The 72,089-nt window shown below is 40.6% G+C and overlaps 1 protein-coding gene across 1 annotated transcript; it reads right to left on the bottom strand.

The window, feature by feature from the left end:
• Positions 1-43,116: 43,116 nt before the first annotated feature.
• BTG1 (BTG anti-proliferation factor 1) lies at positions 43,117-45,976 on the bottom strand. The gene is made up of 2 exons (XM_080638366.1): positions 45,559-45,976; positions 43,117-44,403 (listed from the first exon to the last, which is right to left on the bottom strand). Exons 1-2 carry the CDS (start codon positions 45,704-45,706, stop codon positions 44,039-44,041), a joined length of 513 nt encoding a protein of 170 aa, XP_080494492.1. The 5' UTR covers positions 45,707-45,976; the 3' UTR covers positions 43,117-44,038.
• Between the last annotated feature and the right edge of the window lie 26,113 nt (positions 45,977-72,089).

Raw genomic sequence — 72,089 nt, 5'->3', positions numbered from 1 at the left:
TGACAATCCTTTTGGTGAAGAAATTTTTCCCAGTATCCAATCTAAACCTCCCCTGGCGCAGCTTTGGGGCCATTTCCTCTTGTCCTATCACTTGTTGCTTAGGAGAGGAGACTGACACCCACCTCACTACAACCTCCTTCCAGGTAGTTGCAGAGAGCAATAAGGTCTCCCCTGAGCCTCCTTTTGTCCAGGCTAAACAACCCCAGTTCTCACAGCATCTCCTCATAAGACTCGTGCCCTACACCCTTCACCAGATCATTCTGATTTTCCTTCTGTCTTAATATGGGTAAGAGGATTTAAGCAAGGGTCTCCAGCAGTGTTATCCAACACATCAGAGTCTGTGGGAGCACCTTTGTGGGGGTAAGAGGAAAGTGCAGCTCTTTCAAATTAGGATGTGATACTGCTGGGAATCAAGAAGATTATTTTCTATAACTGGAAACAAATTTCAAAAGCAGGCTGTTTTTTGTTTGATGTTTTCAGACATGCCAGCTTAAAGCTAATCAGGCAAAGTATTTTTTTCTAGTCCTCTGAGTTTTGAGCTAATGTGTTTTGCTGGCTAAAGGACTTGATATTAGCCGGCCATGAAATCTGAGGTACCTTTTTTTTTTTAAACTTGTGATTCATACAGAAACCTGTAGCATTTCAAGCCTAGCAATTGTTATAGAAAATCAAATTGATTGAGATTAAAAATGCTGTTTTATTTATCAAAACTAAACTGGCTATCAGAAAGCTGAATAAAGTTAAAGAGTTAAAGCAAATCAGTGATAAAAGAAGGGCAAAGAACAAAACATCACTGTCATTCTCTCTTGTGTAGAGAGAGAAAATGTGAATCCTTCCTGATTTCTGTATCATCACCTGATAGAGGCAGCCAGCTTCAGAGCTGGACTGCAGCATTCCTCACTGCTGCTTTCATAACAGCATCACCCACACCAATTCTGCTGTGAGCAAATCTGCACACCTGAGTGCTCTGAAACAACACTAGGTACAGTTCCTTCCTACTTGGTACCTGGGACACATAGTTCTCCAATGCTAGCAGCATTTTCATGAGTGAAGGGAAAAAGACTTGATTCAATATTCATATACTTCAAATTGTCTTTCCACATATGTAGGTATAGAAATGGAAACCTCCTCCCTCTTTCCCAGGAAATTAGCATCTGTGTTCATTGTTTTCTACATTCTCAGTTTTCAGGAAGAGCTGTAATCCAGCTACAGTCATAGCCCTCAACTTTTAGTTTCCACATGAGTGCAGAATTTCAGGCCCTCACAGCATTCCTCCTAACACATCATCACTGCCCATGAGAGCAGAATCAAACCTACCATATCAGCCTGGCATCGCTCCCTAAAACTGTACACTTGGCAGGAGGGAAGGAGGAAAGGAAGAAGGAGAGGAGAGAGCAGGAGCTGTGCTGATGTTGTAACTGTATGAATTAAAAACCCTTGAAATTTTCATCTCTCCTAGACTTTGATGGAAAAATTGTATATTTCTCATTAGGTCAGGATGTCTTTGGCTAGAATGTATGATTGAGAAATGAGAAAATCAGATCAGGTTTTAAGAAAACAGGTAAAAGTCTTAAATATCATCGATATTTTAAATATCATGAAGGTGCATCTGTTCTTCCCCTTCCCACCCAGCCCCAAGTTAACATCACAGAGTAATTTCTATGGATTGCATCATACCAGGATACCTGGTTGTTATTGCCCTGGTTGGTGTTTTATCAGCAGGCTGCTGACAGTCAGCTTGTGTTTCTATGCTGCACAGCAATGAAAGTAGATCATTCGTGGGACTAAACCATGGGGAGGGACATCAATAGGAAAACAGCTGTTTAAACATTAAGATAAGTATCTGAATAGTTCTTGACTGGGAACTAATTTTTAACAGTCTTTGTGGATATGGGCAGACGTGAGCAAAACATTGGAGTCATCCATTTATAATTCCAGCCTACAGGCAAAAATGTTGGTCATGTAACATCTTTATCTTCTGATAGGGAAAAAACCTTTCAGTTAAAGAACAGCAGATCTAAACTTTTAGGAGCCAGTCCTCCTGAGTAAAAGCCAAGTACTGCTCCATTCAAGGAAATTTTGGAAAGGACTATGAAAGTACTGACACATGTGCTGGTGCAGGACAGGGGCAAACAGTTCTCCTTGGGATCAGGTAAGGAGCATTTCCAGACAAGGAATAGCAAATGCTTATTCTGCAGCCAGAGAAAAACGAGAGCTCAGCAACCACAGCTGTCACTGGGGAAAGAAAGAACATTGATCCCTGCAGAGCACGACTGCCCTACCACCAGTAACGCTGCCCACACCTCCAGGTGGGGAAGCACACAGCATGCGAGCACATACCCTAGGGCAGCAGAGCCAAGTCACAGGCAGTGAAGATACCTCTTTCTTTCTCAGTAGTCTGATTATAGATATGATGAGCAGTAATCAGGAACATGTGAGATGACCTCTCCTCTCAAAACTGATACATTCCCAAAAGCAGCTGTTTGTGCCAGACCCGGCTCTACCTTATTACTTCCTTCCATCCCTCTTCTCTCCCCCTTTAACACTCCTTCTGACCCACGGTAGCTCCAGCTTAGATGTTACCCTGCAACTTTCTTTCTGCAGAAGGTGGTTTCCTGCTGCAGGAAGTCACAGTTCCCCTTCGACTTCACCAAGGCAAATCACCTCTTGTCCTTCACCTGCATTTTCAACAAAACGGATGAGTTACAATCTGTGGGTAATTTGCTTAATAAAATGTTAGATAAAAATACTCCCCTTTTCATCAGGCTGTTTCACCTCCCATGCCATGTGAGTGGCAGAAAGAAGGTGGCCCATAAACTCATCAAAAGAAGAGCAGAGTCTGTAGCATGGCCTGTAGCACTTTGCAGCGAGACGGCAGCTGCCACACCACTGCTGCAGAGAGCAAGCCCTCTCAGTGTGAGGAAATGCAATCGACTGAAACAACTTATTCTATCCCAAGTGTACAGTCCTTTTTTTCTTTGGTTTTAGCTCCATACAGTCTCACGTTCCAGAGCTTTAAGCTTGAGCTTCACATTCATGTAATCCCTCCAAACCTTTACATGAAATTTGGTGTTAAATGATGAAATTTATACACTTTCTCCTCATCTGGTCCCACTAATCACTCCACAGCTCCAGTTTCATCCAAATGTCTTGCAAGCTTTTCAGTAAATCTAGATTGTTTTGTGCACCCAGGGTCAGGTCACAAGAGCACACTGGCTGATGGCAGGAAAGGGCAATAAGTTCAACAGTCTGAAGCATTAAATTTCCCCTCCAAAACTGAAAGCAAGTAGCAGTCATAAAAACTAGAGAAAAATATGTACTACCGTGTGGTGTCCACATTAGCCTTTATTACATGCAAAAATATAAATCTTACTAAGACCAAACAAGTGCCCAATAATGACCAACTCAAACTTTATCATACAGCAGAGGTCTTCGTAGCCTGAAGTAGCCCAAAAATCTTTCAGAGACCCCCCAAACAAGTAAAACCCTTTTAAGGGCACCATAGTTCACTTCTCAACCGTGACTTCCCCTGCCAGAAACTGATGAGAGCAGATAAGTAATGACCTTGGTACCCTTTCGGATACAGCAGTTTTGTCCTGGTAGAAAGCTGTTCTCAGATGTTTCTCATCTGTAGCCCAACTCAGTCTCTGACAGGAGTAACCAGCCACATTTTGGATGAGTCAGTGTAAGGGGATGTGACATCTGGGGTAGGGAGAGAAGATGGGGAAAGTATTGCACAGCACTTCAATACTGTGGCTCTTCAGTTGAAACATGTGCCAGTTTGGTGGTTTCATTGAGCTGTTTACAAAAAAAAAGGAAGATGAAGAGAATGTTAATGATGTCTGTAGCATGGACATTGTGTAAGAAAGGGATTTTATGAAAAGACAGTAAAACTCTGTTCTGAAGAGTACCAAGCAATGGTAATCTGTCTATAATATCATATGAGAATGCCTTAAGGGCAGCAAAGACACTGAGCGAAGAGTAAGGAGACTCCTCCACACCCATGCACATAAACAGCTGTTAGTAAAAGTGCAGGGATATTTCCTTGGGAAAACAAATTCAGATGAGTGATCAAACTGAAAGCATTGCTCCATACTGTGAAAGCATTTTTCACTCTCACAAGCGTGGAAGTGAAGGGGATGGGAGTGGGAGTTTACAGCCAAGGACATAGAAAGGCTTCACAGCACCCTGTGATGGAGCCAGGATGAATCCTCCTGGAAGCCACTCTAGTGGTTGGTTCAGACAGAGTAGGCAACCATTCTTCTGGTGGCACAAATTGTGACAAGCATAACATGGAAAAGTCATGGATTAATTTAGCTGCACCTTCAAAACTGAGATATAATAATCCATTCAGAAAGATACCTGCATAGCACTGTGGTATTACACCAGTCCAAAAGAAAAAATTACTAGTCACAGGGAGAGGAATTAAAGATGAAAGGAATAAGAACAGGGAAGTCTTAGAATGAGCCGAATTCAAAGTTCAGACTTCATTACTGAGAGCACTCTTTAACCCTTGAAAATGTGAAGTAACATGAATTATCTTTATTCACATTCACTGACATTTAGGCAACAGTACACTTGCCTTGGCTGTGGCTCATTTAGTGCTGCAATGATGAACAGGAAATTAAGATACAGTAATTGAATTGAGGGTCATTAGCTTTAGAGTTTAAAGAAACCTGTGAGATTGGAAAGCTCAGCAAATAAGGCTAGTGGGTATGCATGAAGGAAAGGTAGCTGTTGGAGGACTGGGCAGAACTCTCACAAGTGAGAGAGTATCCTCTAAGAAGGAAAAGATAGAGAAGATGGATGTCGAGGAAAGCATGGTAAGGAGGTCTTATCAAATATTGCATTCCTTTTAGAAGTCATCTACCCATGACAAAAGCAAGAAAGAAGCTTGAGATAGAAGCTAAGGTAGACAAACTAGGACACTGTGGGCACAAGATGTAGCAAGAGAGGTGAAAGTGACAGACAAAGATATCAAGATTGTTGGATTCCTGCACTGTCTCCAGACTATTCTCAGTGTGTTAGGAGGAGCTGATTGTCTTTTAGATTGGATGCATTTGGCAGGATGCAAGCATGCATATGGCTTCCAGAGATACACTGAATTTTAGAATAGACATCTAGGTTAGACAGTATAAGGTGTGCATTGGTTTTATGGGGACACTAAGAAGATAGCTAAAGCCAATGGTCCCATTTTTAGATGGTTAAACTTTGATTTGGATAATCCATCTTCAGCAGATCTTACATCAGTCCCATTACATCATTTTACATAGCTATAACCCTATAAACACCCTTGGGGCAGTTCACATGAGGTTTTCAGCCTGGGCATGGAGTACTTCAGCTCATACACTTATTTGGGGTGCCCTTCTCCCCATCTGCCCATAGCTTTGAAAAGCTCAGTGTAAACATTGTCATGAACCTGGCACAAAGCAGGTGGCAGTTTCAGCAGGTTAGCTTACATGGGTTCACAAGAGCAGGAGGAAGCTTCTCCAAGCTTACCACTGTTTCTGTACTCCCTAAATGCTACGGGTTCCCAGGAGCTGTGCTGCCAGCACTCCCTTTGCTCCACGTAACACCAACCGCCCTTCCTGCAGCAGGAGCAGCCAAGCCTTGTGGTTGAGCCACAAGGAAAGCCAGCAGGAAGAGCGCCCACTGATAACCATGCTGCAGTTAGTGTCTAGCTTTCGGTGCATGAAATCACATTATTTCCTAAATATATGACATAATCACATCAGCATGTATCCCACTGCAAGAATATGATCCAGTTCTTAAAAGTCTCAATGATATCAGCAGTGGATGCCAGTTTACTGTTGCTGTTATAAATACATAAAGAAGGACTTGTGATAGGACAGTGGAATTTACCTACAAGAAGTGGGAAGGAGGTTTTCTAGCTTTTAAACTGTAGTTATTGCTTCACCCTTATTTACCCTATTCTTTCTTGTCAGTTGAATAGGAATTTAAAAGCAGAACTGAATTCTTTTAATACATAAACATTTGTGGTAAGCACTGAGCCACAATAGTGTCGCAACCAAAACACAGTTGCTCAACGGCACCTGTTAGTGCAATTACTTTGACATAAAATGTGTTCTTTACTGTTGTCTACAGGGAAAACCAGCAGCAGCCTGTTACCCTGCAGCTCCAGCTGGCAACAAAATTTGTTACCTTGATCTTGCATAATATTGCAGATGAAAATAACAGAATTCCAGTGATCAAACTTGGTTTTCAGTTATTACCAAGTGCAAGGTATACCCTGCAACCAGATAACCTTGAGAAACACAACTAAACCAAGCTGCTTATTTACAGATAAATATTTTCATGGGACCTGAATTTATATACATCAAGGGAAGCATACCTGAGGGCGTATTTTTTCTTTATTTTTGTCCAGGGTTGAGTTAGTGCTAGAGAGAAGGCAGTCTTAACGTTAGTCATCTAATTCTTTGTATGTTCTCACAGACCCTTCCACAGTCAGAAGTAGGGGGAGACTTGAAAGTAGTACTGGAGGCAAGAGGACAGTCATATAATTAGGATCTGATCAGAAGTTCCACCAAGTTTCTCCTAAAATAACTGTTATTGTAGAGTGCACAGTGCAGATGTTACCCATATATTTTAGTTTAAGGGGTTTTATGGTTGTTAAAGACAATATCTAAGAGGCATCTGAAAGATAACTGAAGTAAGCAAGAGCAAACTGAAGGCATTCCAGTTCACTGCAACAGGGTATTTACTTCTGTTGGGAAAGGTGTATAGGCTCATAACTTAAAAAAGGTTAAACTGCATTAGCCAGTGTGGAAGGTCAAAGAGACACATGTTCTTAGCAGGTCTACAGGGAGCCTGATCCATAGGTCCCTGAGGAACCATATGAAATGGGGACATTTCCTGACACTTGGCTCCTGGACCAGATTTTTATACATCTATGTGCAAGGTACAGGGAAATAGTGTAGTAGACATAGGCTGTCCAAGGCCTTCTGGAGGGCATGGGATTGGCATTGTTTTCTATCTTCTATGTAGCACTGTAGCACAAGTATGATAATTTGGCTCTGAAGATGTCTACATGGTTTTGACACCATTACAGCAATGTATAGGCTGTAAGACGCTATACATTCAGTCTATACATTCATTCTAAAGCCAACTTTGTCAGAATAAAAAGGCAGGAAAAAGAAGAAGCAAGCAGATGGAAGGATAAAAGATTTCGTGTATCTGTGAAATGAAAGAGCACAAAAGAAAAGCTAAATTTATCATGGACAATTTTCATTAAGAAGATCTGACTTCAGACTGGTGGATCCATACAGCCAGAATAAGCTGAGGGCTTTTAGAATCATAGAATTGCTTAGGTTAGAAAATATATTTAAGATCATCAAGTCCAACTGCTAGTTAGTTAGTGCTAGTTAACCCAGCACTGCCAAGTGCACCATAAAGCGTATATCCCTAAGTGCTATATCTACGTGTCTTCTAAATAGCTACAGGGATGGTGACTCCACCACTTCCCTGGGCAGCCTGTTCTAATGCTTGACAACCCTTTCAGTGAAGAAATGTTTCCTAATATCCAGCCTAAACCTCCCCTGGTGCAGCTTGAGGCCATTTCCTCTTGTCCTATTACTTGTTACTTGGGAGAAGAGACCAACACCCACCTCGCTAAAACCTCCTTTCAGGCAGATGTAGAGAGCAATAAGGTCCCCCTGAGCCTTCTCTTCTCCAGACTAAACAACCCCAGATCCTTCAACCACTCCCAGTAAGACTTGTTCTCTAGACCCTTCACAAGCTTCATTGCTCCTCTTCGGACACATTCCAGCACCTCCATGTATTTCTTGTAGTGAGGGGCCCAAAACTGAACCCAGTATTCGCCATTGCCGAGTACAGGGAAGTGACCCTGTGTCCTGCTAGCCACACTATTTCTCATACAGACCAGGATGCTTTTGGCCTTCTTGGCCACCTGGGCACAAGCTGGCTCATATTCAGCTGCCTATCGAGCAACACCCCCAGGTTCTTTTCCGTCAGGCAGGTTTCCAGCCACTCTTCCCCAAGCCTGTAGCGTTGCATGCAGCTGTTGTGACTCAAATGCAGGACTTGGCACTTAGCCTTGTTGAATTTCTTTCAGTTGGTCTTGGCCTAACAACCCAGCCTATCCAGATCCCTCTGTAGAGCCTTCCTACCCTCAAGCAGATCCACACTCCCACACAACTTGATGTTGTCTGCAGACTTACTGAGGGTGCACTTGATCCCCTTGTCCAGGTCATTGATAAAGATATCAAACAGAGCTTAACCCAATACTGAGCCCTGGGGAACACCACTTGTGACTGCCCTCTAACACCACGCTTTGGGCATGCTCTGTGGCACTTATATAAAAGTCATTTTGTACGAATTATGATGGAGCGAGGTCTTCAGAGAAAGTGCTTATCTTGCCATTTAATGGAGATGCTGGGAGCTGGTAAAATTAAAGTTGCAAAGCCAAGGAAAACAGCAAGGAAAGCAGGGCCCTGTAACAGAGACAATCTTGTAAAGGAGACTCAAGAAAAAATGGAATTTGAGAAACCTGAAAGTGGGCCCACAAATCTATGTTTAGCATCTATTCACAGCAATGAGTAGCAGACTGGGAAAGGTCTCTAAGATTGTTGTTCATTCTTCTATTTTTATATATTCTTTTACCTTTAAAATTGGAAAAGAAAGAATCTCAAAAAATGAGCAAAAAGCACACAAAAGGACACCTGAGTGAAAAAGGTTGTTCTTTATAACTTGCAAAGCTAACATTGTATAACAACAGAAGGAATAAATGTCAAAGAAACCCAACATTGTGTACAGTGCCAGCAAAAGGGCATTACTCATAGCCTGATATAAACAACTAACAACTCCCATCTGGCAACAAAAGTCTTTGCAAAGGGAAATACACTAAAACGCCTGCCGTTGATGACTGAGGCCTGTTACGGGAAATGCCTGCAGGATCCAACTGTGATTGCAGCAGAGGGAAGGGAAATGACACGCTTATGTCTAAAATAGCTTGGAGTCCGACAGTATTTGAGGCATTTCAAAATAGCACACATTCAGAAATGAAAAGCAGGTAAAAGTAGACAGCAGGTACAGAGCAGTTCAGGCAGGTGAGGTCTGAGATGGCTCCTTGCCCCTGAGTTTTTCATGACAGAGCATCTACCTTACCATAAACCCTAACATCCTATTTGGAGGAGGGAAGAACAGAACCAGGCGGCAGTTGTTCAAACTGAAAAATATAGGTGCAACTCTTTGGGAAAAGAAAAACAGAAACTGAAGATGATTAATTTTTGATCATTCCAGAGAAGAAAATGTCATTCATATAGAACTTGAGCCAGAGCCCACCAAGGCCAAAAAGAGCCTTGCTGTGAGATTCAGTGGGCTTTGGCTCATGTCCATAGGCTAAACGCTTTCTCTGGCAACTCTACAGAGTGATTCAGCCCCAAACTGCTCAGCACAGCCAAATTCAAAAGCCCTATTCATATTCTAAAAAAGGCAACTGGACATCATTCCGTGGTCCCAGTTGCACAATTGTCTTCAAACAGGTGGCAGAAACTACATCCGTTGCTGGCCAGAAAACCAAAGAGAAAGTCAGGAGCCTGTGCTGGAGCAAGATTTTACATCTAACACTCATACTGTGGAACCAATTTAACATTTACCACTGAGATTACTGTCTTTAAAAGCACTGGTCAGTTGTCCTCTAATTTTTTTTCTATTGCCTCCTCCCCCCCACCCCAATTTCACTGCAGGACTAATACATTCATCTCCTCTTACAGGAAATCATATTAGCATGTGGAACTGATACAGCAAACAGTAGCAGGCATGGTAAGATACTTGAGGGGCTTTCCATTATTGCAGGAAGATACATCAAAATTAAATTAGCATTTTTAACTAAAGGTATTAGTATTATTATTTTGGATAAAGGAGATTGGAGAAGAATACATCTCACAGAACAGGAATTTCTGGTAGGAAGAAAGCAACTATTTTTATAGATAACCCAGGAAGGACGCAAATCAATAGGCATAAAGATACATTATTGTGCCCATCTTTTGTAAATAGAGCTTTGTCATAAGATCATAGTTTTCAGCATTTATGTGACTAATATCTTAAATAGTGGGTAGTGGTGGATGATTGAACATCTCAGAGGAGATTGGTGACAAGTGGTGTCCCCCAGGGGTCTATACTGGGACCAGTGTTGTCTAATATCTTCTTCAATTACATGGACAAGGGGATCAAGGGCACCCTCAGCAAGTCTCCAGAAGAAACCAAGCTGTGTAGTGCAGTTGACATGCCCAAGGGATGGAAAGCCATCCAAGGGCATGGACAAGCTGAAGAAGTGTGCCCATGTGAGGTTTAACATGGCTAGGTGCAAGGTCCTGCACCTGGGGCAAGGCCACCCCTGGTATCAGTACAGATTGGGGATGAAGGGATTGAAAACAGCCCTGTGGAGAAAGACTTGGGGGTACTGGTAGATGAAAAGCAGGACATAAGCCAGCAATATGTGCCTGCAGCCCAAAAAGCCAATCCTGTCCTGGGCTGCATAGAAAAGGTTGCTTGAAAAAGGTGAAATGTTTATTTCAGTATTTTTCTAAATGAAATTTTCCTCTTTCAAAATAACATTTTTTGCTTTAAAAGAATCCAGCTGACAAGGAAAAAGATGTTGAAGATCCCATGGATTTAATGAAAGGTTTTGAATTTAACTTAAAATTTGAGTAGTGCATCTTCTGCTTGACTCAGACTCCTCACACTCCGCCCTAGCTTTTCAGATTTGGGCCAGTGAACAAAAACATTGTGTTGTTTGAACAGTGACATGGGGTGAATCTGCAGTGTAATGATGCTCCAAGAGAACAGACAATATCTTGGCAAGGGAAGAAATGCTCCTTATGATAACAACACTGCTGAATTCCCCGTTGCTTTGTGCTCATTGTAAACAGTTCATGCAGGTCAATGCCTGTCGAAAACCTTCACTCCCTGAAGGCAATATTCCTTACTGCTAAAAATAGATACAGGACAATACAAGATCAGGCCCTATGGGTCCGTGTCATAAGTAAATGTTGGATGGTATCACAGCACAAAGTTGTTCTAGAAACCCCTTTATGAGAGAAAGGAAAGAATAAAGCTAGCTTTCCAAAGACCTAGAAATCCAGGTTTTCATCATCAGTGGAGAAATCCTGATAGTGCTCTAAGTCATCAAAAAGTTCCCAGAGATTTCAGTGGGAACAGGAATTTAAGAAAGTATGCACCAGCCTCCCTGCAGACAACTCATTTCCTTTTCTCTTAAACTTAATGTAGGGAGGCTTTTTGCTTTTTTTTAGTCTTGGGTAAAGACACAAGGAGGAAATCTCCATTCTCTTGTAATAGGTGCATATAGGAACTTGTTGAGGAAGAAACAATGAAGAGCATTCCTATTGGCATTTCTGAACTTCTGCAATTTCACTGTTCAAGTACTTCTGGCACTAAAACATAAAAGATCATATAAGTATTCCCATTTACACATTTTGTCATTTTTTCAACAAGAAAAGCATCTTGAAGAACTTGCTTTATGTTTGATGAAAAATTCCAAATTCTTTGTAAGATAAACATTCATGTTCAATAGAATTTACTACAACTGCTTCCAAAGGAGGAAGAAAAACAAGAATTAATAAAAAAAAAAAGACAGGCAGGGAAAGGAACATGTCACACAGATACTCTCCAAATATTCTCCCCTTGAGCTCTGTTTCAGATTGGCAGAAATGGAAACAAAGGGGTAGATATGAGAATTTCTTCCTTTCCCTGTCCCCCTTGCCTCTCTCTAGTTGGAAGAACAGGCTAGCAGAAAAAAATTCCCCTGGTGAACTGTAATCTCTGTTATATATATATATATACTAGTCTTAAGGCCATTATACAACTGAATAAACATACTTTCATCTTTTTATTATCACTTATCTATCTTTTCATCTCACATAAATCACTCAGCTTTCTTCTCTGAATTTCTCCCATTCCCCTGTAAACACACCCATTTGCAGTCTGCTGTGAGGTTCTGACCTTGTCTTCAAGGTCCCACCAACCTGAAAAAAAGTGTGTTGACCTTGCCGAGGAAGAAGGACCAGGGCAGGTAGTGCAGGTTTGTTTTCCCAGGCAATTCTAGACATACAAGACATTTATAACTGAGAAGTTTAAACATGCTTTAAGAATATAAATATGCTGTATAAAGTACGTACTAATATGTCCTGACAGGAACACTTGCATAAACTTTGGCAAACAATCAAACAGTATATAAAAGCTGTCTTTGCTCACTTCACATTGTAGTGTTTTTAATTTCTTATTGTTAAATTAACTGAATAAATCAAATTACAAGAGTTGAAAGGAAAAGGTGTACTGAAGAACTTCCCCAGTCAGGACCTAGATCTGTAGATAATTAATTCTGACCAACCATATGGCCTATTGTGACACATCTCTACTGCTTTTTATTAATATGTAAAGTTCATAAAGTTCATTAAAACTACATGAAGTTGCAGAGTCAGCATTCAAAAGGTTGAAATTGCCAGAATGAATTGGCCAACATCAACCCAGCCACATATGCGAATGCATGCAGATAAGTGTTAATTTTACAACCACACATTTCTTTCCTGTTCTCTCCTACCCTGCCTCATTGTGTGCAGGAGGCTCAACACCAGCTATGTCAAATTCTATTTCATATTTTCTTTTTGAAAGTCAATTAAGCTAAAGAAGAATGGACACATAATGTGGCAGTGAATTTCACAGATGTTTGTTGCCAGTGAAGAAACTGGCATTTCATTCCAGGCTGCAGATAGAGGTATGCATAAGAGAAGACCACACGCTCTTCTCCTGACCAAACTGTCCTGCTCCTTTCTGTCTCTTCCCTATGTCTTCTACTTCTTTCTCGCACTCCCACCCCTCCTGTTTCAGTCTCGTTATCCGAGGCCCAAACATTCCTTCCTACCTTATTGTCAGTCACAACATTTTTCATGCATTTTTCATAATGGTCTCAATCTCAGACCCTCACATTTCTATTTTCTTTCCACCCTTCATGATCCTTACCTTAGTAAGTACCCTTCTACCACCACCAGACTTGAACCTTAGCTCTAGATACTCCTTATACAAGGTAAATTAACTCCTCTTCCAGACCACCTGAGATGCCATGAGCAGTCTACTTACCTTCTACAAGGGCTCCTGGCACCAAGGTAGCACCCTTCAACTAGAAAAAACAGTGTCAGAGAAAGTCCTGATTAGAGCAAGGCACCCTGGACCTAGCGTATGTCTGTGAACGACAGATATTTTTCCTCCTTTATCTTATTTTTCTCCTTTATCTTCTTTTTTATTTCTTCACCTTTTGCTTTGCCTCTTTTTCCAATTTTCTGGGAATTTAGCTGCCAAACTGTCTCAGTGGAGCACATATGAAAAGATTTTTTAAATGTCCAAGTTGGCCAACACCAGTCAATTTGTCCAAAGGCGGAAAAGGCAAAAAGAAAATTCCTTAAAAATAAAAAATCTTTTCAGGTTTCAGAATGTTATTTTAGAGTTGTCGAGGTACAAGTTTTGACCAATTCATTAATGGAGGTGTTGAGATTTTTTTCCTTTTTATTAAGAAAAACTTTTTTTTTTTTTTTAAAGTGGATTTCAGAAGAGACATAACTACTTTACCTGTAAAGTTTTTTCCAGAAATATTCCATTCAAGGCAGATAGCCACTCTGGAAAATAGCATATGGTCTTATTTCCTCAGAAAGGTCCTTGCGGGCCCACAAAACCTGAGCTATTCCACCCAAATGGTCATCCAGCTTCCACCCTGCTTCCTAATAAAATGCTTTGGTTTCTTAATCAAAACAGATTTTTTTAATATTTTTTTTTTTTTTTTCTCCAAAATGAGTGTTTTCTGTGCTTTGTCACAAATGAATAAGTTTTTTTTTTTTTTTTCCTCTTGAAAGCTCAGTTGCTGAAAAATGGAAATTTGGCTGACTGTAAAGCACTTGATATAATAAAATCATGGGTACCCATTGCACCCCTGTTACTCAGGAATATCAGCAAAATTTGAGAAAGATGCAATTCAGGAACTCCTCCAAGCAAGTCTACACACAATGGGTTTGGAAACGCTTCCTGATTTTTTGTTGCAGTTTGGTTTGGCTGATGTGTACTTGGAGAAAAACAAAAGTGCACATCTTGTTCCTGCAAAGATTGACCTACATGCTTAATTTTACCATTTGAAAAGTCAGTAAGACTAAATACATGCACAAATCTTTGAAGAGGTAAGGCCTGAACAATCTTCTGGTGGTGGTACAGGGGAATATGTGTGATTGTGGATGACATCTTTTTCTCTCTAGATACTACAAAGGCTAAGTGTAGTCTGCAGCAACTTACAGATTAATTGTCAACTACACACGAAGTTTTTTTCATTTCTTTCTTCCTTTCTTCCTTCTTCCAGCTGACACCTGGTAGTTTTATTTTGTTCTTACTTTGAGAGTGCTTACATTTGACTAGCAATAAGTCCTCTCAACGAATTCTGCTTGGAGTTTCTTGCATCACAGAGGGTCTTCCAATCAATCCCATTTCTTCTGGCAGCAAGTCCAGAGATTTCCAGCAACTCACTTTCAGTGGATCACAGCAATGGAAATGCCCTTGAAGACTTTTCCTGGGAGGGTTGGTCTGCTCTGGAGTATTTACAGCTCAAAAGTAATTACCATGTATTACCAGGAGAAACTGTGACATGGTGGCACAAAGGTACACTAGCACACTGTTGAGAAAAGGCATTCAGGATGATTTAAAGCAAAAAAACCCCAACCAAACAAACAATAATAAAAAAATCCACAAAACGTTCTGGGTTTGGAGAGTTGCTTTTGTTATGTTTTAGTTTGTTCTTACTGGACTCTAGAAATCCTGCTATTCTAACTTTTTCCTTTGGGAATGAACCACTTAAATGCACTATTTTTGAAGAAGACTATCAAATGCTTTGTGAACTCCATCAGATAAGACACTGTAATATCGTCTCTCATAGATCTGCTGGTGTAAGTAGGCTAAATTTCCACAGAGAAACTGGGAGAAACTCTCTGAAGTCAGTCCTACAGCACATGCTGAATTTCACTCCTGAGAGAGAGAAAATGTCTATCAAATGCCATGCATCTCTGACATACTGGCTGGGAGACAAAGCTCAAAATGAACGTAGAGAACAGGGTCTGACCCACTGAAGCAATTCAAAGTATATCTTAGGAAACAAACTTCATCTAAGGTATTTGTATTAAATCAAAATGCTGAAGTAGAATTAGCATCAAAAGCACAGGAAGGATGAAATAACTCACTATGCTTATAATCCAGTTATTAGTATAATGGCTTCAGTGGTTCAAAGAAGCACTGCGCTAGTGAAACCTGCAGTGGAATGAAACGGAGCTTGGAATAAGCTCAGGCTGCAGTCCAGAAAGTGGAGAAGGTTTCACTAAAAGGACCTCAAGAGTGATCACCACGTCAGCCTGAAAAGAGAGTGGGATGCATCCTGTGTGTCACTTCAGCAATTCCAGATGTCAAAACAATCACTTAGCACATTACAGAAGCTAAAGATGGACAGTTGAGAGGACCGATAAAAATGCAAATTTCATGCCAAAATATTCAAAAAGTATGAGCAATGGAAACAAACCCCAAAAAAACCCATTCAGCCAGGATGTTAGAAAGCATGAGTCAGGAGAATGATGAACGCTAATGTGCCTTTGAAAAATGTGAGGCAAATACTTTTACAGAACTGGACAGAAATGAGGTTAAAAAGCCAGTGAAGAGTTGAGGAAATAACCTAAGTGTTTAGCCTAAAAAGAAGAAACAAAACAAATTCACTGCTGGTAGCTGAAATGTGAAGATGTGAGAGAACTTGTAACCTGATTTAGCATATCAGGAGTGGGACTGCTCAGGAGGTCAACACATGCCAATCACCACATACATATACTGTCTATTATAAAACATGAAAAAAATCAGAAAACCAAAATTCAATAACCACAGTCCCACTAGATGGTACATAACCATTCAGCACAGTATACAAAGAAATAAAAATGGTTAACAAGAAAACCAGTTTATCTAACTTCTTTATCATCGTCAGCACACATTATGTAAGCACACAGACTTGGGCATGGACAAATTCAGTACTGGCTAGCATATCACACTCTTAACAGTCTTTGCCAAGAACTGCATTTTCAAAACAACTCACTAAATTTGCAGCAGATAATTTGGCATCCCAAATATTAGGCACTTAAGTGTTTACCATCAGCAGTGTTCTGAACTTAACTCCCTCCCCGTTGAAGCTCCTGTTCTGAACATCCTGCCCAGTTCCTGAAAAACTGAAGTGCTTGCAGGAACCATTGGCTTTAGCTGTCATTGTGGCCGTTCAGCTTCCTGCTTAGCCGAGGACTTGGAGCCTCAAGCTTGAGTAATTGAAATGTAGTAACCTAAAATTTGCAAAATAAACAAAATTTGGTATAAATAATTGGTCTTTGGAGAGTTTATCTTAATCTACGGCATATTCCATCCATCTCTCTCCTCCCCAACTATCCCTCAGCCCCCCAGAAAATAAAGCACATTTTTGAAAAGTATAAGAAGGAAAAAAGTGACACATCAGAGATTATTGCAAGTTGTAGACAGAACGCTCAATAACCGAGAAACAGTAAAACTTTTTAAATTACCTAAATCAAAATAGGAGCTACTTTATTTGCAGATCTTAAAGGGACCAAACTACATTTTGTGGTAGATAAAACTCATAAAATCAGAGAGCTAAGGACCACAATGACTTGGAAGGCCCAATGCTCAGGAAAAACTGTATGCATGCATTTGTCCCACTGAGCTCCTGGCATTGCAGGGCTGAGGCCTAAATCTGGGTTTGAATTTCACACTCAAAGTCTTGCAAAAATAAGTTTAGACAAATTGTAAGAAAGGTCGGGCTCATTTCATATAACAGATACATCTAGACACACACAAAAAGAACCAAGTGTGTTGAGAAAAGAGTTCTATTGTAATTCAGTTGAGGTTTTCAGAAAGCAGTACATGGCAGTACACGGGTGGTTAATATTTTGCCTGACCCATTGCAAAGAACTAATAAAAGTAAAAGCTGTGCAGCTGCCCCTTCTAATCTGAGAACAAATCACAAAGGCAGGCACAAACAAAAGGCAGGTGAGCTCTCAACTGAGCAATTAGGAGGAGGACAAACAGGGAAAAAAAAAAAAAGTAAAGTAATCCACCCAACCTCTTTGACAAAATTTAATCAGAAAAGCAGCTTAGAAAGGGGCTTCAAATCTATTGAAAACAAAGTTTCAAATAACAAACACCAATAAAAGTATAATATAAATAATAGCCCTGAGGCCAAAGTGTAGAGATTAGCAGAGCAATCAAAAGGAGGCAGAAACAAACAATCATAAGTTTGTGAAGTAGTCTGTCAAGCAAACAGCTCTCAAAACTAGATTTAGAAAACAAGCTCTGTAGAAGGAATGGTCAAAGGCTGACTGATAGAGTCAATATATCCACCTAGGCTGGGAGTTCTTAGTGAATGTCAATCTAATAAAACAAAAAAGACTTTTCCTAAAAGGCAGCTACACATTGCCAGGATAAGGCATCACAAGGAAGAGACCAGAAGTTTGCTGCCATAATCTTAGCATTAAATAGAGCTATTCCCACTTGGCACTGAAAATTTTGGTGATGTTGACTTAGGCTTACTCTTAGGAAATATCTTATGTGTACTGGGGGATACAGTACACAATAGCCTAAGTGACAATAATCAATACATATTTGGCATACAGTCAATGAAAATGTACACTGAGATTCAGCAGCCTTGCCCCGAGTATGGAACTGAGTACTCATTTGTGATAAAGTAGGCAAAATGTCCCTTTTTTTATCTCCTGCCCTCTCCTGAATTTTTGAGATTCAGAGGCTACTGCAGCTCTTAGCCAATTGTGGACTTCTCTTCTAGGATAAAAATGTCACTAGATGACAATGTGGTCATACACGACCCTGACCTTGCCTGCAAGATCATAACATCCAGGACAGTAGTATTTCAGAATAAGCCAGGCCTTGAATTTAGACAGTTGGCAAGTTGAATTTTATAATTGTACATGAATATTCCAGAATTCAACTATTAAAAAAAATCTGCCAAATAATAAAAGATAGAGCTAATATCTACTTCCCCAAAATATTTATTCTGCTAAGTTTGACTTTCACCGCTTACTCTGTAAAATCTCGTGTTGCACCTTCTCTGCTGAGGCAGGCTTTTGCCACATTTGGCAGTAGCAAGCCCCAAACCTGCAAAGTCTGTGTGTATTCTGAAATTTCAGGTGACAAACTGTGACACTGAGGTTAGCAGGACTAATGACATGCATGAAGGTGAGTGCATATCTAATCAAATATTTGTGGGGTCAGACCCCATTATAATATTATTAACACAGGATCGTTTAACGGAGAGACCTGAAACTTTTCATTGTATTCGGGGAATAAATCGCCTACTGTTTCAAAGCTCCTGAACAAATAGGGGTTTCATATTTGTCTGTGGCTGTTGTCTATTTTGGATCTTTGTCATTTACCTTGCCCCACATTTAGGCCTGGAGCAGCTGGGAGAAAAGTCTGGATGTGTTTATTTTTCTATTTGCCATGGAGCCAAGCCACGAGATAGTTCTCCCCAAAAGGAAACTAACCCTGACTGCGTGACTGACAAGACTGTAGTAAAAAAAACATAGCTCATTTTAAAGTTTACCCAAAAGCAGTGTCTTTTCAAGCAGCATGACCCTGTGGCTTCATTTAACATTTCTAGGACAGAGTCTGCAAGGTTAATGTGTTAAGACAGTAAAAACTTTCTCTTTGCCTCAGGCACATCACTTCTATTCAGCAAGGCAAATAATACCCCACCTACAGCAGCCTGCCCAGAAGCCCAAAGGCTGCACAGCAACAAGCCTCCATTTCTTCCCTGTCTCCTTGTCTCCTTGGGACCGACATTGCCTGGGTGCTGAATAGCCTGGTGGGAAGAGTTCAATGCAGGGTTTGCACTTTCCCAGCCATTAGCCAGCTGCCACCGCATTTCATTATCTTAGGGGCTGCTTTTATACATCAAAGGCACTTCCAAACAGTGTGATGAAGTGGAAGTAACGGAGCTTGGTCCACGTTGCAAGTCGCAGTATTATTTATTGTCATTATTTTTTTGCACCCATCTCATGCCATCTGGCCCGCTAACTGTAAAGGCCAGTGATGGAAAAAAGGCTCAACACACCCCTCTCGGTTTCTTGGAGTGAATCCTGCTGAACAACTAGGCCTTGGAGCAACTGCCTGTCGTTATCAGGACTCTCTATTGTTTTGCACAAGGAGCCCTCTAAAAAGCAAAGGGAAAAAAACAAAGGTAGCACACAGGATCTCATGTGAAAACAAAGTAAGCAGAGCATGAAAAGCGGCACTGAGATGGCTTTTTCTTTGCCTTCTTTCCAACATAGCCAAGAAATAAAGAGTTGAAAAAGGTTTTCTTTCAGTTTTCTAAAGAAGCTGCCTGTGAACAAGCCAAGGTAGTGGGGTTTGCATTAGACCGCCTCAGATCACTGTTCAGCTGTTTTAACTTACTTCAGTTTTTGTCTTATTATGTCTTTCTTTTAATGACAAAAGCCCATATGGTCGGTGATTTATTGTAGTTCTCCAGAGTTTGAGACCTGCTTTCCCTTAACGGAAATCTCTAACTGATACATTCAGAAAATGTTGAAAATTACATTAAAAGGCGAAAAAAGTGAAATCTCTCTCTGTGTTGCAGAGTGCTAATTAGTGGCTTAAACAGGAGTTGTCAGTGGATGTATGATTAAGCTGCACTCTTATATGGTAGCTTGGTTTTACAGGCCAGGGAATAAACTACATGTTTCTACCTCTGCTGTGCCTGCCTGCCACTAAAACAGCCTGTTGCCAGAAAAATAAACCCAACAAGAAATGTTCATACTTCCATACTGACATGTTTTGACATATATATTTTGTGTAATGGTTTATTTTACCTATCAACTGGAGGCTTTAAGAATATCATAGTTTGACTCTGAATGAGACAGGGTAATTGACTGCAATGTCAAGGTAGGGAGGCTTGAAAGATGCCCCAGACATGCAGGTCAGTGCTTGCAAGACATTGTTTCTCTTTTTAAAAACAACACAACATTGTTTTGCATTTTTTAATGCTTGCCATGAAAATAAATATTTGGTATGGTGAATACTGGTGTGTAAGGCCCTGATTCTGTAAAGTGAGTCATGTAGGTAAAGCTTTTGCCCATAGAGATTCCGAAGGTGAATGTGCATGAAAAAGAGCTTGAAGCATCAGGGTCAAATCTGGCAGCCCTTTAGTAGGCTTGATTAACTTAATTTGAGATTGGCATGAATAAAGGCTGAGACAGTACAAGACTTTGAATTTTGTCCTGAAATCTTTTTCTGTTCCGTGCTTGCCGCAACTAACCTGTAGCTGTGAAATATCTCCCTGTAAGCTAGCAATTAGATTGTTATCTGAGACCAACTTGGAAATAGGAGTCAGAGAAGTCAAGCTACTGGCAGCCAACATCAAAACCAAAAATCCCTGACCTTGACTGCTCTTAACACAAAGGCCCTTTTCCTGCTGTTTTTGCATGAACGAAGGAATGAGAGCCAGCAAATGATATAGCAGACACTTTCTTCTGAAAAGATAAAGCAAATTTATTTTATTTCTGTATACAATCCACTATCCAAACACAAAGACAGGAAGCAATATTGGGAAATTCCTAAAAATATGATTTATGCTGGATAGTGTCTCTTCCTTCTCCTTCATATCACTTGGAACTAATAGCGAGCCAAGAATTTCCTGACCTTTTGCAATTCGTTTGGAAAATGTGCTCTCCCTTCATTGCTACTGCATTGTGAAGAAAGCATTTATTTCTAGTAGTAGGTTTTAAATTTCACTTAAAATAAGACTGCATCTCATACACTCTGTCTCTACTTCTTTCTTTGGTATGGGATTGAACAGGTGCTGCAACACAGCTTCATTTTCAAGCTGCACAGATAATCTTCCCCATTTTAGAGCATGGCAGGCATCCCTTCTTGGGTGACCAACCCCACACCATCCAAATGGAGGGAACAGTCACAAAGAAAGAAGTCCTTTGCTCAGTTTTAGAAATATGAGCAAGCCAGATGTATCCTGTAAGTCTCCACCAGACAGATTTGTGAAGTGTCCCAGACGAGGTATCCACAGGAGATCTAAGGCTCATGGGACAGATATTTTTATGCGGATGAACTAGGGGAATTGCTCAAAAGCAATATGACCAATGCAAGTAGGTTTCCCATCTGCAGAAGGCAACAGGATAGCACTTCTTTTGTCATTTCAATGAGCATTTACTCCCCATTCAGGATCAAATGTGTAAAACAGGGTCCCTCCATAGGCTGGATGGGCAGCGTTTTACCCCAGCAGCCCCACAAGCTGTCGTTTAGGCTATGGCACCTGGACAAACCCCCCCATGGGGAGGTAGCGCGCAGTGTCTTCTGAAGGGAAGTGGGCAGCCAACACAACCCCTCTTTGTGGTGTTGAAAGGAGGAAAACACAGCTGAGTAGCACAAAGCTGCAGAGCGTAGGGCTCTGAGCAGTCTAGAAAGCAGAGGAGAGAAAGGCTTCTGGAAGGCCCTGTGTTCTGGAGAGGTGAGTGCTCAGTCTTGGCAGTAGTTTTGTCTGGAGGGAGAAGCTAATTTCACCCTCTGATAAACTGGATTAGAGAAAAATTCACTGAGATAGCCTTCAGGCTTGGTTCCTCACCTGATGAAAGCAGGACGGGCTTTTATTGTCCCACCGGAGCAGAGCAGCAGCTGAGGACGTGGCTCCCACCGCTTTCTGCCCTCCTGCAAGCTCTCCCCTGGCAGCGATGCTGTCAGCCCCTCACTGCAGGCAGGTGCAAGCTGAGGGCCAGATTGCAGCTTGCTCGAACACAGCTACCACAGAGAACACGGTCCTCTCCAGCCCTCACCTCCCCCTTGCCATCCCGCATGGATGTCATATGGATGCTTTTCTTTGCCAGCTGGTTTGGAGCAGCCCTAACTGCTACTGTGGCACTTTCCTGGTGTGATAGGAAGGAGAAAGGAGATTGGATCTGGTATTGCTGCAGGGAAAACAGGAAGGAATCTGAAAGAGAAAAATGCAAGCAGTGCTGTATTCAGAGCTACATGTAGCTCTTTCCCTTCCCAGAGAAAGGGGAAAGTGGAAACATATTGCAGCACTCAGGATTGCCTGTCAAACCATGTAGCAGCCCTGGCTAAGAGCTGGTCAGCAGGGTCCTAAATCTGATGGTCAGAGAGAAAAGCAGTTCAAACAATGCATCCCATTCACCAAAACAATGATAACAGTAGGCTTCCATGTGAAGATATGTTTCCTCTGCATTGGAGTATCTTTAAATATCGTGACAGAAAAGATTAAAGTTAATAATAGTTCATACATTGTTTCAGACATGGTAAACTAAAAGCAGCTTTCTTTAGCTTCGCATTTCATTAAAGGTCACCATGAATTATGAATCTCTCTTCTGAACTACTCAGCTGTTTCCATGCAGTGTCACTGTCTGGACAGCCCTCCTAACACAGCAACAGCTAACGAGCAATGACAATCAGCTATGAAGCACAATTCAAGGAAACAAAAAACAAAAATGGAAGGATGTGAATTCTATGGAGCACACAAAGAAAAATGGGTGGGATGCTCGTTTCCTCAAATTGTGTATCAACTTCATAAGTTAGCTACAAATTATCCCCCTTTAAAGGATGAGGGTATCGTACATCCCACCTTTGTGTTCTTTTTCCAGCGCTCCGTTGTGGAACCTGATCTCTGCTGCTTCTGTTTGAAGAACTGTAATTTTTTTACATGTGTTTGAAAGATAAAGCACCGTTGTTGAAATGATTCAGCGCTGGTCTTGCAGCACAAAAAAAAATCAACAGATGACTTCAAAATATCTGAAGAAAAAAAATCACAATGCAGACTTACCCTAACTTATGCTCGAATGATAGTGCTTAGACTATATTTAGCAAGTCAATAAATTAAGGATTGTTACATCTTGAAAACAAAACAGATTTTTGATACAAAATCTTGCAGTAGCTCTCAGTCAGGATGTCGCATTTCTGAATGAGACATTTTTAATATGTATTTTTAAAACTTGTGGGTTTGTTTTCCTGTTACTTCATTGTCTATTTTTCCCTATAAAAAAACCAAACTCAACAAAAGCACTTTCCTCTTTCATTTGTTTTGTAACCCAGTACTTCAGGAATTCATTTTTAATCCAGTTGTTTAGTTTCTGCATTATCACTGACATCTTCCGCTTTCAATGAGATATACACCGTAGCTAAAAATGCTGTTGCACTGATATACTGTATGCAGTACACTGTGTACCAAATGTGTGTTTGTTTTTAATGCTTAGCATTTCTTGGTCATTAGACTAACAGAACTTCTCTCTCCCCTCCTCCCTTTTCCCTTCCATATTACTTAGGAAAAAAAGGAAAATCATAGAATCATAGAATAGTTAGGGTTGGAAAGGACCTTAAGATCATCTAGTTCCAACCCCCCTGCCATGGGCAGGGACACCCCACACTAAACCATGTCACCCAAGGCCCCATCCAACCTGGCCTTGAACACTGCCAAGGATGGAGCATTCACAACCTCCCTGGGCAACCCATTCCATTTTAAGAAAATAGTTTCTCCTGTAGTATTAAAGGGTTTGAAACATTAATAAGTTGCAGGTTTTTGAGAACAAAATGAGAAGTGACTCCATGTAAAAATACTGATTTACAGACCAAATTTGTGCATCTTTTGCTTCACAAATAGAGACTTGCAAGACAGAACAAACATGTTATATCTGTAAGGGGGCATTTTCTAAGTAAATACTTCTGTGTTTAGGAAACAGTAAATCTATGTTACTGTAGGATAGGTTAATTAAATGCCACCTCACCATTACAGCAAAGAACATATTTGTTTCTTACATGAAATGTACTCTATCCAGACGAGGAAGAATTGCAATTAGATGTAACAAGCATGGGTTTGTGTTGACAAACAAAATAGCGAGTATATAGTATAATAATTCAAGACAAAGCAAAACAAATGGATTTTTTTTGCTTGCTAGAATTTCACACAATAGATGCAAATTCAGAGTTAAGCAAATCTAGAAACAAATAAAACTGAAAGAGGATGCTCTGTACCAAAGAAAATTTAGTTTGACATTGTTAAATAGATAGCTGGGATCTGCTAGGAATACATACCTTGGTTTCATCTGATTGACCTCATATCATTGTTATGGCACATAACTACACCTGACAGGTCATTGATTTGGCAATATGTAAAGTGGATCCTTAAGGAAATAGCCTGGCAGAGAGCAGTTTCCCATGTTTTTTACATTCCCATAGCAAAAATTCAAGTCTCTATCATAGTATTCATCACATATGGAGAGGAAAGAAAAACAATGCTCTTACAAAACGTTTTATAAAGAAAAAAGATGGTTATCAACAGCCTCACATGTCACTTCACAGACTTCAGGGCTCAGATCACAAAAATGACAGAATAATATTGATTACAAATTTCAGAATGAAAAAAGCAATACATTTTTTTCTCTTTTCAGCCCAGCTTTCACACCACAACTCCAACAACTTTAACACTTTTTGTGCAGAAGGTCCTGCTTGATAATTTTGCCAGAAATATGCAGTACACACGTGCACAATAACAAAACGAAATTAGAATGCTATTTATTCTTCTGCCACAAAAGCATTTTTACTCTACTTTGTGCCACCAAATGTACCACAATGTTTTCATCACCAAGTTGAAGAGAGTATGCCTAATGGGTTATATGGTCCTACTGCACAAGAACCCTATTCAAGCATTTGCTCAAGTCATGCATGTCTTTAGTCACATGCATAATAGCCTACAGACAAAAGGCACAAGAGACAAGGAGGGCTTTATGTATCAAACTGAAAGTAGTATTTCCCTGTGCTAATACTATGTAAACAACAGAGAGCTGCAGGATATCATATTAACATGATTTTTTTGTGAGAGAGAAAGAAAGATTAATCAATACCTAAAAACTAAAGTACCTGTGTCTGCAGAGAACAAACACATAAACAAAAATTATTATGAGAGACAAAACATCAATTTAGATGAAAGAAAAAAAACGAAACAATGTTTCTTACATGTCTACAATAAACCAAATTATATTACTTTAACATAGACTAATCAAAAACCTTTTCATTGGGATATAAAAGAGCCACCTTTTGGGTTTCTTATTAGATGGACATACACACAATTTCAGGAAGAAACATAAATAGGTAAAACATCACTATATATTGAAAGAAGAGTGTTTAGCCATAGCATATTCCAGCATCCAGTGCCTATATAAAACCTTATGCATTAACATGGGGCTACTGCTCTGGACTCAACACCACTTATAAGGTGTCACTCCAAGAGACAAGAGTAGGGAGAGGAGAGTCATTAGACAAAATCATCTGTTGATGTAAACTGACAGGACACTCCTCACTCCCCACTACTCCACCCCCTGCCTTCACAGCAGCTGAAGCTGCACTCCACAGTAGCAAACAAAGACTACAAAACTATGACTGAAATCAGTGTAATCTGACCATATTCATGGACAGCACATACAGCTCTTCTATGAATCTAAAGGGCAGGTCACAGTCAATAGGGTTGCCTCAAATCAGATGCCTACTCAGTAACACAGGACTAGTTTGGGGATAAACTGCCATTTTCGAAGCAAAAAGCAAAGGACCCATAGGGGAAGCAGTCCTATGGATCAAGTCCTTGTTTCCACCAAGAAGACATGATGCACCTCTTCTGTGTGGTCTCATTATTCAAGAGTGCCAATAAAAGCTGATCTTTAGAAAAGCCCAGTCTTTGAATCTTGATACAAAATGTTGTTTTAAAATATACAGAAGTCATATAGATAAAAATACACCTGCAGCATTTCCATCTGTAGATTCTGAAGCATGGTATGAATGAGATCAGCAACTGTATTCTCTAATGAAATTCAGGATATTAGGACAAGGAAAGTGAACTAGCCCCAGTCCCTCAGCAACCTGAAAATGAGCCAAGTCCTTTGTAGTCGTTTCTGAGTCCAAGTGTCATATCTACAAGAATGTGTCACCTCCCTCAACACTAGGCTGGGACCCAAGCTGAGAAAGACCTCTATGGCAAAGAGCTGCATAATTCAACAAAGCAGTGTGAAATGGAAGTTCATTCCAGATCACAAAAAAAAAGGTAACTTATAGAAATGAAAATTTCTATGGAAATGGCTTACTTTTGAGAAAATGTTCAGAAAGAAATTGTTTCTCAGGTTCAGAATAAGATTTTGTTTCAAAATGAATGAGTTAGGTCCCATAGTTTGAATCCCCATGTACAGTGTGAGCATTTCCCACCTGATATTTCATACTCTGGCAGTTTTCTCACAGCCTAGAAGACAAACTGGTGATATGAGGTTAATAGGAGAAGAGGTTCAGCTTAAGCCTTCTGCCTCCCATTGAATGCCTCATCATCAGGCTGTTAACTGTTCTGGTGTATTTACATCTGGTGTGCCAATAGCTTCAGTGTCAGAAAGACTGAACTTTTAAAGTGATATTTTTCAAATATTTTTCTAAGGGTTAATGGTGGATGATCTTGACTTACTCATTGCATGGGAATAAGAGGTCAACAAAATCCTCCCCCACAAAAGAAAACCCTAAATAACCAATGAAACACACACAAAAGCCATAAGCCTTCATTGGGTAGTAGACTACAGGATGATGCACCCTTAGGAGGAAGCTGAGCTGCTGATCTGGCAGTTAGATACCAGCACTGCCCTTTGCAGGATGCTTTGCAGGATAGCTATCTGGCTGTTGCACACACAGATACACCCTCTTCTAAGGGAACATAACTATTCCCACACAGTGCACTTTTGCTTCTCATATCTTTTACACATTGCCACATAACCTGAGCCTTGTTAAGAGATTAACTCAATTTACCACTACACGTTGTGTGCTTTATTGCAACACATTTTTCAGACTGTCCATCTGTGTGCACTAGCATTTCTAAAATTAAACAAAAACCCTGTGTGGAGTGCCAGTACCTATAGATTAACTATACCTTCAGGAATCTAAAATATTAGAAAAGAATCAGCAGTTACCTTTCAGATACCCCCCCTGCAGCCTGCACTGCTCAGTCAGTGTGGTTATGCTTGCAATCGGTTTTAAGCACACTTCAGAGCCACCCAAAAAGCCTGGCAGTCCCCAGATCCTGCCCTGCCCATCATGTTATTTCCTTTTTCCTATTTCCAATTGGGAACAGTCGATCAGCAGCCCTCTGGTCACCCGATATCAGGAACAGACATGAACTGAAGGAGGAAAACTTCGCCAGGACTCCAGATTTTTGCTCTTTCCTCTTGTGCCAGTTTGAGCAAGGGTTATACTGTGTGTAGACCCAAGTCCTAACTCATTCATCAGGACTGACCCTTGGATAAGCCTTATAACACCATTTGCAAGATAGAAGCCTATATATAGTGTTTGAACAAGGCAAATGGAAGTGTGATAAAGCTTGAAACTAAGGGTTTGACCTTGGCTTAACATTTGTGACAACATAATCAGATACAAGATAACAGGCAGCTCCTTTATTTACCATCCTACAAAGCATGCAGGTATATTAAGATTGCTCTTTTAGTACTGACAGAAACAGATCACTTACTAATAAGTGAAATTTCCCATCAGCTTTTAAAGCTAAGCTCTGTCAAGTGAACATACAGTCTCTCTGAAAGCCAACAATGAAACTGTCATAAGCTTTACCGAATTGATCTTCAGGTTATAACAACTATGAAGTACATGAAGAAGTAGGTTTTTATTTTTTTAAGGGATTTAAAGAAAGTCATGAGAACACAGGTGAAATGACAACTGAGATTTTTTGTGGAAATTTTTTTCCCCTTTGTTTGCAAAAGAAAAAATAAACCGCTTAAACACCTCTTTCAGCTATACCAAAAGCTTTGCAAATTTGGCTTAAATTGAGTGAATGAATTTGACAGGCTGAAATAAGGAAAAGAATCAGAAACACTGAAACCTTGGCTTTCCACATTTGCTACTCAAACCATGTAGGTTTCTGATTTTAGGATGTTTTCACTCAGAAGGCTGCTAAAGCTTTTTACAAGCAGCAAGAATTTTAGTGGATTTTTCTCTTGGGGAATTCGAACAATTTTTTCCACTGTGTATTTTGACTCCTAAATACATAATTTCCACAACATTGATTCTTTAGATTAGTTATTATGACATAACACTTGTGTAACTCTTAGAAACAAGCAAATTCATGTTTACCGTGAACCCAATATAAGAGAAGAATGTACAAAGCTGGTTGGTCCCTCTGGCAATCACACCTCTCTCAGCAGTTCCTCACCACTACCTGAAAACAGTGTAAAACTATTAAGCTGTCCATGAAAGGAGCTTTCTAATAGGCCTGGGCTCTGTGATGATGCAAACCTGGTGTAACATTTGTGGTGTTGCTCCCCAGGGCTGCTCTCAAGGCACATTTCTGTGAGAAGAGCCACAAAAAGGCACAGGACTGTGGCTTCTAAGATGACCAAGCCGCTTCTTTCACCACCGAGATGGCAGTGCACAAGCTTTCAGGTCTCTGAAGTCCCTCTAGTCAAGCACGCCAAACTCTTTCAGTATTACAGTTCAAGCCCATTGTTAAATGGCTGCTTCCACCATTACAGCTGCAGGACAAAGACATGCACCAACATGGGCAAAGATGACTATTTTGTATCAAGAAGTATGGACAGGAAAGGACGTCCAGGGCGTTTACTTCAGCCTCCTTCCCCCCACTGTGTTGCAGGAACTATATTAATCAGACTTTTTTACAATAACTGATGGAAATCTCTAGGGACCTTTTACTTACGAAAAATAACAAAAAGTAATATTGCTGGCAAAGAAAACAAGGTGATTTCTGAGCCACCAAAAGGCCTAAACAAAATATTGATGGCTGGGTTTAACCCAACTGCAGCAGTAATTTTCCAAAATTAACTGCTTCATTTATTATGACAATAAAATGTAGGGAGAACCATCATATGCTTATTAATGCAACATCTACAGGACTGAATGCAGGGATCACTTCCACAGATCTGACTGGCTCACAAAAATGCCCGTGCAACCGGAAGTTGTATTTGTTCAGTAGCCATTGACAAAGTGTGAAATCATGGTCACTCCAGGTAGAAGATAAAAGCTTCTTGTTCATTCAGGCTTCTTGTCTGAATTTGTGTTTACGCAAAAGGAAATCAAATATGAGTTCTGTAACTGATGGAATAAGAAATATACACCAGACTTAAAACAGCTGGATAACCTGTGTACACGCCCTGTCCCATACAGCAAACCATACTACCATGATTTAGTCAACATATGCAAAATGCTATTGCTTTTCAATCACATCTATTGGGCTTATAGACTCCTTACTTGGGGGACCCTCTCCTCCTAGAAGCTAAATCCCAATCTCAGTCTTAAATGCTAGCCAATAAGGTACTTATGAAAATAAAAGGATTAATCAAGCTTCTGTCTTTCAGTACTGTTGTGCATGTTAAAATACTGTACTTAACACAGAGAGGTCCAAAAACTGTGAGGAATCTGAGGCAGGTAACTAATTTGCCACTATGAAGTAGCAACTGATGCTTTGCAATTGTCAGATGCATTTGGAACTCTAATATATATTTAAACATGCATTGAAACAATTGTCCCTTGTATACACTCAGTCACTTTTCCTATATGAACTCTGGTCATATTTTTGTTTCCCTTTTGTATTTACCTTATCCTCTATTCAGTAAACCATGAGCTCAAAATGATAACATAACCTAAGCAAAAAAACAAACAGGCATCAAAGCAATGAAAATGTTATTTTTGAAAGGTACAATTTCAACAATATCAAATACACAGGAAAAGCACTTTTGCCTTTCAGATTCCCTGAGAACCTCTTCCCTTCCTCCAGGCTTCCTATACCAGTTCAGATGAACATACAAAAGACTTCATTTTCACAGTACTATCTGTATGCTACTGCCCAGAGCAGTTTTCTTACATTCCTTCACTTCCATAGTGACAGAGGGGTTGACTACACTTGGAAAAGCAGAGTAACCCAAAAATATTTTAAAAGGCCTAGTTTATACTTTTATAGAGATTGTTTATTCACGCAACTTTTTTTAAAGAATCAGAGCTGAAGACAACTTAGTGATCACTGGAAAGAAAAGAAGTGTCTCTAAATGTGTATGCACCACTGATGTTAATGAAAGGAAGGTTCTTCCTCTCTAAGAAAAAGCCGAAACCTAAACATTCATAAAGTGTCCAGGACGGTGTTTTTTTGGCTGGTTGGTTTGGTGTTTTGTTTGTCTGTTTGGTTTGAGTTTTTGGGGGTGGGTTTTTTGTTGTTGTTCTTGTTGGGGGAGGTTGTTTTGGATTGTGTTTTTTTGTTTGTTTGGTTTGGGTTTTTTGTCAAGACAGATGCATAACGCACAGCTTGGGAAGAATGTACAAAAAAATCTGCAGTTTTAATGAACTTTAGACCTTACAAAGAATAAATACCAAGGCAGCATGGCATGGCCAGTTACTGAACAGGGAATGCAGGCAAATGTGAGAAAATGTCCCAAATATAGAAGCTTACATATGTGTAAAGTCAAGAGTTTAAGGGAATAATAATAATAAAAGATATAATAAAAATAAATATAATAAAAATATAATAATATAATAAAAATAAAATAAAATAAAATTAAAAAATAAAAATAAATATAAATAAAATAAAATAAAATAAAAATAATAATAATAAAAAATTATGTACTGTTCTATTGTTTCAACCTCTCATCTATCACATTTCATCCAGATTTTCTAATAACAAACCTACTAACTGGTGTTTAACTTAAATATACCTTCCAGAAAGTCACATGGCTTTCATTTGCAGACACCAGGAAATGGGTCCCTTGATTCCTTTGGTAGGTTAAACCCTCTTTGTGAAAAATGTGTAATCTTCTTCCAAAAAATGCCTGGATTCAGGCATTTCCCAAACTTATCATTATCTCCCTCTCCATAAGGAGAGGATTCTTGGTCACCAGCACTTGATGCTGGGAAGGTTTTTTCAGGCTGTTAAGCAGCTTCCCAGTCCTGTCCTTTTGATATGCTAACCAGGATAGAGAGCTACAGTCCAACTGCCAGGAACTCTTTCAAGCCTGATGTCATTCTGGTGGCACTGCTCTGCTCTCTCTCCAGTTTCTGAAGTCCTTTCTACACCAACATGGTAAGCAATTTCCTAGCATGTCATGTTGCATTTCAAAGTAAAATCACACCTTTACTTCCTCCAATTGTTATGCACCCAAGGAGCTCACTTTCTGCCCTAACATTTTGCTGTTAGCTGCTACTCTTTCTCTTCTGCCAAGCTGCAATTTCAATTCCAGCCGCTAGACAGTTTCCCATTGCATAAAGAGGATCTTACAGAGGATTTTACACTCTTAAATGTATTAAACTTTGTATACGTTTCAAAAAGGTCAAATATAACATAAACAGACTGCTTATTAAGCAATATAGGATCACTTGCTGTAAGCACTTTATTGTCCCTGTTTTATGCTCCTCCAAACTGTGGCATATAGGCATTTTAAGAGCAGAGATTATATGAATTTTCAAAACACTAATGAAAATCCTTAATGGCATTTTCACAGTGCTTGTCTCTGCAGAACTTCACTGGAAATATTTCCATTCAGTGATGAGTCTCCATTGACGGTCTTTCTGAGAACAGCTAGTTCTACTCCATTTATTGCTTTCTATGATACATTACATAGTTCTTAACAAAGCTATTATGGCTGGAAAAAATATCCAAACAAATGAAAGCTCTGTATGTCAGAGCACCAAGGGACAAATCCTCTTCTCTCCGAAATCAAGTAGAGCCTGGGAATGTTCTTTGTTGAGAGCAGGAGCAGCCTCAACCTAAAAAAAATTAAACCATGACTCACACTCACAGAGGAAATTCATTTGTGGCAATCAACAGCATCTTTCCCTCTAATTCAAGGTAACACCAATCTATTCTGCGTAATCTGAGTTACATTGTACATTGTGAGGAACTTCTCAGTGGATTTAACTAAAAGGATCCGTCAGCATTCACAAACAGACAGCAAGCCAAAACTGAATAGCAACTTACTTTTAAAAACAAAGCAAAACAAAACAACCCACAACTATTTATTTCTAGGTGTATTAATTTACGAATGGGATAAATTCACTCCATGACCATATCAATGGATCATCATGCAAAAAGTATGATACTGTGGGGGTTTATGCAGTCACTGAATATCCATACATTCAGCTTAAAGGTGATGTTTAAAAAAAAATGTGCAATAAAATGCACAGAACAAGATAAAATACAGACAGACCCCCTCCTACCATTTAAAGGAAACACAAGGGCAAAATTTAGGAGAAACAATGAAATTTGATGGACTTGTGTGCTACTCTGGAGTTGGGCTCGCTGTCTGGTCCTTTTCACCATCACTTTCAGCGGGACAGATAAACAGGAGTAGGAGGCAGCCTTATTTACAACACATCAAAAGAAAGATAAGGTGGAGTTCAGTGTACCACCTAAAGCAGTGACACCTCTGAGTCTATCTGTTGCTCCCTGCTCCTTTAGTGACCCTGGCTGCCCTTCCCTGAAATGAGTAAGCGTCTTCCGTGCCATGAAACAGCCCTGTTTCACAAGATGCCAGTTCAATACAACCACCCTCCTGGTTTCATGCAGCAAAAAGAAAACAAGCACATAGGAGTGTGTTAGCAGTCTCCTAAAGTAAGAGGACATGGGGGCAGGCCCTCTTGCTTCCTAAACTTATTTCATTATTTCATAAGGATGATGTTATGGTTGCCCTGGTTCCCTGGGCTGCCCTTCTGGATTTTAAGAGTCCCAAAGCTTCACAGCAGCATACACCTCTCATCCAAAAATGGATGTTTGAGAAGATAAAGACAGCCATAATCTGGAGCTGCATGAGAAAGATTGGTTTTAATCTTATTCTGACTCCTTATAGTTTACTGCTGATACTTTTACTGGTGGGTTACAAAAAGTAAACAGGTATGTGATCTCTAGCTACTACATATAAGTATTGCCATTTAAGTCCCTTAAGATCTCTCAAGAAGTCAGCAGTAGTACCGGGGAAAATTCTCAAATGGTGCACATAGCCTTTTCAAGACTGCAGAGTACAACAGGCAGCATCTATTATCCAGCTGGGTTTGACTCAGAAAAACAACCATGCTAAGCTTGCAGAAACTCCCTTACCACACACTTTTCGGGATGCAGTGAGAGTACGTCTCCTGCACTTTGGTAGCCACTATCAGACAATGCTTTTCTATTCCTCTGAGTCTGCAACACCTGCAATGCTACCTGAAAGAAGCAGAGAGACCCCATCCTATCGTGTGATTCCTCAAATGGTTTATTGACAGCCCAATACTCCTGTCCAAACCCTGAACAACTGAACTGGAGGTATAATTCACCTGGCAGGGCTACCACCCCAACAGCTACCACTGAGGAGTCGGATTACAGCTGTGTTCAGTTTGGGAATGGACTTCTGAAAACTGAGAGAAGCATGAAATGAGGACTGAAACAAAGACTTACTTCTTCTTTACCTCAAGAAAGTAATATATATAAATTAGCATGTAGTACAAAATTCCGTGAGGAAAAATGTGTATGCCCATGGGCACAGAGCATGGGAAGCTGCCATGGGATAAGCCAAACCCTGCAACTTCTCAGAAATACATTTCTACCGTTCCAACTATTCAAGCACATGCTTCCAAAATTCAGGAAACATATTGCTAAGGATTTTCCTGCCAGGTACTGCAATTTCAGTGGATTCCCAAATGAACATGTGAGCAGAGTAAGCTATTCCTCATTTGGGGCATTAGGAGTTATTAAAATAATGACAGGTATCTAATCTATACACTGCAAGTTAAAGCACATTAAATAATCACATGTAGGACCATGTGGAAGGAGAGGACCTAACTAGATGGACTCAGTGCTCTTTCTTCATAGAAGAGGGCCCAGTGCTTACTCTGGAATGCATCCCCTCTAGCCTAGGACACTGAAATCAGTTTGAGGATTTTTCCATGAAGAACGGTTTCTCTTCATCAACCACCAGGAAAGCCTTGGGAAGAGGTCTCAGACTCAGGTGTGGAGGTGACCGGAGACAGTTAATTTGGGGAGAGAGAAGCCAACAGGCCATGGAGAGGCATTCTCACCTGGATGCAGGGCACTAGTGAAAGAGTTGACAAGCCTCTCTGAAAGTATTTTCTTTACCTGTGGATCAGCTTCTCCAGCCCCCGATAAAAAACAACCAAATTAATTTAAACTCAAACTGATGACATCTATGGCACGATTAGTTCAGAAAAGGGCATTTGTTCATGGCTTGAACATTTTGTAATGAGAGCCCTAACTTCAGACTTTCCTTTGACTTTCCACCCTCAAGTTTCTCCAGTTCCCTCCTCTCACTGGCATTTCGCCAAAGGGCAGAACTTCAGATAAAACGGCTAAGTATAAGAATTCTCCCCATGTTTCCAGGGAGAAGGACATCGGGTGTTGTCTTGCTTTTGGTTCTGTCCACTACTTTTTGCACAAATATTATGCAATAATAATTGTTTAACCATACCAAGGTGTCCACTCCAATCTCTTCTTTCACAGCTTTCATTTTGGTTCTTGTGTATTCGCATGGATATACCTCCATGTACATGCAGCAAGTATGTACCTGAACTGCTGAACCTTTTAAGTAACCTGACAATTCTCGAGAAGATAAGGCAGTGCCCAAGCCCACCATAGGAACAGCCAACCAACCACAATTACCTCTCCTTGAATAATTTCCACTGAAAAGGACTCTTTCTTTAGAAATCATTAGCCAAAAAGGCCTGTTTGCGGTTTATATTATAACCCACCACCATCCCCACCACAGCCGACAGAATAACTGCCCTCTACATCACTGCAGCTCCCCTGGCTGCTGACCTTACATAATCTGCAGCCCAGGCTGGATCCACACTGCCTACAGCTACATCTGGAAAGCAGGCTGCAGAGAAAATAATCACTTGAGAACCTAATTCCAGCAAATCAGCACTGTCATTTATCTTGGACTTGAGCAATATATAGTAACAGTGGAGGCAGTCAAACACATACCAAACTCAAGGACCACGAAGACGAAGGACAGGATTATCCACTGAATTGTGAACGTGCAAAGTCTGTTTCCTAAAATACCACTGGCGTGCTACCTAACAAGCAGGTAACATGAATGCTGCAGAGTGACGCCCCACGCTCCTGTTGGTGTCTTAAAAGCAGCTGTACAATGCTTGTTCACTTTTCAGCAAACACACTTAGTTCACAAGCAAAATTCGCCAGGCTTATTGGCGCAGGAGCCTGGGGCAATGAGATGTAGAACAAGGAAACTTTCAGACATACACAAGAAGTAAGCTAAATTTAAAAGCTTGCTGGGTACTTTTCCCCTGTAAATTCCCTTGCTTATCCTCAAGGACAGCATATAAATGTGTACGTTACAGCCCATGTGATCAGACACTCTCAAGAACTATAAACAATGGGACTGTGAGTCATTATTACATGGAATTACATTCGGTTCTTTCCCACTGACTCACCATATGGATTGTCCAGTCTTTTGCTCTCTCCTCTCCTTTCTCCCCCTTCCCAGACCATACATGACCCCTTCCTAAATTTCAGCACAAGTGTGTTTGCTTTACACATCCTAGCTCTTGCAGCCCGGTGACAAAAGCAGTCTGCAGGGCTCACACATACAGGCGCTGAGCTCACCACATCTCCAACACCCGCAGCCGTCTGCCAGAGCCTGCCAGCTCCCCAGCAGATGTGACAGCAGCACTGGGCTCCCATTGTGTTTCAGGCATTGCAGTCTAACGTGACATAAATTGACCAACCCTAACAACTTCAGCTAATTCTGAGCAAGCATCAGAAGAGCCATTTCTGCCACCTCACCTAACAGGATAGTAATTTCTGGCAAAGTGGAGGAAGGAGTGGGTTTGGATAGTTACACATCTTAACCCACCACAGCTAGGTCAGACCTAGCAATATATCAATCAAAGCTTTCATCTTTCATTTAAAAGAAAAAGGTAAAGCTAGTTCCTAGCCTTCATAGTTGTTGAAAAAATACGTTAAAGTTACGACTTCCAAATCTTCCAAGGCAGATTGTAAATAAAAACGCTGACATTTATTGCTTTTAAGCAAATCACATACTGGAGTGTGACTCATGAACATTGGAACTGGCAGGCACCGAGGCAATCATGTTGAGAATGAGATCATGATGCAGTAGGTGTGCAGCATTCTCTTTTCAGCCTATTCACTATCTCTAGTCTACAGTAATGAAGAGGAAAGTTTAAGTCAAAAATAAAGATTTTAATGTGCCTTCCAGTACCTATGGAAATGATAAAACCCCCACATTTCTGCTTCACTGGGAAAGCTTTTGACACATACTTGATCTCATAAAATACCGAAGGGCACATGACGTATTCACATGAGTAAGTCAAAAGGCTTCATGGTACTCATAACAGTAAAATTAAGAATGTGCAAAGGCTAGGGCCTTAGGTTTTAAAAGTGCAGATCACATTGGAACTCCAGTCTTCCTTTTATTGAATGCAAACTGCTTACAAAGGCATGCTCCTGTAGACAGGGAGGTGTACCAAAAGGGGCAAGAAAAGGAAATGAACATATTTGCACTGCAGAATTAGACACAGGGTTGCATCAGTTTGATAATTCAGGAGACATTTTGTACACGTATCAGCTTGGCTTGGAATTAACTTCAACCTCAGTAAACTCTACCAAGAGTGCACATATTTTTCTACTGAATAATTGCAGAAGCTATCACTTTCAGTATTCAGAGTCAGGGCTCTGCTGTTCATGATGCAGGACTTGTCAATTCTGCAAGCAACAAGCTTTGAAGATAGTCACAGGAACATTAGGATAAACAATCAGGCAGATACATTTGTTCAGCTGTCCTTCTGAAAAGTACTTACAACACGGTTTTTCTCAGTTATATTACAAAAGCTTCATCCATGTTAAATATATCCAGACAACAAATGAACTATGATAAATATCATCAAAATTTAGACTCTGATACCTTCGTCATACAGAAACAGATCCTTCATAAACATGAAACTAAATTTATCATTTGCTTTAATGTCATCATGATTCAGACTGATACTGCCATTTCCACTGCCTTATTTTCTCCCTATGGATCTGAAGTCTACAAACAGCTGATTGCAAGCTGGGGAGTTAGATGACTGGCTGTACATGACAAAGGAAGCAAGCAGTTAGGGGTTAAAAAAGCAATTATTATAACACGAGCTAAAGGTAGGGGGGGAATTACAAGGGTCGGTTAATATCACCAGTATAACTTTGTAGCAGTAGGTGTACCACACAGGCAGCATGATATTGCAGTTATGATATACAGCCTTTCACACTTGTAAACAGATTTCTAATTCACACACTACAGAATCTGAATTCTATCAGGCAGAAGCAGCTGTTCTGGTGCACCCATCTAGGGAAGCATGCTAGGCTCAACCAAAACGAGCCCCTTTTGCTGGTTGTTCAGACAACTGCTTACCAGCAACCAGGGAAAGCTCTCTTCTTCATTACAAAGTATTAGTATGAATACTAATAGTTAAGATTCTAAAAGTATCTTAGCTTTATTTCATTTCAGCCTGATGTTAAATTGATTAAAATGTTGCAAACATTCTTTTTGACAACTACAAATTGCTTTAAAATGCTACTGAAAATCTTGAAAATCTGCTCAACTGAGTAGCAAAGTGAGCTGAGCTGCAAAGTCACATTCAGAAAATTGAAAGAGAAAAATAGGAATACATGTTCCTGTTAATATCACTGTATTAAGGCATAAAAAGTGAAAGAGGAGGAGAATTTTCCTCCATCTATGTGAATTTACAATGTTCAGAACACCTGCAGTGATTTGTGAATTAAATCACAGTGAGCAGTAACTTCAGGATGACCCACCAAAAAATACTCTAGCAATTGAATATGTGCATATATATATATATATATTTATAAAAGAAATTTAGATATGTGCCCCTGTGTATAAACAAATAAAATTTGGTTTAAACTTCAATGCATGGAAGGATGTTGTCTTCAATATTCTTCTCAATATACAAGAAACTCATCAATTAACCTGTGGCCAGCAGAACTCCAAAGACACATATTCTTAGGTTACAACAAGCAATAATAAATTAATTTTATAGAACACAGAACAGCAAGGGCATATTCTGCTGGAATTTTTTAATTGCAGCTAATATCAGCAGATGATACAATAGGTACTAGAAAGCTGTCTTTAAGCTGACCCTGGAGTTAGAAGCTGTACCCAAGCCTTAACTCCTTGTTAAATAGCCCTTCAGGTAAGTGTGCAGTCTGGAACCCTACCATGAAAGCTGGGCAGCACCACCAGCCCTGCCCCTGTCACTGGGCATTTTAGACACTGCTGCTCTTTTCATATATTCAAGGCTGCTCCAGGAATGCTGAAGTTCTTCTTCCTTGTGTTCCTACAACACTAACAGATTCATTTATTTATCACTTTATTCAGTTATATAATCAGCACATAAAATTTTAGGACTTAAAATCACATGAAATCATGCTGGATTTTACAATGCCCCAGAAAAACTACAAAGCTAGAAGGCATTTCCTGACATCCAAGAGGTAAAATAAAGCTACACCTCTCAAGAAAACTTTAAAAGGCTGTTGCAAGTCGCGATGAGAGGCTGAGCAGCTGACCACAGGAATCGCAAGGTAAAAACTCATCTCTCTGCAAAAATGTACTCTCCATTTTCTCATCCAAACAATCATGTTTGCCTTCCTCATGTATTGTCATAGGTCCCTTTCAGTGAAGAAAAACCTCAAAACGAAGATGCAGTATTTTGCTTTTTTTCCTCAGTTTCAAGACATCTCTCCTTGCCAGCTTTGCAGTCACAGAACTGCAATAGTACTAGGGCAAATATCTGCTGTCACGCATGCAGTATTACTGCTCATGTGGATTTCTTCCCAGCAGCTGGGAGGAAATGTTCCTTCTTGTTTAGACAAAAATATCAAGTGGTTAGGAAATAAGGAGTTAGGAAAAGCTGTAGACAAGGTTCATGCTTGAGAAACACAAGGGCACAGAAGACTTAGCCACTAAGAAAATTCCACTGGACATTAAGTTACAACAATTCAGCTCTGCTTATTTATGGTAAGTCAGCCATTTTACTGTTGACCTACTTTGTATCAGCAGTAATTTGTCATAGTGCATTCTCCAACAGCTACTGAAAGAAAGGTTGAAACCATACATTAGAGCACAGTGTCAAAGCAACTGACATTAATTATACCCTGCAATTCCTATGTTGATGAAATTGTCACTGCTAACCATTAATACAGCATTTACTGTTTAAGCCCAGCTTGCTCTACCAACCCTTGAAAGCCACTGAATTAACATCCTGCTTCACAATGTTCACATTGGAATGTAAATCTGAAACATGTAAAAATAACCTCTGCTATTACACCAAGAACGTGTAAATATACATTCCTTTTCTGGAGAGCTATTTATCTCCAGTCTATAGATGTTTCACTCTTTAAACTAAAAACAGCCTTAATGTTCTTCAGTCAAGTGGCAGCTTTTGCCAATATAAACTATTTTCCCTAAAAAATATGGCATCAAGTAGAGGAAATTTTTGAAAATGTAGAGTAAATGTAGAGTGCTACTTGATTTATGGAAACTCAGAAATAAGCTTTACATAGATACACAAAAAAAAGAAAAGCAGCAATGTTCTTAATTTTATTCATTGCTAACCTGTACAATAACAAGAGATCATATTCTCCCAGCATAAGTAAGCAAGGTTAATTAGAAGGACATCTTTTGCGTAGTGTTCATGTTCAGTGACATCTGCTTAATTTGGTGACAGAAATGTTTACAAGCATCAGCACGAACCAACCACTCCAGGAGCATTAACTGGATTCTTTATGGTTTGCACATCAGCAAACTGTTTTGTAAGGTCCTACTATTGCAGCACAGTTCCCCCTCCTTCTAAATCATCTCCCAAGCTACTCTTTTACCCATATAAATGGAAGGCAGTCAAGAGCATATGGGCTGAAAAATATTTAGCCTTCAGAATTGTCATCACTAGCTATGACACGAGACAGCACAACTTCATCTCTGATCCAAGAAGACTCTTTTTAGTGACAAATAGGAAAGACTTTTATCCTATGAACTGATTCAATATGAGATACCACAAAATTAGAAGCTGGTGGTGGCATTTTCACATCAGAAGAGTGCCTTACGTAGGTTACTTCCAAATTCTCATGTAGACTGATAGAGCAAACTAATAATAAGAAAATCCAATGGCACAATGAGTCCTGTCATACAGATCTACCAGAAAATCTTTGCATAGTCAGCAGAAAAGTACAAAACTAAAATCAACATTATTAGTAATTGAATGAAAGCAAGCCCTCACATCCCTATCCAGACCTGAGAATGACCTGAAGATCTACAGGAAGAAAATTATCATGGTCCACATAACTGCTTAATCCAGATGCCTATCTCCAGAATAAGCAGGGAGAAAATACACAACTGCAAAAAGAACAGAAGGATGGAAATTCTTACAAGATATGTAAAATACCATTCTGTATAGAAGGAGCATCATTACCAAACATGAAATACAAAAGTAAACTTGAGTGCATAGGATGATACAGAACATGCGTAGAACATACTGTGAGAAAAAGAAACATTTGCTCACCTGGCATAAACTAGAAGGCAATTGTGCACTTTATAAAGACATTCACTGAACGGTGAACAACTCTTAGACTGGTCCATCAGTATAAGGAGAGCAGTAACATTAAAGTTGCATATAGCTGAGCCTGCCCTCAGACCAATAACAGGATTATTCAGTGCTTCATAAGGAAAGTCCAGCTAATTTAACTAATGTGCACTGGGCAAGCAGGCCTTGAATGTGCGCTCTCATCTCTAATATTTGCATTAAAATAAAAGCCTTGCTAGTTTCATAATTGCACCTTAAATAAAATTCAAAAGCGACAAGTGTTTAGCTTAGTGCTCTGTTTGTTCTACTTACACCAAAACATAGGATTGGCAACAGCCTCCCTCCTACAGACATACTCCATTTCTCTCAGGAGTCCCTCCTATGCCCTGCTGCCACAGTATGCTAAGTACTTTCAAAATCAAACAAGGGCACATTGTGTGCACATTGGGGTATATTTAAATTTCAGCTGGAAGAAATCCCAACAACTCCGAGGACACACGTTGTACCAATTACTAGTTACAGCTGCAGTTGAAAATTATGACATGAAGGAAAGCACCCTACCGTAAAAGGACTAAAATGTTAACCATCTAAGATGCAAACTCATTCTTGGTTCAGCGTCAATACCAGCCTCGCAGATGGAATACTTGCTGCCTTGCAAAGCTGTGCTTATCAAAAGAAAGTACCAACAGCTAATGCTTTCATAATGTGCATAGATCATGTCAAAGACCAACTACACAGCTATCCTTTCTGATGGTGTTCTTTCTGTGCAGCAGCAAAGACTATAAGCAGCACCACGATATACCAAGCACAGCTAAGTCAGCAGCGAGCTTCATGAAAGTTTAATATAGCTTTACAGGAAGCCAAGCTCAATGTTTTTCTTTCTATTTGGATACACTTATGCTGTCTGCGGACATGTAATGCAACAGAAATGCCTTTGAGTACTCCTACAGCTTGAATAAATCTTTCCCTTACAGACTTAACTTGAAAGCATCATCTTAAAAAGTAGCAGAATTTTTAAGCTACCAGGATGTGCATCTACACTTTGACTCTATGTATGAGTAACATCAGCACTTTAAAGCAAGCTCATTCTGAGGCTTCTGAAGATCTGTTACTGCCAGATCCAGATACTGAGAAGGCTCTTTAAAGTTCACTGCTTCAGGAGCACTTATGCTTCCACCAGCCTACGCCACAAAGCCATAGTACAGGAGAAGCCCCAGCAACACTTTACAGTGCTGAATGTTGACATACGTCCATGGCAAAAATAGTGTCTGTAAAGCTAAGCTTCTAAAAAAACAGTGGGGAAAATATTAGTAAAAAAAGCTCCACTGTTCAGTCTTATGTTTTTGCTTATCTATGATCAGTTATATTACAGAGCAGAAGACAAAGATTGAACTAGATATGACATTAGGACTGCCACACTGTAAAGGCTCATATTTGAGCAGTAGCTGCCACAATGCATGCCAAGTCTAAAGCTCAGTTCTGTCCAAGCTATTAAACAGCTAGCAAGTAATGATTATTCTTCCTTCAAAGAAAAAGCAGCATTTCTCCTAACTGAAGTGACTAAGTCAGGTAGGCCTTTTATTAAATACTCAGAAAACAAAGTACACAGGAGATAAGGAACAGAAAGTTCTTGAGTTTTACTCCGGCACTTCAGCAAGCGTAAATAAAGTGGTAAGGAATTCCTCTCAAGTGTAACTAACCACTGTGCTGTATACAAATGACAGTGTGGTGCTTAAGTGAATCACATCTCCACATCATTCATTAACTTTGAACACACATGTAAGTATGGGCCTCAACCAACCTTTTAAGTTTGGGAAAAAAGATCTACATACCTTTTGTTGAATCCCATCTTAATGATTTCTAAAGTGAAAGTCTTGCATCTGAAGAAAGCAAAAGGCGAGCAACCTTTCTGTAGAGTGGTTAACCTGCTCTTAAGGCTAAGGGACACTTGCCCCAGAAACTCTTATTGAGCAGGGAATCCATCAGGGAAGAACTGAGAACTCGTGAGCAAGTAGGTCAAAATGGACATTTAGGTTTGCTATATCCTTCATCAGGAAGCCAAGTAAACTTTAATCCTCTGGATTTATTCAAGTCATCTTTGGTGGATGTTATTTCTGTACCTTTTCCTTATATCCTGGAATTACTGGCCCTGGAGTTATTTCCACATTGACTGATTTTAAAAGATTTAAAGTGACATGTACATCATTGTGTTTCCCTAAACTTCTCAAAGCATTTATATATGAGATCTTCGTTATTCCATGTCTGCAGCAAGTGTCCCCTAGCATCAGGGTGCCATTGATGTTCTTAAGCCTTTATAGTACCTGTTTTGTTTCTACTGTGAGACAAAAATAGTTTAACTGATCCTATGTAATCACGACAGGAGATTAATTAAAATGCCAAGATAGGAAACAATTTATTATAGAGAGAAGAAAAATTTCTCATCCAAAATATAGAAATCTGTACAACTTTGCCACAATCAATATACATGAACTGTACAAATTTACACCAGTTCATAATTTACCAAATAAAAGATGACTAACAAAGTTCACAAAATAGATGGTGGTTTGTGGAAAAGACTTTTACCCAATTAAGAACAAGGAAATTACAAACCAGACCTCCACTTTCTAAAAATAAGAAGTTTACTCAGTCTTAGAAAACTACAAGCTAGCAAATGTACAGATAGCTGGCTGGTGCTAACACCACAGTTCAGACAGTGTCTTTATAAGGTCTTTTTAAAGCCTGTTGCCATGGCAGATTCTGATCACTTGCTACTTTTGAGTCCAATGTAAAGATCTGACCATTTCCCCAGGTCATACTTACTCGTTTATCTTATGTACATTTATACATATTTGTAAGTGCTAGGCAAAAGTCTGAAAAATAAAATTTCCAGTACTATGGTGTTCATAATAATATCTTGTTACTGAGCTGCCAAAAATGCTAACAATTAATAAATGTAATAGTGCAAATTTACTCTGCAAGACCTACCGCAGAGAATCACTTTATAAATACAGACTGGGGTTGAAAATTGGTGTAGAAATTAAAGTAAGATGTCTTGGAGAAACTGACCCTTCCTAGATCTTCTTCACTCCCTAGCAAGTTGCAATCATTTTGACTCACAGGCTATTAAATCACTGAAAGGTACTGTCCAAACTATGGCACTGTCACTTTAAAGTATACCACTCTAACGTGTGCCAGATCTTCACAGCTGTGACATGGGTTAAATTCCATAATCCATCCCCAGAGGTGCCCACCCAAAGTAAAAACCAAATTTATCCATCCATTTTAAGGTGATCCATCCACAGACTATATCTTAACCTGATACAGTCATCATATTGTAGCTTTTGGAAGGGCTGGTTCTGCCCAAGAGAAGTTCCTCCTTACAGCTTATTCTGCTGTCTACCATCTGCATGTTGGTGTTATTTTGGCTACCTCCTGCTGGTGCAGCTTCATACAGCACACAGATGGAGCCATCCTCTCCAATACGATAGGACACTTCATACGGGTCAACCCATAGAGTGAGTTCGCTGGGAAGAAGCTGGAACAGTTCCTGACTGCTCAATCCAATCCGCTGTGCTGCCTGTCCAATGAGAGGATCCATTTTATGGTTGATCCGGATACATCGGTAACCTGATCCCTTGCATGGCTTTTCTGGGAACCAGTGGTGTTTATAATGTTCTATAAAATAAAATAAAAAAAATTATCCTCCTTAATTCCCTGATCAAAAAGACGTACAGTGATCATTGTTCGCTTGCAACTTTCACGCCTCGAGATGTTGGGAAAGCTGATTGTTTTAGCATTGAGTGACCTGAAAAATCATTATACCCTTTATTTCTGCTGATGATTTACATAACTGCAGCACCCTTTGGGAAACACTTGCGTACAAAGTTTCATGCTACTATACACAGACAACAACATTTGCCATCTGAAGGGAGTAAAATGCAACTTCCTGGTATTCACAGAAACCAACAAGAATACAGAAGTGATTATACACACAGCAGAAAAATTCAAGGGCTTCAAAAACTCCAGAACCAAGACGTGAAAAAGCACCCTTCCAGCCTCCTCTCGAGATCACACCCATGCTTAGATCCTCACATTCTAAGAACACCCAAAAATAAACAGGGAAGGAGCTGGGCAGCATTTACCGACTGACTCAAGCCGTATTTCACCACTGCTCTTCCCAGCCTGTTTTCCAGGGCGAGACAGCAATGACTTCACTTACCTTAGGAGTGTTATCCCACCCAAAGCCCTCTTGGTCTGAGGCTACTTATAGGCACTATCAAGCGCACTGGGACACAGGCTTGGGATTACAAAACCCACAGGGCAGCGAAGAAACCCTCGGTATTTGATCCTAACCAGGGCTGTCAGATGGCTACAAGACTTTCCAGAAGAAAGGGGAACTGAGACTCATCGTCCACCGATTAGTTTTACTGACAAAAAAAAAATAAAAAATAGCAACTTCGGAGCATTTTTCCTTGTGTAAACTGGGCGGTTTGAGCCCTTGGAGCGGAGCCCATGTCCGGGCTGCTCGGAACGCTTTGTCTAAGGAGCCAAGGAGGGGCTGCCGAGCCCCTTTTGTTTACAGCCCACTCCTGCCACCCCAACCCGAGGAAGCCGCCTCGAAACCGACAGGGGATCCCTAGAAACGGAGAGCCGCTGCCACGGAGCCCCTCTCAGCCCCGCACCGGCCAGGGCCGCTCTTCCCCTTCCACCCGCCCCAGCCGCCCGCGGCGCTGCTTCGACCGGAGCTGCCGCCCGCACCCCACCGTCCCGGGCGGGCGGCCCCACGGCGGAGAAGGGTAGCGCAGCTCCCTCCGCCCCGCGCCGCCTCACCTGCCAACAGCTCCTGCAGGCTCTGGCTGAAGGTCTGCAGCTGCCGCTCGTTCATCAGCCCCTTGGTCCGCAAGAACTTGGAGATGAAGCCCACGGCCGCGGCGATCTCGCGTATCATGCTGGCCCGGGTGTACAGGGCGGGATGCATGGAGGCGGCGGCGGGCGGCAGCCAGCTCTCCGGGACGGCCGGCGCTGGGAAGGGACGGAGCGAGCGGCGCGGAGAGGGACGGGACGGGGACGGCACAGCTCTAACTGGGAGAGGAGCGGGCGGCGGAGCGCAGCTCACATCCCGGGGGCGGCAGCCTCCGCCTCCTCTTCCTTCGGCACGGGGGCGGCGGCAGCAGCAGCGGCGGCCGCAGCAGCTCTCCCCGCATTTCCTGCGGCGAGAAACGAAGAGAACTACCCGCTGCACGCCGCCTCTTATAGACCCCGCCGGACGGAAGTAGCGTCAGGGCGCCGGGGGCGCGCCGCCGCCAATCCGGCGATCGCACCATTGTGACGACGGGCTGCGGGGCGGGGACGGCGAGCGGGAGAGGGGGGAGGGGGTGACGTAATCGATTGTAAACAAATAGAGCCGGCGCGCGCGGAACTCGGTGCAGGGGAGATGCGCATTGTGCAAGTGCTTCCGCGTGCTCGCTCGCATTGCGGGGTGTCCCGCCAGGGCAGCGGTGCGGGGAGCGCTTGTTCCGTGTGTTCCCGCTCAAGTCCCGCCTGAGGAGTGAGAGCGGCGCCCGTAGTCCGCGCTCCGGCGGGGCGAAAGAGATTAGGGGTGCGTTGCGCGGGGCTCACGAGCGGCACAGCCGCGCGGAGGCAGCGATGCCTGCCTGCGCGGGTGCGCAGCCGGGGGCGGCTACCACGTTAGGGTGGCGCGGCGCGGGGGCTGAGCGGCGGCCGTGCGCTGTATCTGGGGAAAGCTGAGCCACGTCAGCGGCGGGCGGGCAGCAGGAGCGCGCAGGCGGGTGAACTTCTTCACTGCCCTGGCGCTGCGCCTGGCTCCGCGCCGGCTGCGCAGGCGGCCGGCGGTGTGTCTGCGCGGGGGAACGTGCTCGTACCTGCCTCCCCAGTGGAACCAGCTGTGGCGGCGGTGCTCGAGGATCTTTGTTTACCCGCACAGCCTTCGGAGATGACGCGGCTTTCCCCCTTTTCCCGGAGTGCCCCCGTGGGGCTGCTCCTGCACCCACCACGCCGGAGGGTCCGAGCGTGGCTGTGTCCTCACGGTTGTTCAGCATGGCGGCAAGACCACGGTGACATGAGGGGCTCCAGGCAGGGTCCTTTGAGCAGAGCGAAAGCCCTGCCTCTGGGCACTGGTGGGTCATCGTACCCCGTGGCAAGCATGGCGAAGGGCACGCCGGCCAGCAGGGGAAGGGGCTTCTCCCAGGCCACCGACTAAGCCTCAGCCTAGGTTCTCTAAAGACAACCCAAAAATACAACTTCTAGTCTTCTATGCACCTCTCGCACGCTGCTCAGCGGCATATTCTCCCTCGGGACTACATAATTAACCCGTTTTTTCGATCACTTGCCTTGAAAGGGGAAAAACCCTGGATAGGTGGGAGGACTGATGTATGTTGCTCAACTAGCGATGGCCAGTAAGAGTCTGAAATCTAAAGCCTCCCAATGCCGTGTGTCTCTTTTTGCAAAACCAAGGAGGAGATAAAAGAAGCAGCAGAAGTATTTTTTCTTTTTTTTTTTTTAAATTTTATTTTTGTTGTTGAAAACACAAAGTGTAGCTTATTTGACAGAAAACTCACTCTTCCCTAGGGTATATGCCCTGCCCCTGTGCAAAGCTGCAAATGAAATACAGCCAGATATTTACATGTACAGTTCTTCCAGCCAAAGATCAGAAATCAGACCATTAAATGCACAATAATAGCACACAATTAAATCCTAAGATTTCTTCTTTAGTAAAAGTAATTCTATAATGAAATATATAATAATACACGTGTGAAATCATTTGAATGAAAGATGAAAGTACACCATTTTTTGCTTCTTGGTGTTGGAGCATACCTGGAGTTTTGGCCTTTTCTCTGCACTCAGGAGCTACTCTGTGTGAGACTCTCAGCCTCTAAGGGCTCTCTTTGTCTATACACAGGGGAGATCTGCAAAACACCCTCAAAAGATAATCCTGAGAGCTTAAACTCGAAGCTTTACAGCATACTAAAAATGTTGGTGTGGGTTTCAGAGCACAGTCTCATCCATTTTGCCCTTACTAACCTCTGAATATTGCACTAGTGATCATGAGCCGTCTATCTGTCCTGTGACAAGGGAGGAGCTGCTAATCTGGCTCCTCCTTTTGCTGCTCCATAGGTGCCAGCCATCTGTACATCCTTACCAGTGTTCTGCAGTGTGTGTGAGATATATCCAGAGCTGCCATTTCTGCTCTGTTCATACGTTGGATTTTTTAATCTTTTTTCATTTGTTTGTTTGTTTGTTTTAAAGTGAGACCATCAAAGGGTTTCCCTCAAATCTCCTGCAAAGTCAATAAATTAAAAACACTTTAACGATCAAGATAGTTCCTGTTGCTTCTGATCAGTTACAGCATGTATAAAAAGGATCTTGTGTATGGCAAGGGTAAATGGCTGTGCAGTCTACTAGGAAGGAATGAGCTACCTCAGTGTTTTGCGTGTGCAGCCAGCAAGCAGTTTAAGTATAATGTTGAGGGGAAGGCACTGTGAGATGACTGCCAGCAGGATCTCATCCCTACCTGTGGGAGGGAACAAGGTAACAGGAGCTGCTGATGCAGAGAACTATCTTGTTTTCCCAGTCTAAGCAAGTCTGCCTCCATCTCAGACCTACGATGGGATAACAAAGGAGCTGCTGCCATTTCCTGCCTGTGAAATGCTTACAAAGATCCTCATCTGTAAATTATGCGGACTCTTAGCAACAATGATGATTTTGGCATACAGCTCATGGTATCAAGGAAAGTCAACTTCAGTGGAGAACATCAGAGAAACTGGCCATACCTTAGCCCATTGATGGTTTGTACCTTAGCTTCATGGCAGTATGTCAGCGTGTTTCACTGATCCAGTATTCTGCTCCAGACTTCTTCAGCATCTGTACATTTTGGCATACAGGTCCCAGCTGCCTGTCCTGCCTCTGCAGCTCCAGACACAGAGGAGGCAGTTTGCCTGGTCAGTAGTGCAAGATGCTCACCGATACCTTAATGGCAGGGTGCTGAAGAAGATAAATGTAAACATTTAACAACAACCTTATTCAGCCCATCTGATACTTTAAATGAAGCAGAAGCCCTAGAGAGAGAAAATAAGGGAAAAAGAGTATGTGATGATGTAATTAAAGACTTGATCATAATGAATATGCACAGAAAGGTTGAATTAAGGTTGTACTGGCAACCCAGCTTCTGATATTTCCTAACTTTTAAGCAACACAATGCAACCTTTACAACACTTCTTTCATGTTGTTTTGGCAGGAACTGTTTCTCGCTATTGGTCTGAAGAGAGCCTAGCACTTTGTGAGTTCTGGCATAATGGAAATAAGTAATAGAAATGCAACTACTTTTATCTGTGCCACACACACATACACACCCTGCAACTATTGCAACATGCTCTTTTTCCCAGCTTTTTCAGAAGGAAGCTACTGAGTGTTCTTTACGTAAGTGGGAAGACTCAAGAGTTCAAAGGAGAAGAATTAGAATTATTTGATTTAAAAAAAAAAAATTGTTCTGGTCTTAGAGGCTGAATTAGTATATATTTGTTTATGAAAATACATACATGTACAGCATGTTTTGAGGGGTTTTTTTTCCTGTTTGGGAAATTATTCCTGACAGAACAAAGAAATGCATGAAAGTCTGAAAGTGTTAGAGGCTTTTTCTGTGGTGTCTTGTTAAAGCCATTCAGTGTAGAAAAGTGTTAGGTCTGTTCTCTTGCTATTTCGCTGTCAGTTCTAGCTATGGTTTTGCACTGTTTGGCATTGACCTAAAAGAAGTAACAGTTGAGAAACAATTGGTATTTGTTTCCAAAAAGCTGTATATGTGCCTTATATTGGCATAAGCTTTCTCTCACCAGTTAGATGAAGAGTACTGTTTGCAATACATAAAATACAATAACAATCCATCTATGTATAGAGTTTAGTGTAGGCTAATGTTATTAAGATGCCACATTATTTTTGTCATTTAGCAGACATTTGAAACTGCAAGAGGTTGCTGCTTTATTTTTTGTTTCTGCAGAGGAAAGCTAAGCCTGGGATGCATAAAACATGTTTTAATGTTTAGCTCTCTTCAATCTTTGCTCTGAATATGTAGTTACAGCTGTAGCAACATGAAGTTGCTATTCCAGGAGGCAGATGTAACCCAGAGAGTCCATAGCCATCCGTTAAGGGGAAGATAGAAGCAGTTAGCCCCCATCCCTGCAAGATGAGGGCCCTTAGGTTCCTCTCAAGGGGTATCCTTGAAGCTTTGAGAGTAGGTTGTCATTATATTGTGTTGCCACAAGAAATGTTTGCACCCAAGCTCAGGTTCAGACCCAGGCTTAGAGTTGTCTTATGGATCTAGCCCATGTGTAAAGTGGCAGTCTGCAGTAGAAGCAGGGATAAGGGCTTTTATTGTAAGCTCTGATTGTAAGCCTTTCTGTCAACCCAGCATTACGACACTGAAAGTAACCGCAGTGTTGTAGCAATGAGTGTTTTATCCTGAAAAAGTGTGGGGGTGAAGAAGTCAGTCATATATTCTTCTAAAATGGAGAAGTCATGCTTCTGAAAGCGTAAGATAGACTGGTATGAGTCAGAGAAAGGGCAAAAGTCTGATTTGTGACCACAGCGGGAACCCCCTTCTCCCTCACCATGCTCACTCGTACGCAAACACACACACACACGAATGCACACACTCTGCAGTTATAGACTGGTCTATCAGGCAATGAATTCCTTAAACCATTTATCACACAAGTAGAGTCTTGTGTAAGCAAGTGGAACAAATCCCAGAATCCCACTCTGTGGTCCAGCAATAGTTGAGCAAACATCTTTGCCACTGCAGGAAGCTTGAGGGGGGATGGAAAGACTCAGAGAGACAAGGAGAAGCTGTCAGCAAAAGTAATTTCAGGAAAACCAACTCATGACATCCTAAAATGACAAAACTGCTGCACTTATTCCATAGAGAAAAAGGCTTATTCTGTGGGAGATAAGTTTGATTTCAAGGGGACCACTTACAGAGAAGATATTCCTTATGGCATGAGCCTCGGGTGGCAAAAACCAGAATCTGGCCAGGACAGATTGAACAGAAGGCTTTTCCTATGCTATTACTTTGATTTCAGCAAACAGCATGTGACAGCATGCACATGTAGCAGATAAAAAGCGAATTCAGAAAATAGTATTCTGGTTTTGTCATAAAGATGATGGATTTTTTTTTTTTTTCAAGTGGGATAGTAGCAGGTGTGGCAGCACATGGGGCGCTTATTTTTAACAAAACAATCATAGTTCAGATCCAGTAACAACAAAAATTTAAGAAGACAATAGAAGAAGATTATTTGAAAGCTTGTCAATAGAGAGCTCCTGACAACACGAAGTTATACATAACCATTACTGCACAGCCAATTTTTTCATTTGTATGCACTTATGAATAAAACAGGAGAGGCTAGTATAGATGAGATAAACAATCAGACATTGCAATCCTGCATGGGAAAGTTATTAACAATAATATTAAAGTGAAAGGAGCTTTAAAGTGGAAAGAATGATTTAACCATTTGTTGTCATGCTTTGCAATCAAATGTTGTAATCTCAAATTCCAGATTTGTACCTCTCCAGTAGTTTTTCATAGTGCAGCTGGGATGGGAGGGGTGATAAAGAGGTTTAGAGTTCTCTGTTTCCCAGTGTTTTCCTTTCTGACCTATGGTATAGATTTAGGAAGGCCTGAAATCATTTCTGAATTCCCTTTTCCATTGTGGCTGTATATGGGCTCTTGCACGGCCTGGCGATCTTAAAGGTCTTTTCCAATTTGGTTGATTTCATGACTCCATGGCTGCCAGAACAGCCTGTGTCAGTCAGCGTGGCTGTTGGGCCTGCCGTGGTCAAGCAGAGGGAGAACCAACAGAGCTAGCCTGATGGAATAAGAATATCCTGACATCCCTTAGGCATTTCAGGGATTCTTCCTGATGCTGAAATAGCTTAAAGAATTTGGGGGATGAAGGCCTAACATTTATTCCCATGTTTAATTCCACATTAAGTGGTGTTCTTGAAGGGGTGATTTCTGGGTTTGAAGGCAATAGTTCCCTCTGCAGGGGTCACAGCAATAACAAGTAGTGTTCTCAGCTCAAGCACAAGTTGGTTTCTTCTGGTGTTTATGCTAGTAGTTGTGGAGGCATGAAATCAGCAGCAGGGAAACAAGATTACATCTAGAACAAGCTTATTAGCTACTGCATTAAGGACTGCAAAAATCAGTATGGATTTATAATGTGGCATTCTGCATAATGTTTGTGCACAGAATAAGCATCTAAACATCTGATCCATCTAAATACACATCTAAATACATCTTTTTATAAAGATAATCTCTAGTAACAGAGCTTCATATAGTGAAGAGTCCATCAGCCTAACTATTTTAGCCAAAACACAGGAATTTTAATAATGCTTTCATAACAGTATTTCTGTATGTTAGAATTAGAACTATGTCTGCAGATTTTGAGTGCAAATTTCATCAGAATAATTAAAAGATTTTAAGAAACCGCTATGTTGGTCCTGCAAGTGTCATTTTTTTCCTTCGTATTTGCAGATTATGTACTTTGATGAGCAACCTGGTCTAATGGAAGGTGTCCCTGCTCATGGCAAGGGAGTTGGAACTAGATGATCTTAAGGTCTTTTCCAACCCAAAATATTCTATGACTCTATGATGTAGTTAAAAAAACCTAGAAAGATTTTTAAAGAAAAACTTTAAAATATCTGAGAAAAAAACTGAACCCCTTTCATTTAATTTCCAGTTACGTCATAAAATTCTCTTAAGCAGTTTTATTTACTTTTGTGATTTGGAAACCAGGTACACTTTCAAATGAAGAGTTTTTGGACTTGGTATTAAAAACTAGCTACACACCTTCAGCAAATCTCTCTGTCTCAAAAATACCTCAAAATAGCAAAACATGGAGACATGGTGATGGTAACACTGGGGACTTTAGTCTAGACCTGCACAAACTACAAAGGAGCTTGCCCACTAATCACTTATTAAGATGGAAGAATCAGTAAAACAGTGACTGTAGTATGTAGGTAGACACACACCTGCCTCACAAATTCTTAACATCCCTCTGCCAAAGCTGGACATGATGGTTTCGGATGTAAATCAGGTGCTCCTATTCATGCGTCATGCAGTGCAGGGTCTGACTTTGGAGGACAATGATTTTAGATTAGCTGTTTTCTATTCTTTCGTTGTGGTTTGTCACATCTAAATCCTGCATATCAACATAATGAATACACTCTTGTGAAAACAGGCACATACCATTTTATTTTTCATTTTTCCTAGCCAACACTTACCACAACTTACTCTCCCATTGTCATTTGTAGCGCTGCTCCTGTTACAGCTTTTTCTTCTCCTTCCAGTGGTATTAACTCAAGCATTTTAATCAGAGACAAAAATTTAGCCTGTGAATTCTCAGGACAAAATTAATATAATTAGCTCTCTAGAAGAGATTTGGCAGACTGAGGGAACATCACATTGAGAGTCTTTGTATATTACCTTCTTTTGAGCATTGATAGATTTTCGGGATATAATCAGGTAGGGGGAAAAAAATCACAGATACACAGTTCTTACTTAACTGTGTAGCTGTATATATATTGCTGTTTAACTACATTTATGTGTGAACACTTCAAACATGCTGTGTGAAAATATAGTCATTCATCCCTTTAACGGGATTGTATTGCATGTTGCATGCCTAAAATTAATCTGCTTGGCCAGTCCCTATGCAACTTGAACTCTTTCCCCAGAAGCAATGAACACTCACGAACTTCCTTTCCTAAATTCACTCGTGAGTAATCTCCCTGACTTTGATGAGATTATCCATATAATTGCAAATCAACAGGATCATGATTTTAGGGCATATATCCCAAGACTTTCCATCTCAGAGCTCCCACCGCATGCTTTTTCTCCTTTCTGAGAGATGTGCCATAAACTGAGGAACCAGGTTTTAAATCGCCAATTCCTGGGGGGAAAAAAAAAAGTTTTAATGGTGCTGTTTTTGCAGGACATGAGCAATGTGACTGCTAATACAAATATGAGCATGCTTGATAGCACTAGAAAAGGGGGGAGAGGGGCCTACATACAAGCAGAGGTAGTAGGCTACTTTTATCTCACCGAAAAAGAAATAATTTATTTACCTCCACTGTTTGTAAAGAACATCAGAAAAGACTAAAGTCTTGACAGCAGAAACATGCATCTCTATAAAATTAGGCCATTAGTTCTGATTAACCAGATGTCTCAAACAGGCCTGCGATGAAAAACAAGAAAAGCACAGCTTTTTAATAATAATCATAAAAAAAGCAATGCATAGCGTTTATGAATCTAAAAAAGCACAGCCTTGTGATCTAAGTCTGTTCGTCTTCTGCTTCCAACACCACCTTCAAACAGTGACCATTTTCCCTTCTGATGCATTTCCAGACACAGAGGAACAAAAAGCTGCTTGATACCTCTCTTACAATAGAAAGGAGATGTGCCTGGCTGTGTGGGAGGAGCCGCTCGATTCTTCCGTGCAGTGCTGGGTACACATACTTTGAGCGGCATTAAGTGTTCCTGGGAGCAGGGAACAGAGTGTTCCAGCAGGCAAAGATAGAAAGCCATTTTCTTCACAACTACGCAATGCATTAATACAAGATCCCGAGCTTGCAGAGGATGAACCTACTGCTGCAGAACTTTTTCTTTCCTTTTTTGCATCTCAATTAACTTTTAAATTATTTAAGAGGACACTCTGATTTTCTTCAAACATGATTTATTTTTTTTTTAAATTCACTGCTTGAAGAAAGCCTGCTTATAAAAAAAATGCATGAGAGGCATAGCAGTCGCATAAAGCATCCCTTAAAGATCTTCATAAGATGTCTTTGTGACAACATTTTCTTTGCCTTGGGGTATTGTGCCCTACAACTCTGGTAGCAGTCAGTGGAGAGGGAGCAAGTAGAAATTCATGAGATATCAAGGGAGAAGGGAGAGCTAGAGCCATGCACACCTAGTCTATGGAACAGTAACATGTCCCACCAGCTGTGTCAACCCTACTGTGATACCACGTCATTGCAGCCAGCTCAGTCCCTGAAACTGCGCTACTTCATACCAAGAAACCAACATGTGCAAGGCCGAGGCAGGGAATGTCTACAGTGCATTCCTTTCCTCCGTGTAGACATGCCTTCATTGTTTCCGCTCAGCTTTGTTACCCTGGAGCTGTAGGGTATTTCCTCCAGAGTCATCTCTTCCCACCGGCTCAGAGCTTCAGTCTCATCTATCTACCAGGCAGCACGGTTTCAGTAGAGCCATGCCAGAGTTGGTGCTGCCAGCACCCAAACACTTGTTTCACATAAATAAAATTTAAAAAGCAAACCGTAATAACAACAAAAAACTTTGCTAATTCCTCCCCCTCTTCCCTTATACACCCCCCCCCCCAAAAAAAAAAAATAATTCCAGATCTGTTCAAAGCTCCTTTCAAGTGCTGAGTGCATACCCCCTGGATTTTCCGTATTGATACCAGAGTATAAACACATTACTAAGGATGTCCAGGAGTTATCATAAGAGAACTCCTTCAGTTGCTACAGTCCTAGAGGAAATGATCTGGCCATCAGTTATGCAATTTCCTACTTTATATCAAAGGCAAATTCAGTAGTTTATATAAAGATGGCTTAGTAATAGCTGATACTTCCTGAACACTAGTCATCTTTTTCATTTCTAAAGTAGTGGAATGTACGGTAAGAAATAGTGATTGAAACCTGGATTTCTCATGTACATATCTTAATTGCTAGACTACTGCAGTGATTTCAACACAAAACAGACAGTCTTAGAATGGTGAACCAAGCCTTACTTCTCTTCTTTGTTGATTTAACCTCAGTATTTCAGCCAATGGCCAAAACTACAACAAGATGACCTTCAGTTGCTTGAGATTTGACGAGAAGAGTAATTACAACCCTCAGACGAGCACAACAGCTATGAGGGCTCAAAACCTTCAGGAGCTTTGATGATGTGAAGAATCCCAGTTTCTTGGAGTGCAGATAGAAAGTTCGCCTTTTGCCATCTTATGTGCATTTGATAACTGTGGATCTCATTTCATTTTTAGCCTGATAATCTCAAATCACTTTGACCTTGTGTTTGTAAGTGCCAGAAGCATTCTTTACCTTCCCCACTCCAGCTATAAAGCAGTACATTGACCACATAAATGCTTATGTCATCAGTGGAGGGTTTAAAACAAAGGCAATAGAAGTTTTACTATTCCTAATAAGGGTAAACACTCTCCTTTGTGAGGGCAGACATAAAGGATTATCTGTAGTAAATAAAGGTATGGATGGTCACATAAAAATGCAGTAGTGTTGCTCATTAACTCCAAAGATGGGAGACCAAGCAGATGTTTAATGGAGAGTGGAGGAGACTTTTACATGTACTCGTTTCTGAAGCAAATGAAACAAAGGCAGTGGAATATTTTTTGTATGCATATAACTGCCATGACTCCTTTCCAAGTACTTGTATAATTATCATTACTAAATTCTTCATTGATTATATATCAGTCACACTAACTCCTTGAAAAGAAGGTGACCAGCCTATTTATCCACACATTCCTCTTCTGGAAGCATAAGGTCAACTTGATTGTGCTCTGATGCCAGCTGTTTGCCAGTGCATACACTTCCCAAATTCAACAGGCTTTCTTCTCATGTCAGAGTAATTTCGCCATGGACTTTTGTGGAAAGAGGGCAAGGTTTTTACAATATTTTTCATTGTGCTGAATGATTTAGAACCCTTTCCTTTAAAGTTTACCAAGCCAATTTTCGTTTCCCTCACCTGGCTTTTGATCTATTGACTGACATTCACACTTGTTGTTTTTCTCAGTTTTAACTGTCAAAGCCTTAAAAAGTTGGGAAATAGCTGAGTTCTTTTTCACCAATAGCAGAGTATGAGATCAGGCATTGTGAAGAGATAGAGTCCAAAGGATGCTTGGTAGGAACTATAGACCTTAAGAACTTAGTAGCCGTTTAGCATCTAGCTCTAAGTCCTAGGACCGGAGAACTTTGGTTACCCCATGCACATGGCAGATGGGTTTAAAAGCTATCAATCAAAAATGCCAGAATACTGAAGGGCCACTTCAAAGGGAGTTAGGCATATATATGATTGTAAAAGGTAAACGTTATTTCTAGGATGGTTGAATGAACTGTTTCTCTCATGCAAATGAAGCAATACAAACAGCAATGAATATCACCCGTTTGCTAATTTGAATTATTTGAATCCCTCTGCGACTGCTAAAAGAACTAAAACCCATTTTTCGTGGTCTAAACTCAGTCAGCCACACAGTCTCTCTCTCACTCCCCCCCTTCCTCCTCCCCACTCCCGGAGGGATGGGGAGGAGAATCAAAAGAATGTAACTCCCACGGGTTGAGATAAGAACAGTCCAGTAACTAAGGTATAACACAAATCACTACTGCTGCCACCAATAATAATAATGATAAGGGAAATAACAAGGGAAGAGAATACAACCGCTCACTACCTGCCGACTGATACCCAGCCCGACTGAGCAGTGATCTAAACCCTTCTGGGTAACTGCCCCCAGTTTATATAGTGGGCATGACATGCTGTGGTATGGAATACCTCTTTGGCTAGTTTGGGTCAGGTGTCCTGTCTCTCCTTCCTCCTGGCTTCCCCTCCTCCCTGGCAGAGCGTGAGACTCAGAAAGTCCTTGGTCAGGGTAAACATTACTGAGCAACAACAGTGATAACAGTGTTATCAGCGCTGTTTCCAGGCCGAAAGTCAAAACCACAGCACTGCACCAGCTACTAAGAAGGAGAAAAATGACTGCTACTGCTGAACCCAGGACACCATTTTCTAAAAAATGATGAATTACTGCACAGATAAAACACAGTTCAATGGACACTTTCATCAACTTGTCATTCACAATTTAAGTGAAAACAGCAAATAAAATTCTAAAGAAGTTTGAAAATGTTTTCGGTTAACATACTTTGAAGTTTTACTATTAAATTGGGACTACACTATTCACACTAATAAAGTCCTAACCCAAAAGAGGAATAAATCCATTTTGACTTTCAATTTCATATGCACAAGTAGTACTTTGAAGAGAATTGAGTATATCCCCTGAAAAGAAATTAAAAGTTTAAGCACTCTTCAACTTGCCAGGACAGAAAACAAAGACATAACTGTATAACTGCAAGTAGTGGAGCAGTTCAGGTTTATTTAGGTATGTAATTTGTACATCCCAGAGCTTGTAAAAGATGAGCAATTATTTTTGCCTCGACCTAGGAAAGCCTTTTGTGAAAAGAAAAAAAAACCAAACAGCAATAAAACCAAAACAGTCAGCCCTTTTTTCTTTTTGTGCAGGCTCTCCCATACTCTCTCTGCATGTCCCTGGCTGTAGCTGGTTTCCCGTAAAGATGAGAGGACACTGGGGTCTCTACCCCGCTGCCTCTGGGAGATCTGCAGAGGGCTTAGTTAACACAAGCTGCATCCACAGGCATGCCTAGAAAGAAAAGCCAGGACAGAAGAGTCTTTTTGTTCCTATCTGATTCCCATTTAACTCCTGAATGATTAACACTTCTTTTGCCTGTTCTGCATCTCCTCACCCTGAATTACAGCTGTGCCTGTGTGCTGTGGCCCAAAAGAAGCAAATTTAGAGAGTGAAACTTTTGGTGATGAGGACTCAAAACTCAATATACATCTTCTGGAGCCTGGTCCTGAGGGCTGTATGTGACCACCCTATCCCAGTCCCATGGGCTCTATGTGCATTAGTGGATGGACCCCATTAGGTAGATGGTCCTTCACGAGGATGACATATGTCAGGCTACTTAAATGCTGTCAGCATGGAGGAACGCACTGCTGCAGTGGTAGCTGATAACACATCTAAATATACCAGTGACTGGGGCTACCCTGCATAAAGTCACAGCTCTGTATCTCCCATTTGAGGCACAACCACTGGCCTCATGACACCACAGACATGAACTCTGTGACCTGTTTTCCAAACTGGTTTTTTTTGAGCACGCTTTAAATATATGGGGTCCCTGTAGTAGTGGATCACCACAAATGCAATCCCTTCTCCTACGATGCCTTCCTTAAACTCCAGAAATTGTACTAGGGTGAAGCAGGCTACATGATTAGGAAGTCATCTCCTTAATGTTTTAGATGTGTGTGGGTTTGCCACCTTGTATTTAAAAAAACAAAACCAAAACCAAACAACACCCAAGAATAAAACAAAACAAATTAAAACCACTGAACTCTGTCTACAACAAAAGCTTTAAGCAAAAGCAAAAGCTCAAATTCCAGCATTTCTTTCAATCATTTCTTTTTGTCACCACTATGGCAACAATGAATGAGATACCCTGTTTTGTTATAATGCCACCTCTTCTTTAGGGGCCTCTGTTATCTGTCTTACACATTTCAGGGGACAGAAATGGATACTGTGATCCTGACCAAGCCGTTCTAATTGCTTGTCTGTCCAGGGCTGAATTTAAGGCATTGCTGTCTACCTTGACTAACAGGAGTCCCTTTGCTCTCCCTCAGAAATCCCCAATATAATTACAGAAGATTCAATTCTTCTTGTATTTTTCCCTAGGCAATGACCTGCTTTGCTTGTATGGGAAAATCAACCCCGATATTATCATCCAGAGGATAACAAAGTTGCCTTATCCTTTTCAAATAAATACAACTGGGAATTGCAAAAAGAAAAAAAAGTCCTTATTCCTTTAATTGTTCACCATTTTATCATGAAGAAGTTACACGCAGGGGAGCCTTGAAACTTCTTTCATGTTCATACCCTTTAATTCAATTAAGGCCCTAAGCTAAAGCAAAGAGCTAGCAAGAGTCAGATACTATTGCTACTGATAATGTAAGTGCCAAAAAAATTAATGGCATATAAACAATTCAAGTAGCTGTTTTGTTATGAGAGTACCCTTTTGAAGCAGATTCTTTTGCCTAGTAGATGACAAAATTATAGATGAATTCCTGACTCACTTTTTTCAGTCTTTGATTTAAAATAGGCCACTGGATTTAGGCACATGAGGTGCAAAGAAGTTTTTATATTTTCTAAATGGCTTTCTGTGATCTGAAGAGATCAATGGCATACATTTTACTTGCATTGCGTGCATTTGGAGCCTAGGGGGAAAGGAAAAGCACAAATAATGGATTGATTTAGATGGAATTTGAGATTATAGTCTAAGGATTTCAGACACATTTTGAGGATATGTGAGAGGTCATGTAAAGACCCAACCACATGGGGGGGGGTGTTGTATGATAAAGAGATTAGCTGCCAAATGTGTGACTTTAAAGAAAATGGAATTTAGGCTTATAATCATTAATGTTGTCAAAGGGAAGGATCGTCATCCTGATCCTGAGCCCTAGAGTGTAAAACAAAAAACAAGTCATAGGAAAGCAAAAAAATATTTTACTGAACTAAAAAGTTAATGTAGTCATGATGAAGATTTCTACACTGACACATTTTCATGTAGTATGAAATAAAGAACTCACTCAGAAATATCTATTTTGACCCAGAGAAGAAATATGTGTATATAAAATGAAAAAAATACTCAGAAAAATGTCTGAAAAACCCATGCAAATACCTAAATCTGCTGAAAATATGTGAAGAAATATATTTCATTATCAAATAAAGATATTGTAATAATTGACAAAGATACTGAAATAATTGGCATTGTATATTTGAGGAGCTGCATTTTTCTCTTTTATGTTGTTTAATTAAATAATGACAAAAAGAGAAACATGGACAATATTGGCTGTACACATTTGGGATGACTGGACTGAAAAAGGCAAAAAATTCTCACCTGCTAAAGGGAGAAGTCAGGTAGAGCTGTTGCTCAATTATCTACCTGCAGATCCCCTCTCACAACAGGGATTTTAAGAAGAAGATACTTTTATCTGCTTTCTCTTGCAGCTCTTGAATACTGCTTTGGATCAGACTGATTGGAAAGTTCCCACTGAGGAACTCTGAGTGGAGTTGAAGGCAATGAGACATTGGCAACCTGGTTTGCTTGTCATCTTCTCCCAGAAACTCCTGAGTCACTCACAGAGTTTCTCAAAATGAGGGTGAGGTGGGAAGGAGGAACCTTCTCCCTATGTAATACATGCAAATGCCCAACATCCAATTTGGTAGGATCTTCAGAAACCGTTATAGGTCCTGTAGGTTGAGTTTCTCCAGCTAGCTCTTGGCTGTTGGACTTCACTGCACCTCCTTAGGATGTCCACGCTGCCTGACCTCATTAATCTTGTTTTTCATGGTCACTGTACTGTGCAGTTATTCCATTAACATATTGTAGTGCTGCCCGAGGCTGCTCTAATGTATGCTATATTCTATATTTGCCTAATTTATTTAGGCATTTGTAGTGCATTGCCCACTGTAGGGTCTCTCTTTCTATGAGCAAATGGGAAGAGCATATGGCATGGAACTGTGAGCTATTGACTGTGCCTCTGGAAAGCCCTGTGAAAGGGCACAGATACCCTGGCACAGCAGTTCTACACACCAGCTCAATTAAAAAAACCAATACACAGAGGGAGCATTTTATATACATTTATGTGTACTCTGCACCGAAGGAAAGGAAGAGAGGAAGTGTCTACAGCCTGTAATAGGTGCTTAAACCGCCTGACAAATCTGGGATCCAACTCAAAGAATAGATGTTGCAGATCTTAGAAGCAGACCATGTTGTGCGACAACACAGGGAGCAGCACACAGTTCACTCACTGTATATTCTATTTTCTGTCAGTTTTTAGAGAGAACAATAGAAATGGCCAGATTCAGCAAGCAAAGTAAAAAAAACTGTGACAAGGCACTAATGGAAATAGGGCTTCTTTCCATGAGATCATCTCTTCTGCGTTTTACATATATACATACATTTCCTTGCTTGGAATTAAGGGCCACTAAATGTATACATGGCCTCTTTCTTTAAGAACACACAGAAAGCACAAGAAGCCAACTGACGGAAGCTAAAAAGCATGAGAATTGTTTTTTTTCATTATGCTGAGGTTTAATATATGTTGGTGGAAGTTATGAATCAAATATAAATGATTTTGTTTTGCAAGAAAGCATAAGCATCATCCATTATTGAAAAACATTTTTAATATTAAATTGCTTCACATCCAATCCTTATTAGCATCTAAGTTTTATTATTAACTTATTTAGCAGCGCAAAAGTGGAGAGAAAGCGTGGTATGTTACTGTTTCATTCTTTCATCATTGGTGTTTAAACTGTATTCCATGTTTAATGGATAGTCATAAGACAGTACCTGTAGTTCATTCTGAGTTGTTTTCCCTATGTTAAGAAAAATATTATGGATTTTTGATTACATTATTCAGAAATGATTGGTGACTTTGGACGCCAGATTCGAGAACCTTTATCCTTAACAGATGTACCCATGGTTACTGTGAATACAGTTCACACACTAAAGAACTAGCACAATATTAACAGTGAGAGACAGAAACTGATTCTCTCCAAGTCTAGGAAAATTAAAGAGCAGGCAGCCTGTCTTTTGTTTAAGCATTAAAACATCCATTCATCTCCAAAGTAAGCCAGAACAGCACCGCTCAAAGTAATGAAAAGCCAGTCTCAGCTTGAACTAAGTACCCATCACTCCTCTGTCACTGTCATTACATGTGCAGTTGCTGTAGGCACAGAGAAGACATGCTTTTAGACCAGGGAGCAGTTATAAGCTCACAGCCTTGCCTTGGCCATTGGTCCCTCAATAACAGCAAGGAACAAGGCAATTGGAAGAATAGAGCTGAGTGCTGCTAGAAGGGTAGGAACATCCTGAAAGGCTCAAAAGCTTGTTCAGATTGCTTAATGGCAACGAAGTAGCCTTTGAAATTATTTGAATTACAAAGAGTGAAAGTTTATTGTTAAACCAGTTATTGTTTCTGGGCCACAGGGGGCATCTGAGCAGGGATGGAAGAGCTTGAGTCGGATGGAGGAGGGAGCTTGTTACTAGTGTGTGGCCGGCACAGCATCTCGAGCAGTGCTAAGAGCAGATGTTTGCTGGGGAAGTAAAGCCTTTACCTATTCAGGATCTATTTAGTTACCAGCACTGATCAGCCTGGTCCTGGGCTCAGGTAGGCTACAGGAGGAAGGAGACACCATGGAAATACAAGAGGACAGAAGTATAAATATCTACGTTCTTCTCTGAATCTACTTTCCTCTACAGTATTGCACATAACTTTATCCTCCCATGTGATTCTGACTTCAGTTCTAGGTGGAGCTTCGGGAGGTGAGAAGATACGGAGAAAGTGTTGAAAGTCTGTAGTTGGTGTTTACATCTTGTATGTCCTGAGGGAGCTGAGTTCATCTTCTCACAGCTGTAAAACCTGGGAGAAGAGTCCACAAGCAGGTATGTGCACACTATAATGTGTGGTCCTGACATCATAAGGCCATATGGAGGTAGTTTTTCTGGAGAACTGATACTTTCCACTGATTCAAGTCAAGAGAGAAACTGTCGTCTCGAGGAGAAGTTCCAGATTCCAGAAATCATGCAAAAACTACATTCTTGCATTCTACTGTACGGAGAAATGAAGTTTAAGAACCGCTGTACATTATAGCTCTACTAACGTGACTGACCAGATCTCCAGAGAAAATCAGAGAATCTAAATACAGCCACTTGTCCCACTGATACTAACATATCAGCCTGAAGTCCCTGATTTTAACCATACCAGTGCGTCCTTGGAACAGGAAAAAGTATTTGCTCAGAAAATGATGTCCAGAAGTGTTAGGAGCACCAGCTGATTCAAGCAAAAAACATGCTATTCCCAAGTCTGCGTAACTGATTTATGCTTCTGCTGAGGGGACACACCATGAATAAAATTATGTCTTATTTCAGCAAGACTTCCTGCCTCCAAACAGCTGAAAGCACATTATCAGGGCAACAAGTGACAGCTTCAGCTCTAGGTAGGATGTATTCTGTAAAGAAACCAACTCTGTGATGAAACACAGGAAAACCTGTATAACTGCATACATTGCACAAAGTAAATTAGCAATTTATAACTCATTCACATGATGCAGTTGCTCACAGCAGGAAGCAGACAACAATACCATATTCAGTGAAGCTTTAGGAAGACACTATTTTCACTCTGCTTACAAAAACTGGTTGCTACAGAGGCCAAAACGAAATTGTAAGTGTTAGCTAGCCTAACCGTTGTGGATTTGACTGCCAGTTTTGTGTCATATCAAGGTTGTGCATGCTTGCATGCACATCTAAATGTCAGACTCCTTAAATGCACTGCAACTCAACTGAGTCATGTTAACAAGATATTCAGAAGTGTGTCTTTAGGTGTTCCTCCGGCCAAACCAGCTTTAATCAAAGTCATTCCTCAGCCCCATCCTCAGTAACAAAAATACACTTGTACTTTCCTCTTACCCTTAGTGTTGTCAGAACTCTGATTTGATGATCTGAGATAAAATGTGTATGCACACGTTCACATGCAAAACTAGTTCTTCGTGAATGTCAGAGTGTTTGTCTTTGGAAATTTGTTTGAGTTGCTTATTTCCTGTCTGAGCTTTGTAGAGGCGTCTCACAGTGTGACTTGGGGTGAAGGAGTGGTAATGCATGCAACAAATACATGCCCAAACCATTAAAACATTTGTAGACACCAGCATGCTCATGCCCAAAATATAAGAACTTAGAAAAAGTTCTCTCTCTGTTTACATGGATTTTTTATTTTTCTTGTCTTTCACCTGAAGTGGTATCAATGTAGAGGAGCTGTATGCACAATGGGACTTAATTCAGAAATAGAGCATTTGACTAGTCCCATGACATGTTATTATTTTGCAGGGTATTTAGATTACTGAATGATTATACAGAAATTTACACATTCATGCTGTGTTTGTCAAAATGGATTTCATATTCTTTTCTCTCACATTCATTACGTAAAGAAAATAAGTTCTGATCTTTATAAATGGCATACAAAACCACTCTCCCCCTCCTTTTCCAAAGTTTAATCCAACAATCAAAAACAACAACAGCATAGATAAGCACAAATGTCAGCCAGCTGCACACTAGCACAGACATGTTTCATGGAAGATGTGGTAATTCTCTTTCCAATATATATGTTCTTAAAATACTTGTATGCTCAGTTAAAATGAAACAACTGCTGCTAACATGAAGACAAGCTTCAAGTGACCCTTCAGTTTTCTAGGTTATGGTTTGTTATCTTGAAATAACACATGCACACGCACATACACATGCTGTCGTGCACAGAGATAAATTTTCTAAATACTAGCAGATTTTCTTAGTGCTCAAGTGCTTTTGTTGCAGAGCATGTTCTCTATGCCAGAATGAATAGTTTGAGCCAAATGGAGCGTTTTTTCTTACATTAGACAGAAACTTCCTCCTCAAAGCCCAAGCACAGGGAAAGCATGGGAAGTGCAAGAATAACGACTGCTCTTTGGGGAAGGGGTGGCTGGCTTCCAAGGGCACAGAAAGAATACATGTCAGAGCAGCTGCAAATGCTTGAACTGAGATTCAAGCACACAACCGCAGCCCTCATGGTGGTTAAGGGATAAGTTAACTCTCTGTAGAAAAATCTATTATTTATAACATGCAGTGCTCAGCAGTCTACCACCAAGGAGAGAAGCACCAACTTGGCTTCTTTTCTCCAATGTTAAAGTTATCAGCAGTTTCAGATCATTCCCCACACATGCTGCACTTGAAGCTCAGACACCTGGTTATACCAGCTTTCTTAATCATGCATTTTAAATGCATTCCTCCTCTGATTTTATACTTTCAAACCAGTTCAGCTATCACCTGATTGCAGTTTACACACAACCCTAATCAACACATTACAGCTTGGGAACTGCTGTGCCATGTCTTTCCATGAAAAGGAAACGAACTGTTCCTGTGATGCATCCAATTGCCTGTTCACACAGCAAGTTAAACCCTTAAAAAAAAAAAAAGAAAGAAAAAAGAAAGAAAGCAGCAAGTATTAAATGCTTTCTGAACTGTGCAGCCATATGAGGTTAAGCCTTTCCCACCCCCTGCATAATGCTACTCATATTATGCTTCTAGAAACCTGTCCAGGTGTGCTTCCCGCTGCCTGGAATCACAGGGTTGGTGGAGACAGGATCTGAAACCGCTGACATTGGCTTTCAATAGACTCCTCATTTCTAAGTAACTATTCTGCAAGCGTGTGATTTTTTGGCACTACCTTAACTATTGTGGCATTGCCCTGAAGGACAGACTAACCCAGTTTAAGTGTATTTAATAGTGCAGGGCTCTATAGCCTGTCTAGTAGGACTTTAACCATGGCTTTGTAAATGATTTCAAAACCAAGTCACAAACCAAAGTGAATTTTTTTGTTATTTTTTTTAATAATAATAATTTAAAGGCTGTTTTTCAGGTTTTTGTTTCTGCAAAGTGCACAGGTTTACCTAACTGTAAGCGTATTTGTGAAGGCATCAGATTTATTTTTTGCTTTTGAATCAGAACATAGATTAATGTTTTAAGAAAGTTTTCTGTATTGAGCTTGCTCAATATGTGTGCAGCCAGGAGGAAAACAGACCTACTGACTGACCTTCCCTCCCTCCTACCCAAACACACAGAAACCCTTATACTAGAGCCAGATCTAGTAAATGCTGTTTCAGGGGGAGTTAATTTCAACTTCTTTAGTTTATGTCCAGCACAGTTGTTGTGGTTTATGTCAATGGCCATGTACTACTGGACAGGAGATTCAAATCTTTAATGGAAAATACTTAGTTGTGTTATTAGTAAAGTACTTGGTTGTTAATTTATCTACTAATAATGAAACAAGTACATCCGTTAATCTATGTTTTAACACAGTAAGAAAAACTATTATCTTCAAGAAGCAAAGAGTCCTGAAATTATTCAACATGGAGACAAGTTACTCAGATAGAGTTGTTCAGAGGTTTCATAACAAAGCCATGCCCAGTTTGGAATTTATTGCATGACCGACACATTTGGACTGTGCTTGCTGTAAGGTCTATATGCTTCTTTCAGAGATTCTACACTGGATTTTAGCTATGCTTCTTGTGAGCCATTTCATAACCAAGTGATGGGAAAACTGTGGTTTTGCAGTCTAAGCAAAATTTACTGATTTCGAAAAATGATGAGATCAAGACTCCAAAAATTGAGCCAAGGTCAGGCTCCAAGTACAGAACATTAAGATCCATCATACTGCTTTTTGCTGGATCTGTATTTTCTTCTTTCCTCTTCCTGCTCAATCATAGAATCAGAATGATTTGGGTTGGAATAGACCTTAAAGACCATCTAGTTCAAACCCCCCTGCCATGCGCAGGGACACGTTCCACTAGTGAAAGTGGCCTTGAATACTGCCAGGGATGGGGCATCCACCACTTCTCTGGGCAACCTGTTCCAGTGAAGTACAGATAGAAAGTGACTTTAGCAGCTAAGTTAAAGCCATTAAATATTGTGTCTGTCACAGTAACCTTTCTTCAAAAGATTTTGTTCTGATGGTGATGTTGCTCCAATTCCCATTTTAATCCTTCATTTTTGTTTCACACCTGGTACGGGGACAATGAGATAACCCTGAATGATATACAAATACAAGTTCATATTTGCACACCACTGCCTTTTTTGCCCATCAATATCCTTTGAAACAGGAAAGGATTTTTCTTTGTTAGCACATTGGTCTACAAAAATATAAGAATGGAACAATCTAGCCATTATTTCTATAACAGAAAAAGCTCAGAAAAATGTATGAAATTGTCCTGATGTCTTGTATATGCAAGATACGACCAAAATTTTGTTCTTCTCAACTGACTGGCATTCTATGTCTTCTTTGAATGGGACTTCTAAGGACTATTAGAAATCTATTCAAAGCCACTTCAAATGCAGAATGGACTAGGCCAGTAAGTCAGGGAAAATGTAACTTTTCTCCTTGTAGACCCACCTTTGATGTAATAATATTGGCCTAAGTACAGCCCTGACAATTTGAAGTGTTTCTCTTGCTAAGTGAGTATGAAGTCTTTGCCTTCATGTTCAAAAACAACCAAGTTTTAATTGTGCTATCAGAGCTCTGGTGTTTGAGAGACTCTCAAATACTTGCTGATGATTCTGGAGACAATCAATGAGATGATTCTATATTTTCCCAGTATATTTTGATTTTTAAGGGAGAACCAGTCCTCAGGAGACAGGTGTCTAGACCAAGGAAACAGCATTAAGTGGCCGACTAACTGACAAAGCAGATAGCAGAAGCATAGCCTCATGCAGGCCAGTCAGACAAAGCTTCACAAAATCCTAATTTTGCCCCCTCAGCAAGATATTACTTATGTCAGGAGACAGACATCAGAAAAGTGGTACACAGATGGAAAGTGGGTCATTCAAAGGTGAAGGGGCACAAGAGGAAGTGTTTAGCTGCTGTCGTTGCTTGAAGATAAGATTATCTGAAGTCTTGCATTTTCAGTTGTTTATAGATGCATCTTACTATTTGGTTCAAATATTTACTAGAACCCATCAAATAATCAAGTGAGATTTATTATTGTTTTTTCCAAAGCTGATTACAGAGAACAGATATTGCTTGTTAATCTTGTCCTATTCTTTGATTATACACTTAGAATATATGCTCCTGGATCTCTCTTCAGCGCACAGATGCTAAAACCACAGGACATCATTTTAATCCTCAGGTACTGTCACAGCTATGCATCCAACTGGTTTTATTCCAGGTAAAGTGCAGCCGACTGCAATATGCCTACTTGCAAAACCATAATTGGGGTAGTTATCAGCTAAGCAAATAAGTTTTAGCTGACCCATACACAAAATAAATCCCTCTTCTTTCGATATTGACCTTATAGTCTCTTATCGTCTTATATGATGGGAGGTAGGAGCAGTTCAGGAGTTTGTCCAGTTTTGGTAGCAGAGGACAAAATGTGGAGCTTATCGAACTTGAATGCAGCCAGACTTTGACCCTGGCTAGCAGGGAAGCACAGCACATTGCCAGACTTGCAGATGACTCCATCACCTTAGCTGTGAACCCTGTAGAGGAAAATAAAGAAATAAATAAAAAGCTCCTGAATTGCATAGAAAGTTTCAGCCCCCACACTGCAGCAAGACTCCAGTGTACTGAAACAACCAGCTTTATCTAGTGATAGAGAGCAACTTGTAAGATAACCAGTGAGGAATACAAGCACATTTAAAGCGCTTGCTTCAATTTGCAAAGGAAACCTAAAGTACATACTTCTCCACTTCAAGCCTTTAAAGGAAATATTTATGGGTTATGGCAGTACATGGGTTGCACACTTAAAAGGATTTCTTAAATTAACAAGGGAGAAGCAGTTGTTGAATTGATTCGTCATTAATTAACAGGGCCCTGGAAATAAAAGTATTTGCCAAACAAATAATTAAAAAAAAAAAAAAAAGAAACTATTTCTAGAACATGGAATATTTCTTGTTTAAAACTAGCTGATTAAAGAGAGGACAAGCTGTATGAGAGCATCCCAGCTACAATACTACAAAGTTCATGGAGAAGAGTAAATCTTTACTGAGTACTGGAGGATGCACATCAGCAGCTCATGTGAGCACTCCTTGTTTAATTTCCATTCTCACAGGTGTCCAGAGCATTGTTCCCATGTCAGCTGGCAGAAAGGCCTGAAAGCACCCCAAACACTTTTGTGAACACCTATTTCTGCATAAACACAAACCTCTCACATGTGCTCACCAGGCAGGTGCATGCCTGCCTGTGCACACAGCGGTGTTTGGTTTATCATCACAAAACAGCTCATGATAGCATAGGGTGTGAGGTGTGGATCTGGCACCTCAGGTACCCAAACAAGGGCTCCTTTCTGTGTAGTCTTTCAGGCAGCAGAGCCATACAGCTGCCACTTCAAGGGCAGCAGCCCTGTGGAAACACCTGGGTACAAATATCACATACCCTGGGCATTAGTCACAGCATGTCGCGGGCTAGCATGTGTTCTATACAAATAGCATGGAAGTCAACAAACATAAAAACCCTGTCATTTGGTCTCAAGTGAAAGTATGCTAACAGGAAGATGCATTTACCAGGAGCAGCTGCCAACCTTCATCTGGCCTCCCAGGACGGTGCTACCTGCCATTGCTAAATCTATTGCTGAGCAGACCTATGGGAAAAGCTGTTCCCAAAGCCACCCATGCCCTCCAGCTCCAACCTGACCCTGAGTCTGCTTGGGTAGAGTTATGGGCCACACACAGAGAATTGCCTCAAGAAATTCCCACGGGGCCAGATCAAAGAAGGGGATGTCTGAGCTCAGTTTTCCCCATATTGTTCATTGTGCAAAGGAAGCATCATGCAATCACCACCTTCACTCTGAACACTTTTTTCCTGCTTTCCTCTCAGTCCTATCAGCATTGCTCTATGTTCTTTCCAATATGCGCTACTTAATCTTTCATGAACAATTCCACTCCAAAAAAAGAAACTTTTATTTTTTATAGGGTTGATAAAGTCCTCCAGCTTTACTTCTTCCTCTATTGTAAATCAGCCATCCCCAAAGACTCTGGAGAAAAAAGTGCGTATCTAAGGGATACATTGCCACCTTTTATTTGTGCAGGGTATTTACTAGCTTAGATTTCTCCTGAGAAATATAAAAAATGTACAAGCCAGGAACATAAATTAGTTTACAAATGACAATTTCTTAAAGTAGTGAGACATTGGAATCCTTTTACTAGCCTCCATGACTCACATCTAAACAGGCTGATAAAGTGATTCATCCTTCAGGAGAGTCATGTTTAAATATACTGCTGCTATCACACTTCCAGCCCCAGAGCAGTCAGTCCAATGGCTTTTCTTATCCCAAGAGGCACCACCCATCCAGACAAGGCGCAATGCAAGTTCATTCACACTTGCAGGTTTGACAGTAAGCAGGCTGACACTACAAGGTGAATGGATAAAAACGGATCAGAAGAATGTCCTTTACAGCTGCTGCAGGTGATGGCAGGGGGAGGAGGAAGAGGTGACTTGGGCTCACTCTTGGGTTTGCATTAGGTTGAGCCTTTTGTTTTTACACTTGGCAGCTTGCTGTGAGACCATCCCACATAAATTTAGAAGGGCATCATCCAACAGCCTTTGAGTCAGTCATTGAGTCATTAAATCATTAGTACTACCACAGCTGGGAGATCTATGGCCAAGGGCCAATGTTTTAGAATATGTCTGATTTTCAAAAAGACACAGAGATACTGCCTATTTTATATCTTCTTCTTAAGAAAAAAACTAAAAAAAGAAAAAGAAAAATCTTTACTTGCAGAACAAAACTAAAAAGACTTAAAGTTGCACCAGCACTGATTTTATACAGTTTTAAAATATTCCTATGTTTCATTCAGGATCAGTAGAGAGACATATTTCATACAACTTTTCTACAACTACTTCAGAACAGGAGCAGGGAAGAATGATTGCATGCTCAACAATACCAAAACCATATCATTTCAGCAGAACATTAATTTTTTGATCTTTCAGTCTCTCAGACCCAGTTCTGAGAAAATTACTGCTGTCGTCAGGTCAGAACTTGTTTCGGAGAGCCAAGTGTTAACTTTACACTTACAGATTATGCTGGCAGGAGTCCGTCTGCTTACACAGGATATGTCTTTGCCCTTGACCTGCATTATTTCTATAGCTCTCTAGTGCAGAAACAAGGAATTAGCCTTCCAACACAATTTATAGATGACATTGATCATTGGGATAAAAATCCACAGCTGATTAGTTCTGCCTTCTTTAGGAGTTAATGAGAAAATAAACCTTCCCTTTAATGAGAGGGACGACATAAGAAGTGTTTTCTGGGAAATAGATAATACGCCCTAGTGCAAAAATGATATATAAAAATGAAGTGCCCCAAGCCCCATAGAATTTATAAGGCTCAATAAATAGATGATCAGAGGCCTATACACCCAAGTCAGTTTTGTTAGAAAATGCTAAAACAGTATTGAAGACCGTCAAGAAAACCATGCAGTCTTGTGGTAGTTTAACCTTTAGCCTGTATGGAATATTAGACAGGAAAACCCCATTTGTTTTAGAACTTGCCTCTTAAATGGGAGCCTTAATTGTAAATACTTGAAGCTTATCTCAAATGGCAAGAGAGATAGTGTTGTAGGCACAGGGAAAGGCATATATTAAGTACCTGTCTTTTTAGAGAACACAAATAGAGTCATAAGTTACATACAGCACAACACCAACACCACCACGCCGAAAAATCCCTAAATGTAAGACGTTTGGTGCCAGTTATACCATTGCTTTCCAGAGGGAGTCCTCTGCATTTTCAGAAACATCAAGATCTCTTGAAAAGCGCCTCAATTTGAATCCCAGCAACAGAGACACTTCTCAAGTTATGGGTGTTATTGAAACACGGACTATGTGTAGATCCATGTATTGCATGTTTTCTTCCCTCTCAGGCCAAATGCATTGCTGTAGATGTGTCACCATTGACTAAAATAGTTAC

Source organism: Psittacula echo (genome assembly GCF_963264785.1).
Source record: "Psittacula echo genome assembly, chromosome: 1".
In the NCBI taxonomy this organism is placed as follows: domain Eukaryota; kingdom Metazoa; phylum Chordata; class Aves; order Psittaciformes; family Psittacidae; genus Psittacula; species Psittacula echo.
The sequence above is the reverse complement of the archived record's forward strand: the minus strand, read 5'-3'. Positions and strand labels throughout refer to the sequence as shown.

Excerpts from the sequence above, each read along its gene's own strand:
- BTG1 (XM_080638366.1), bottom strand. The coding sequence starts at position 45,706 with ATGCATCCCGCCCTGTACACCCGGGCCAGCATGATACGCGAGATCGCC. Across the intron at positions 44,404-45,558 it reads CCTGCAGGAGCTGTTGGCAG|AACATTATAAACACCACTGG; the intron begins GTGAGGCGGCGC and ends TTTATTTTATAG.